The sequence below is a fragment of the Heptranchias perlo genome, chromosome 3 (assembly GCF_035084215.1).
Source record: "Heptranchias perlo isolate sHepPer1 chromosome 3, sHepPer1.hap1, whole genome shotgun sequence".
NCBI lineage: Eukaryota > Metazoa > Chordata > Chondrichthyes > Hexanchiformes > Hexanchidae > Heptranchias > Heptranchias perlo.
The window spans coordinates 93778814-93839761 of NC_090327.1; the positions used below are offsets into that span (position 1 = coordinate 93778814).

General features: G+C 44.9%; 1 protein-coding gene and 1 long non-coding RNA gene across 6 annotated transcripts; both read left to right on the forward strand.

Annotated features, from left to right (window-relative positions):
- The first annotated feature begins 15953 nt into the window (after positions 1 to 15953).
- On the forward strand, positions 15954 to 59421 carry LOC137317492 (proton-coupled zinc antiporter SLC30A8-like). Of its 5 annotated transcripts, none has more exons than XM_067980810.1 (8): positions 15954 to 16352; positions 30422 to 30618; positions 43773 to 43919; positions 44548 to 44701; positions 48175 to 48361; positions 52753 to 52858; positions 55510 to 55644; positions 58273 to 59421. In XM_067980810.1, the coding sequence occupies exons 1-8, from the start codon at positions 16234 to 16236 to the stop codon at positions 58416 to 58418; spliced, it is 1191 nt and encodes a 396-aa protein (XP_067836911.1). In that variant the 5' UTR covers positions 15954 to 16233; the 3' UTR covers positions 58419 to 59421. The 5 variants fall into 5 exon arrangements, with proteins under 5 accessions (XP_067836911.1, XP_067836915.1, XP_067836912.1 ...); XM_067980814.1 differs by having other exon boundaries at positions 15954 to 16171; XM_067980813.1 differs by lacking the exon at positions 15954 to 16352 and adding an exon at positions 16903 to 17074.
- On the forward strand, positions 39864 to 43678 carry LOC137317548 (uncharacterized). The gene is made up of 2 exons (XR_010961715.1): positions 39864 to 42339; positions 43494 to 43678. It is a non-coding gene; the product is annotated as an uncharacterized lncRNA (long non-coding RNA).
- Positions 59422 to 60948: the final 1527 nt, after the last annotated feature.

A 60948-nucleotide genomic window follows, 5' to 3' on the forward strand; every position in this document is an offset into this window, starting at 1 on the left:
GGGGGCGGTGATGAGTGGGATGGGAAGGAGGTTAGTGAGGTTAGCCCTCCCTGGACGCTCTTGGTAAGAAGGTCAGTGATAGAAGATGAGGCAAAAACATCATCAATAAAGAGCATTAAGCAGCGATAAGTTTTAACCGAAAAATCTGTCAGCTTTATTTTCAAAAGGCAGTCTCTGATTAAATATTAAATCATTATCGGTAGGATGTAAGCAAAAGTTTGGAAAATAAAATCAAACTTTGCATACATAAATTTGTTTCAGAAGGTAGGTCCTGATGAGAAAGGCCATTTGCTCATCCCCACTGGCCGTTCTAATTAGATCACTCATTTCAAAAAATATTAATTTGCTCTATTTTGTTTGAACCAATAAAATGGCATCAGACCACAAATGCCAAAAAATAACCGTCAGTTTCTGACAACTACCCCCTCCTACGAGGAGAGCATCATTAAAACAATCAGTTCAATCAAACTGATAGTGCGTGCGTAATTAAAATTTGATTCTGCCTTGGTTATCAATGAAGTCCAGCGGTGCCCACCAGTCAGGAAACGCTTGAAGTGAACTGGTGATCCTACAGCAGGGTCACTTGGGCACGCACAAGTCTTTTGAAAAGAGGCAAGCAGTCAGAAGACCCCCCCCTCGCGCCCTTGCGCATCCTGTGAATGACAACTTTTGCCAGGCACAGGAGTAGACCGACCATGAGCTGCCCCAACTCAAATGCCGCTCCACCCTCCCCGCGCACCTGGTGACCAAGGCCGAGGAGTATGGGGACAAGTGCAGCCCCTTCAGGTGGTGGAACAGGGACTACCATCTCTGGCACTGTGCATGTATGTGGCAGGTCATTTCATGTTCTCTGCAGAATGGGCATGCAGCATGTTGGCAAAGTAGGCCAGGAATTTATTTGATGCCCCTGTGCCATGCATCATTCTCCATCCCAAGTTCCCAGTGGTGCTGGGATGGATTCCCGAATACAGGGTTTTCAACGTGACGTCTGATCACGTGACATCTGCAAATGTTGTTACGTTTACCTCATAAAGGTTGGGTCCCCTGTAGTTGAGTATCTTTGCTCGTGGTTTCATGCCAGCAGCTGTTGTGCGAGAAGCTCCGAGAACCAGGAGGCCATCAGCGAACAATCAAAGTAGGGAAACTGAGAGCGGGGAAGAGGGGTAACTAAAGGTGGGGGAGGGATTCGCACGGGGAAACCAGAGGTGGGAGGAACTATGATTCCACTAGTAACTAATATTAACTCACTGGAATTGCGCTGATAACTATTAGTAATACCGGTAACACTCAAATTCCCCTCATAACGGACAGTAATACACTAACTCACTGATAGTCTATATGTAACTGATAGTAGTAATAGGAACATAGGAACATAAGAACAGAAGTAGGCCATTCAGCCCCTTGAGCCTGTTCCATCATTCAATGAGATCATAGTTGATCTGTATCCTAACTCCATTTACCCGCCTTGGCTCCATATCCCTTAATATCCTTGCCTAGCAAAAATCTATCAATCTGATTTAAAATGATTAATTGAGTTAGTATCTACTACTTTTTGTGGGAGAGAGTTCCACACTTCTACCACCCTTTGTGTGAAGAAGTGTTTCCTAACTTCATTCCTAAATGGCCTGGCTTTGATTTTAAGGTTATGTCCCATTGTCTTAGACTCCTCCACCAGTGGAGAAAGTTTCTCTCTATCTACACTATCAATTTCTTTCAAAACCCAGAAACCTCAATCAAATCACCCCTTAACCTTCTATATTCCAGGGAATACAACCCTAGTTTATGTAATCTCTCCTCATAATCTAACCCTTGGAGCCCTGGTAACATTCTGGTGAATCTGCGCTGCATTCCTTCCAAGGCCAATATATCCTTTTTAAGGTGCGGTGCTCAGAACTGTACACAGTGCTCCAAATATGGTCTAACCAGGGCTTTGTATAGCTGTAGCAAAACTTCCTCCCCTTTTTATTCTAGCCCTCTAGATAAAAAGGCTAATATTCCATTAGCCTTTTTGATTATTTTTTGTACCTGACTACTACATTTTAGAGCTCTGTGTACATGGACCCCTAAATCTCTTTGGACCTCCACTATTTTTAGCTTTTCACCTTTTAAAAAACTCAGATCTATCCTTTTTTGGTCCAAAATGGATGACCTCACACTTACCTGCGTTAAAATCCATCTGCCACTGTTTTGCCCAATCACTTAATCTACCAATGTCTCTTTGTAATTTTATGCTTCCGTCTACAGTACTTACTAAGCCACCAATCTTTGTGTTATCGGCAAACTTGGATATTTGGCTTTCCATTGTGTCATCTAAGTCATTAATAAATATAGTGAATAGCTGAGGCCCCAGCACAAGTCCTTGTGGGACACCACTAGTCACTTCCATCCTATTGGAGTACGTACCCATTATTCCTACTCTCTGTCTTCTACCCCCTAACCAATCTCCTAACCAGGTCAATAATTTGCTTTCAATTCCATGAGCTTTAATTTTAGCTAACAGATTCTTATGTGGAACTTTATCACGTAATAGGTATACCATCCTGATATCCTACCTGTAACTAGTAGTAATCCTATAACTTGCTAATATTCCCGAGCTTCCCCGCCAACTTCCAAATATTTTCAGCATACTAGCTGGTCCTGGCTCTCTGCAGCTGCGGAGGGGAGGTGGGGGGCGGTGGGGGTGATGTCACCAAGCTGAAGGTTTCTCTGCGGCGGCAGCTGGTGATGTCCTGGAACGGGGTGGGGGGGAGCACTGCAGTGGTGGGAAATTTAAAGCGCGAAGATCTCCCAGGCTGCATGCAGCAGTGTCCGGGAGATCCATGCCCCATTCCGGGAGACTCCTCGGCAATCTGGGAGGGTTGGCAACCCTAACAGTCACTTTTGTCAAGATGGCCAGATTTATTCACTTTTGCACAATTGCAGGTGGGTCAGAATTATGTTGCAGAAAGAATGAGAAAGAGTCAAATCCTGATGATGTAGCCTCCACTGTAAAATGATTAGAAGGTGAGAAATCCTGGTCACGTGACTGGATTGAGGATCTTGGATCCTGTTCTGATTTTGAGAATTGTATAAATAGGACCTTCTGAGAAGCTCTAAATGCCACAAGTGAACAGATGGTGGCACCAGAGTGTGGTAGTGGAGGACAGTTGTAGGATCTGATCTTTACAAGCCTGACAAAGGAGTTCTCAACGTGCATTAGAAGATATTGGACCTGCTGCATTCCGTTTCTATCCTGTTCTTCATAGACCAAAATGGTTATGTTAGTTCTCATCTGCACAATTAGCTCTTAGTGCCTGTGAACCCTGCCTTATTAGAAAACCTGGGTGTCAGCCATGAGATTGAATCAGGGTAGAAAACGTATTAAAACTCAAGTCTATATTTAGACCACAGGTTGAAAGGTGTCTTAGAGAAAGATGAGATTGTTCTTGAAGCTTGTAATGAGCTTTGTTCAAACAGTGAATGAGATCAAGGTCACTGGGAAGCCTTCATGTTTTCCATCTCTTCCATGTTCTCATTTGCTCACTTCCTTATTTTTTAATGCACTCTTTATTTCATTAATGCTTCTGTCCATTACTTCATGATCTGCTGGGTCATTCCACCTATTATTCCTCTCTGGATTTGTCCCATGTCTATTATACTTTGTTCCTCTCCCCTTTTTCTGATTGTATTAAATTAATATCTGGTATACATAAATAATAAATAAAAATAAGTAATCGATAAGAAACTAATCCATCAACTAATTAATACTAGACCTCAAGTGATCCTATTAGCTCTAGAGATAAATTACTGCTAACAATAAATCACCGTGGCATCTATGCAAAATTCCTTTGAATACTACATATGAGAATTAAAAAGTGTTAAAATCATAGCAAGCTGTATTATAACATAAAGCATAGACATGAATCTCATCCAAGGATGCTGTTCCACATTATTGACTACCTCCCACCATTTGTGATTCACAAAGGTGGATATTCCCTTTTCAATATCAGCATTATGTTGTTTCATATGCACTCTCAGTCTTTCAATGTTAGGGTTTTTAAACTGCAGAAGCAATCCAAGAAAATGGTTTCCCTTACTACTTCTCAATCTTAAGCTCCAACAGCTCCTGGTAACCCCACATGGCCTCCCCTCCTCTGTGGGATCCTGGTGGGCTTAGCTAAGATCCACACCTGATCTTGTTAGCATCACATACCTATCTCAAGCCATTTGCTCTTCTAGTCTTAAGTTTAATTTGGTTAATATTACACATCATGATACAGACAAAGAAAATATAGAAAACTAGAGTGAAAATAAGCTCCTCTTCCCCAAATAACATATTATCAAGAAATCTTGAACTTAAAAGATCCTCCAGGTCTCCTTTTACCATTATCCATCTTGTAGATAATTCTGACTGAGTATGGTTTCTTCCTAGCCCTAAATTGTCCCAATTATATTGTTAACTCAAAGTAACCCAACCCTTAATTTTGGAATTCCAAGTTCTATGTCCCTCTTTTGTTTAATTTCAAACCCTCTGATAGATACCAGCGTGTTTAACTCTATCTTGATTGTTTTATTAATTACTCAGTTTCTCTATGGAGCATGTGTCAGTGCCCTGATTTTAGAAAAGTTCAAATCAGTAGTGCTATAGTATATGTTATCACTTTCCTGAGCCACATTAACCATTTCATGTACTGGTGTTGTCAACATGACTGAGCATGTCTGAGACCCATTCTTCAGTGCTTCTTCATCATGCATTCCGCATACTAGTTGCCTCACATGCAACATATCACATTTGTGTACACAGCAGTATCCAAGATCATGCCACACATGACATCGGATACAAGCCATTCCTTCGCTTTCAGGTTATCTTATCAAAAGATTAGGGGGTGTCTGGAGGTCTTTGCTTATCTCTCCCTGCATAGTCCCGCTGTCTCAGGTAGTGGCCTGGCTATCAAATGCATTTTTTTCATTGTTCAATATAGGCAAGGACACAACCATCTCCAAGAGAAAGTTATCAATTAACTATCTTAACTACAATTTCCTGATTTTCACGAGATTGTGCATTGACACCAGATTGATATTCTTTGGTGAATTAATCAATGTCCAGGTGATTTATGTTACTCCTGGGTGCACTCACACATCTTTTCACTAACCCCTTCTGTTCGGATTCCTGAAATTCACCCATAATCACCTAGGGTGATGACCTTAGACCCCACTTGCTGATGTAATTTTCTGTTTATAACCTCATATCCTCAGTCACTTCTTCATGTCCAATTTACACATCCCATTATATTACTATTTCATCTGATTCATGAACCCTGGAGGAACCTTACCATCCAATATAACATTGACAGTTTGTTCCAATGTATCAATACATCTTTGTTTATTTTACTTAAACTCTTCTTGGACATTTTTTTCTCAAAATATCCCGCTATATTGTGCCTAAGTCCATTTTATCTTTTCAAGATCATACCAATCCAGAGGGCAGTCCAGTCTGCAAGATAAGGGATGTTAATTACCTTTTTCACAACAGTCTTCCCCTCTCAACACTAGGATTAGGTTCAGACTGGACTGGTATTGTTGGACTGACTTGTCAATGTTAACTTTATTTCCAAAAGCTTTGCACAGCATTGTGCAGGAACTACCTAGACTGGACTCTTTTTTTAAAAATAAAAATTTGATTATTCCCTGTTAAACCCTTCAGGTAAATTTTTACTCTACTCGAGTATTTGAACAGCAACTTATATCAACAAATCTTATGAATTTCAATTTCAGAGACAAATGATGCCCAGGCTTGGTGGTTTTACATTAGAGTCAGGAGTGCTTGCAGTTACCTTTGGAGTAATTCCCATGTTCCCCCTCACCCAAGCACTCTGTCTCTGCTACCCATATCATAACTTGCACCAAGAGACCTCCTCCAACCCTATAACCTTCCCAGATCTCTGTGCTCCTCCAATTCTGGCCTCTTGCGCATCCCCGATGTTCTTCACTCCACCATTGGTGGCCCTAAGCTCTGGAATTCCCTCCCTAATCCTCTCCGCCTCTTTACCTTTCTCTCCTCCTTTAAGTCGCTCCTTAAAACCTACCTCTTTGACCAAACTTTTGGTCACCTGTTCCAATATCTCTTTATGTGGGCTTAGTCAAATTTTGTCTGATAATGCTCCTGTAAAGCACCTTGGGATGTTTTACTATGTTAAAGGCGCTCTATCAATGCAAGTTGTTGTTTTTGTCTCAGAAAGAAAGAAAAGAAAGACTTGCATTTATATAGTGCCTTTCACAACCTCAGGATGTCCCAAAGTGCTTCACAGCCAATGAAGTACTTGTTGAAGTGTAGTCACTGTTGTAATGTAGGAAACGCGGATCCAATTTGCACACAGCAAGGTCCCACAAACAGCAAAGTGATAATGACCAGATAATATGTTTTTAGGCATTGTTTGAGGGATAAATATTGGTCAGGTCACCAGGAGAACTCCACTGCTCTTCTTCGAATAGTGTCTTGGGATCTTTTATGTCCACCTGAGAGGGCAGTTGGGGCCTCAGTTCATCCAAAAGACAATGGCAGCAATCCCTCAGTACTGCACTGAAGTGTCAGCCTAGATTATGTGCTCAAGTCCCTGGAGTAGGACTGAGTCTTTTTGACCCAGAGGTGAGAGTGCTACCCACTGAGCCACGGCTGATACATAGGAGCTGATAAAGAACAATGAATCTGTTAAAACTAGACCTTTGAGAGGTTAAGCTATCCTCCATCTGTCACTATGCTGTGATATTCTTCTGATGTCTGCAGATCTGACTTTAAATTTTTAACACTACTCCTTGCACCAACACCTTTCCAGCAAAGGCTACTCCGTAACTCTGTGGAGTTAGGGATGGGCAATAAATGCAGGCTTTGCCAGCAACGCCCACATCCCATGAACGAATAAAAAAAAAGCTACTTTCGTGTAAAAGAAATACTCTCGATAATCCTGCGTCACCACCATTGACATGATCCCGAAAACCGTGGTCACCTGTTTAAAAAAAAGCAAAGAAAATCCATTGTGGCTCTTCTTGGGGACCCTGAAATAGGTTAATTGAAATATCCACTCGAATAAGTCTTGACACAAAAAAAATTAACTATGTCTGATTGCTTTCATTCAGCAATGCAACTCAGAAATTTTGCCGAATTGAAAAGAAAACAATCAATTTAGATCTCAAATCTCACAGACAAAAAAAGGACATCATCCTGTAACTGGTGTAATTCTCCAAACTCCATTTTACTTTTTTTTTCAAAGTCTTTGTGCATTTAACTAGCCTTTCTTAGATATCAACTGTATTCACGTTCTTCGATACTCAACACAATTCCAATCACATTTATATTCAATTATTCACTACTTATAAAATTAAATTATTGGGCCAGAAATTGCACAGAGCGGCAAGGCAACACTCAAATACAATAGAATCATAGAAATTTACGGCACAGAAAGAGGCCATTCGGCCCACCATGTCTGTGCCATCCGAATGGCTCACCGCAGCTCCTGCGAATTAAATTAACGAAAATACCTACTGTGGGCTCTGTGGCGTCAAATTGTTTGAGTTTGAACTTTACAAAATTGTGCGCTTTCAACCCAGCCTCTGAGCAGCGTGAGTTGATGCACATGGAAAAATCTGTGAGAACAGAAGACACACCCACAAAATCTGTCAGGAAGAGAAGTCATGCCCACAGATTCAGGCTGCATTGCTCAAACAGGCAAACAGACTTCATTCATTGAAAGTTAGTATTCTGGATGTCATTGTAAATAAAAACTTAAATTTTTTTAAATAAACGCCAAAGAAATAATTGAATTGAATTAAAGCAACAGAAGGGAAAAATAATTTTTAAAAATTTTTAATTTTAATTTTTTTTTAATGACCAAAAATTATTAAAACAAGGAGTAATATGAGATTCCACATTTTTAAAATTTAATTTTTAGTTGTTTGGCAGACATTAAGACTAATTGCGCTTTTAAAACTTAGTTTAGACCTGGTATTTTTAAGCGTACCTGTTTGATGGCATAATTAGTTACTTTCCAGCTGGGCAGATGAGCAACTTTGCCATTTTTCAATGATTTCTCTGATTGCAGCGTGAGATGGCCCTTTAATTCGAAGCTGTCAAATTGCCGGCGAACCACTAGGAGTAAGTTCACGATTTCCGTGTTTTAGTACAAACACAGGAATTCCTCCTTCAATTTGCCATTAAAAACGAAGGGCACTGTTGAGCTCCTCCATTATTTCGGGAGCAATTTCTGGCCCATTGATTCCCTGTTATGGGTAATGATTTCATAATTTAATAAATTGATCAGACACTCAATCTGTAGACCCTCACCCCACGCGACAGTGCAAAATAGGTGACAGTGAGTTGGCAGCCCCCCCACACCACTGCAAAAAATCGAGATCTACCCCACGGTCTGTAAACTCGGATTACTTAGCATCAATTACTCTAATTCAGTTCTTACCCAAAAAAATAGGGACTCAATATCTCAAAAGACATAAGAAAGATAGATCAGAGTATTTTTTAAATGTGAGAAGCTAGGACCTGTGGTTGAGCAGAGAGATTTAGGGGTCTGAGTACAGAAATCACTAAAAGCTAGTAGACAGATACAAAAAATAATCTAAAAGGCTAATGGAATGTTGGCCTTTATCTCCAGGGGGTTGGAATACAAAGGGGTGGAAGTTATGTTACATTTATATAAAGCTCTGGTTAGATCCCATTTAGAGTACTTCATTCAGTTCTGGGCACCACACCTCCAGGAAGGATACATTGGCTTTGGAGAGGGTGCATTGCAGATTCACCAGAATGATACCGGGGCTAAAAGAGTTAAATTATGAGGACGGGTTGCATAGACTAGGCTTTTATTCCCTCGAATATAGAAGATTAAGGGGTGATATAATTGAGGTGTTTAAGATCATTAAAAGATTTAATAGGGTCGATAGAGAGAAACTATTTCCTCTGGTGGGGGAGTCCAGAACAAGGGGGCATAACCTTAAAATTAGAGCTAGGCCGCTCAGGGATAAAGTCAGGAAGCACTTCTTCACACAAAGAAATCTGGAACCTCTCCTTCCAAAAGCTGTTGAGGCTAGGTCAAATGAAAATTTCAAAACTGAGTCTGATAGATTTTTGTTAGGTAAGGATATTAAGGGATATGGAACCAAGGCGGATAAATGGAGTTAAGATACAGATCAGCCACGATCTAATTGAATGTCGGAACAGGCTCGAGGGGCTGAATGGCCTATTCCTGTTTCTCTGTTTCTATGTCACTATGTTCCTAAAACAACACATAACATATAAAGTTATAGAACATCACATGCGTACAAATAACCAGTAAATCAAAAGTCCTTGTGTTCTTTCTTCAGCATGCCTCTCCACAACTGTAAAAATACGCAATATAACGGAAGAAAAAGTTAGCTTTTGCAATTAGACAAGGATTGAAATCTGGGAACATTCTTAATGTTAACTAAACCAAGGCTTACACAAAAGGGGTTAACGCTGCACCAGACACAGCCAATGGCACTGAAACCAAACATCGTACAGGCTTTTAAAGAAACAGCACACTAAAATCTTGTAGCCTTTCACATTTTATCCTTTTTCTCTCAAATCAATTTTCAATTTCTGATATTTGCTACTTAACCCCATTCTGTATTGATTCAAAGTCTCAAGTTCACAGTCCATGTCCTCACCCAAGCCCGGTGAGGTGAAGGTCTGGGTAATAGCCTTGAGGACATTTAATTTCTTCCTCTTTGTCCTAATTTTTTTCGTTATTCTTGGATTGTAAACCAGGGGAATTTTTTGTGAATCTTTTACAGCCTCTGTCTGCTGTGAAAGGACTGATATTAACTCTTCATCCTCCTGCACAATTTCTTCGTCCCTTCCAGTTGGCATATGAGAGGGGTATAATGACATAGAGTAGAGGAGGAAAGGGATGCTAGGGATCCAGTCAAGAGTTCCAGCCCTTTTCTCGGTTCACCCTCTTGAAACATTATGGGCTCGATATTAGGAGGGAGGCGGGTTGGCAGCGGGGGGTCGACTGGGCGCGTGGGGAACGCAGCCAGTGAATTCGGGGTGCTCCGCACGCGATCGCAGCCTAATTGAAGCCACTTACCTTGGCTTCCGGGTTTTGCGCTGGAAAGCTGAGCAGCGGGCGGACTGCGCACCCGCAGCATAGGCTGTCAGCTGGAGGAGCCCTATTTAAAGGGGCAGTCCTCCACTGACTGATGCTGCAGAAAGGAGCCAAAATTACAGCATGGAGCAGTCCGGGGGAAGGCTGCTCCCAGGTTTAATGATGCCTCACTCCAGGTCCTACTGGATGGGGTGAGGAGGAGGAGGAGGACAGAGATCTTCTCCCCGGCGGACAGGAGGAAGTGGCCTGCCTCTGCCACCACGAAGGCCTGGCTCGAGGTGGCAGAGGAGGTCACAAGCACCACCAACATATCATGCATCTGCATACAGTGCAGGAGGCGCTTCAATGACCTAAGTAGGTCAGCCGAAGTGAGTACACTTACTCATTCCCCTACACTCCGTCTGCCACATCACCGCCCCCACCCCACATCTCCTACTGCACAGCCAACACTACTCTGTCACATCACTCCTCACACCCACTCAAACCTCATCCTCATCTTACCTGCACTTACTCATCCCACCGCTACCACTCAACCCAATCCTCATACAATCTCATGGCTCCGTCTCATACTCAACCTCTCATGCATCTCTTTCACGGTCAGCCTCACCCAACCTGCCACTACCTGTGCTGCAGCCACAGGGCATGCATCACATATGTGTAGTAGGAAGTGTAAGGCAAACGTGTCGTGAGCATGAAGGGGATGCACAAGGGTGTTTGAGGGTTTGTCATGGTTTTTACTTATATTTGATTTCTGATCAACTCACATTACATATTATATTGTCACCACTACTGCCACGCCTTTGCAAATCTTGTCCAATAATGCCCTTTCCTGAGGATCACAATGAAGACCCACAACTGATGCCACCCATTGTGTCACTGCAGAGTGGGTATAGGTGTATTTGCAGGGCACTTTTGTGCAGACGACTGAGGGACGTCGGCAATGTCCCCGGTGGCACCCTGGAAGGATGCGGAGGAGAAGTTGTTGAGGGCAGTGGTGACTTTGATAGTGACAGGTAAGAAGATGGTGCTCGGGCCAGCCGGGAGCAGCTCGTCATGAAGGAGGCTGCAGATGTCCATGACTACATGTCGAGTGACTCTGAGCCTCCGTGTGCACTGCTGCTCAGAGAGGTGCAGGAAGCTGAGCCTCGGTCTGTGGACCCTGTGGCGAGGGTAGTGCCCTCTGCGACACATCTCTCTCTGCGGTTGCCCTCCCTCCTGCTGTGCAGGTGGATGTGTCACAGCACTGTGTTGTGGAGCTCCATGTGTCAGAGGTGGATGGCGTGGCCGGCGAGGCTGGTGATGCTGTTCGTCCTCCGAGAGGGTCATGACGGCAGCTATGGCGGCCCCCATCCGAAAGATGTATGTTTGAGGGGGTCCGCAAGGTGGGTAAATGGGTCTGCACACCGGGGTTGAGGTTCCAAGTTGGTGAATTTTATTGTTAGGAAGAGGGTGGTGGAGGCCAAACTTTGTCCGAAGTGACAGTGTGGCCTCCTGCAATGAGTGAGGGTCTCCCCCCCACACCTGTCAAATGGACCTTTGTAGCTGCCACAGGCTGATGGCTGCAACACGTCCATTTCAACTGGGAGTGTTTCCCCCAGTAGGGGAAACACACTCAGTTGAGATGAAAATCCCATCCCTCCTAAAATATCCTACAAATCAGGTCTGCTAACGACCTGAACTATGTAATTAATTGCCTTAAGTGGGATCCCGCCTGCAATTAGAGCCGGTGGGAGTCCCGCATGCGGGGGCTGCGCGCGCATCTAAGCGCGTCACTGGGGAACCCGGAAGTGGGCAGGTTGGAGCCGGGCTCCGGAGCCGCCCTGGGAATCCCCGATTTTCGGAGCCCCCCCACCACGAACCCACCGGCTCTGAAGTCCAAAAATCGAGCACTATAACTGCCTCTCTCGCTGCTGGTTTCAACATTCCAACTCCGATTCCTTTAGATCATGTTTACAACTTCCACATTTTTCCTTTTCACTGAACCTGTGACCTTCTTTGTTTGTGTGGCTCAGTTCTGAACTGACCAATGCATTCAACAACCCTTAATGAATGTCAACTGATATAAATTCACTGCCAGAAGCCATTGAACTCATGATCAGAAATAAAACATGACTTCACATTAACAATGTATGGACACACTTTTACAGTGGGTTTCTTATTTTCTGAATGGTCAATGTTAAAAATAATCAACATTTGGAAAATGGCCATCTTGGTTAGACACTGGTGTGCAGTGCAGTTCTGGGGAACTGTTTTACTTCAAGAGTAAGGAATCTTACAACACCAGGTTATAGTCCAACAAATTTATTTTAAAATCACAAGCTTTCGGAGATTATCTCCTTCGTCAGATGAATGAATGAAAAGGTTCTCAAATCGCATATCTTATACGATGTTGGGACAGCATCACACCAATCAAAAGGTGTCGTTGTTATTCAAACAGGCCAGTCACGGAGAACAGCACGTCCCAGTACACTCGATATACGCTGAGAGACTCTGCCGCCGTACCTCTCGCACACTCTGCAACCATCTCATACACCAACTCTACAGCAGACGCCACAACCTCGAAACCAAGATAGAGTCCATACTCTCAACCTGTACTCAGGACACAGCAGACCAGCTACGATATACCGCCAAACAGACGAGGCAACGGAACTACACTGCCTACATGAAAACCAAGAGCAGGAAGCTTGAGAAACTCGGCATCACCACCAGCATCAACCAAGCCTCCCCCGGTACCACGGTTACAACCACAGGGAAGTCTATCATCAATTTGTCCGACCACACCCTTCAACCAGACGAAATCGAGGTTCTCAGCCGAGGGCTCAATTTCTGCCCCACCACCAAAATGGACCGCATCGGTCTCGCGGCGGACACAGAGGAATTCATCAGGAGAATGAGGCTCCGGGAATTTTACCACAAACCCCAAGATTTCAACAGTGAACCCAATGAGACAATCAATGATCCAGAACAGCAGACAGAGGGATCCACGGTACAGCAACCGAAGAGGAAAGAGTCAAACTGGACTCCTCCGGAGGGTCGCTACCCTCAGCTTGACATGTATGCCCAAGCTGTCAGGAAATGCGTCAATGCCAGATTCATCAGGCGCACTCAGAAGACAGTCCAGAATGTCACCCGAGCACAACGCAACGCCATCAACGCTCTCAAGACCAACCGAAACATCGTCATCAAACCAGCGGACAAAGGAGGAGCCATTGTCATACAGAACAGAACGGACTATTGCAAAGAAGCATACCGACAACTGGACAACCAGGAACACTACAGATGGTTACCCGCAGATCCGACCAAAGAACACACCCGCCAGCTCAACAAACTGATCAAGACCTTCGATCCAGACCTTCAAAGCATCCTACGCACTCTCATCCCACGTGGGAGACTTCTACTGCCTCCCAAAGATACACAAAGCCAACACACCCGGACGTCCTATCGTATCAGGCAACGGAACCCTGTGTGAGAACCTCTCTGGATACGTCGAGGGCATCCTGAAACCCATCGTACAGGGAACCCCCAGCTTCTGTCGCGACACTACAGACTTCCTACAAAAACTCAGCACCCACGGACCAGTTGAACCAGGAACACTTCTCACCACGATGGACGTCTCGGCACTATACACCAGTATCCCCCACGATGACGGCATCGCTGCAACAGCCTCAGCACTCAACACCAACAACAGCCAATCTCCAGACGCCATCCTACAACTCATCCGCTTCATCCTGGATCACAATGTCTTCACCTTCAATAACCAGTTCTTTACCCAAACACACGGAACAGCCATGGGGACCAAATTCGCACCCCAATACGCCAACATTTTCATGCACAAGTTCGAGCACGACTTCTTCACTGCACAGGACCTCCAACCAACGCTATACACCAGATACATCGACGACATTTTCTTCCTATGGACCCACGGCGAAGAATCACTGAAGAGACTACACGATAACATCAACAAGTTCCATCCCACCATCAAACTCACCATGGACTACTCCTCAGAATTGGTTTCTTTCTTGGACACACAAATCTCCATCAAAGACGGGCACCTCAGCACCTCACTCTACCGCAAGCCCACGGACAACCTCACGATGCTCCACTTTTCCAGCTTCCACCCCAACCACGTCAAAGAGGCCATCCCCTATGGACAGGCCCTACGAATACACAGGATCTGCTCAGACGAGGAGGAACGCGATGGACACCTACAGACGCTGAAAGACGCCCTCGTAAGAACGGGATATGACGCTCGACTTGTCGATCGACAGTTCCGACGGGCCACAGCGAAGAATCGCATAGACCTCCTCAGAAGACAAACACGGGACGCAACCAACAGAGTACCCTTCGTCGTCCAGTACTTCCCTGGAGCGGAGAAACTACACCATGTTCTCCGCAGCCTTCAACATGTCATCGATGACGACGAACACCTCGCTAAGGCCATCCCCACGCCTCCACTGCTCGCCTTTAAACAGCCACCCAACCTCAAACAGACCATCGTTCGCAGCAAGTTACCCAGTTTTCAGGAGAACAGCGTCCACGACACCACACAACCCTGCCACGGCAACCTCTGCAAGACTTGCCAGATCATCGACACGGATACCACCATCACACCAGAGGACACCACCCACCAGGTACATGGTTCATACTCCTGTGACTCGGCCAACGTTGTTTACCTCATACGTTGCAGGAAAGGATGCCCCGGAGCATGGTACATTGGCGAGACCATGCAGACGCTGCGACAACGGATGAACGGACACCGCGCAACAACCACCAAACAGGAGGGTTCCCTCCCAGTCGGGGAACACTTTAGCAGTCAAGGACATTCAGCCACCGATCTTCGGGTAAGCGTTCTCCAAGGCGGCCTTCGAGACACACGACAACGCAAAATCGTCGAGCAGAAGTTGATAGCCAAGTTCCGCACCCATGAGGACGGCCTCAACCGGGATCTTGGGTTCATGTCACGCTACACGTAACCCCACCAGCAAAAAAGGGGAAAAAATTTATATGTTTTTTAAAATTCTCTCTCTCTCTCTCTGCCATTTTGAGTTTCTTTCTGCCTGCCTGTGTAAAAGACACAATGTATATCGAGTGTACTGGGACGTGCTGTTTGAATAACAACGACACCTTTTGATTGGTGTGATCCTGTCCCAACATCGTATAAGATATGCGATTTGAGAACCTTTTCATTCATTCATCTGACGAAGGAGATAATCTCCGAAAGCTTGTGATTTTAAAATAAATTTGTTGGACTATAACCTGGTGTTGTAAGATTCCTTACATTTGTCCACCCCAGTCCATCACCGGCATCTCCACATCATGGTTACTTCAAGAGGACAAGGTGACGTTTAGCAGGAGTTTAACAGGCCAGCTAATACAAGGTGGTTTTAGGTTTGCAGCCTAACAGGCGTGAAATCAGGAATCTAGGAAAGTCGAGTGCGAATACTTGTAGAAGGGTCAGAGTACGAAGGGAAAGGGCACGATGCAGAAAATAGGGAAATACAAGCCAAAAAGAAAAATAAATCACTCTGGAAGGCAGATACACTGGAAAAGAATTGAAAATCACTAAAGTGGAGTGGAAGATTATGTAAACAAACTGAAGGGAAAAAATTGAATGGAAAATTAAAGTAAGGGAGGAAGCGTTATTGGAAATTTGCAGGGGGACAGGGGGAGGCAGACCCTTCTAGGACATCAATTCTAATCCAAATGTAATTCGATCTTTCTACTTATTATGAAATAGCCTTGAAACATCCCGAAATTGTTTTTTTTTGCACACGCACCGCCAATTTCACCCAAAGCTTTGCATTTCTCCCCCTGACGTTTATTTCAGCACGGCTCAATCTGTCCTCATTTAAACTCGGAGCAAGAAGTCAATTCCATAGGTTCGGCGGAACAGGTCAAACAGACCCATCCTAAAAATAAACTAGATCCTCCAATCAGAAAAGATAAAGGTTGAGCGAAAGAGGGTAGATTATTGCAGAAGGATTCATCTTTTTTTTAAAGTTAACAACAAGAACCAAAGCAAAGTTCATCGGAAAGTTAAAAGTTAAAAGGAGAACTTTCAGGTGAGGACAGTTAGTGTGCGCGGCGAAGGAGTTAGTTCGGATCCAGGACAGGTGTGTTGGAGATGGATCGGATCTCTCAGATAATCCCCAACAGTTCAAAACTTACATTCGTGAATAAGAACACGGAAAAAACTCATTTGGTGCCGGATAAAAGCATTGTATGTTCCTTGACTCCGGAAAGGTAAGATGCACAATTTTAACCGAGTACCATCCTATTGGTGACTCACTCGAGGGACAAGTTTCTGTAGTGAGTGTGAGCGGCTGTTTGTACGGGTGGCTGGATTCGACTGTATTCACCGAGACCTTTCTCTATACACTTCACTTCAAAAGTTAGTCAGTACGAACTGTCACATCTCTGCGGGGGTCTGTCTTGTACTTTAATTGACGTTTTCTTGGCCAGTGCATCAAACAGGCCTCACTGGGAGATATACATCAGCAAATGCTTTTCATTTGACGTTTGATAAAATAAGAGGACAGAGCTAAAAAGTAGACACATCGGTAAGAAAAAGCACAATTAAAACTGACGTTAGTCGTGTGCAGAAAGTTGAACCCTGCAACCCCCGAGCAAGCTAGACGCAATAAGATCCGATATATTAATGAATAACGTTGGGGGAGGAGGGTGTGCAGCGTCTGCAAAAGCTTAAAGGGTCATTCAAATTGGGCTTTCCTCCGAGGGAGAGATTTTGTAGTGAGTGCAGAGCTGACTATGCCCGCCCACCGCACCCAGTGCTAGTTCGTGGTGGGTCCTGGAGTTGGGCTCAGCACGCCACTTGTTTTCAGGACTTGAGGCTAACGCTGCCAGCTTTGCGCCCGAATGCGTTTCTCGTTAACCTAAATGCAGCCCGATGAAGTGACCGAATAAATTGACAATAACAGCAGCCCCGCACACCGGGCAGGATCCAGGTACTGAGCAAGAGGACCACTCGCCCTTCAGTTGGACTGGTGCTGAAACCAAGTCACCAAAGTCTCGGCACAAACCACCCGATTCAAGGGTCTTCTAAAGGCTTGGAGGAATACATACACATGGAAACGAATACATATGGAGGAATACATACACATGGAAACGAATAGATCGTCCCAATTTACTGGTGCCTTTTCAGTCTGATTTATACTGCAGGTAGCTGAAGTGTTGGTTCCAGCCAGACAAGCAATTTCAGGTCCAGTCATAAATGTGTATTCAATTATTTATTCTCTTTGCATCGATTTTTAAATACTGAAATAATTGACCTTTTATGTTTCTTTTTATCCCAGGGATTACAAATAAATGTATTGATTTTACACTATCTTACCGCTGGTGTGAAATTGATGAGATACCCCTGACGTGGTCCACGCCTCATTTTAATATAACTGGAACCTCGACTGTAACTAAACAAAAGCCATTGATTCTCGAGCTTCTCCTCCAACTAACCATTTGAATTAAGAGACACGAACTAGATAGACACCGATAGTAACGTGCAAATACTGAAATATTACCAAGTATTGCAAAAATGTTGTTTCCTACCGTACTTATGTGAAAAGGCAGCGAAGCAGAAAATAGGAGTAAAAAAACATTATTACTTCCTACTTTATTTTGCGCGAGAGAAAATATCATCTGTTCAGTTTGCCCGCGAGACTGAAAGTTTTGCAAACTGTTGTCGATGAATTTAATGAATGAAACCAACACTTAGAAAAGTAACTGAATGTCATGTGGGAAGATTTACTTCGCCAGTTGCAGATAAGTTGAATGAAGGTGACTCTACAGATTTTCTTTTGGTCAGCCGGTGTCTGATGTGATGCAGAAATCCATCATATTTAAGTGTCTCCAAACCAAACTACTGAGAAAACCACTTAAATAAAGTTTCCATTTTTCTGAGGGGCGATGTTGCGTGCCCTCCCTGCTGGGTGCCTCACTTTCCGGGGTACGTATTGGAAAGTTGGGTGCACACTATTCATGATTTTCCAACATTTCTGGTCGGGGGCAACGTGTGCCTGAATTCTGATACGTGCTCCCAGTGGATGAGACTTCCTGCTGGGAGAGTGAACTCATAAAATGACCCCCAGAATGTACACTGTTTCAGCGCAGGGACACATTACTTTATCTAAGCACAAAAAATTTAGGTGCATACTGGCAAGAACTAAAGCCTAGGGACCTCCGGCTTTTTGTAAGCATACTGCTGGAGTTTAACCAGCTAAAGCACAGTTTACCAACGTAGAGCATTGGTAAAATTCCTTGTCCAGCTAGGACTACCCTACCAGTTGGGGCATTGATTTTCAGGATTAATTTGAGCTAGTTGGAAAGAATCCAACCCCCTCTCCCTCCCAGTTACAATTCTACTTTCAAGTTAATCAATGAACCAGGTGGTTGGTAAATCATTGGGCCAGAAATCGCTCGTGAAATAATGGAGGAGCTCAACGGTTTTTAGTGGTGAATTGAAGGAGCAACTTCCTGCATTTGTACGTGCGCAGTAAAACGTGGAAATTGTGAACTTGCTCCTAGTGGTTCTCCAGCGATATGACAGCTTCGAATTAAAGGGCCATCGCACGCTTCAATCAGAGAAATCATTGAAAAAGTGGCAAGTTGCTTATCTGCCCAGCTAGAAACATAGAAATATAGAAAATAGGAGCAGGAGTAGGCCATTCGGCCCTTCGAGCCTGCTCCACCATTCAGTACGATCATGGCTGATCCTCTATCTTAATAGCATATTCCTGCTCTCTCCCCATACCCCTTGATGCCTTTTGTGTCTAGAAATCTATCTAGCTCCTTCTTAAGTATATTCAGTGACTTGGCCTCCACAGCCTTCTGTGGTAGGGAATTCCACAGGTTCACCACCCTGAGTGAAGAAATTTCTCCTCATCTCAGTCCTAAATATCCTATCCCTTGTCCTGAGACTGTGCCCCTTGTTCTGAACCCCCCCCCCACTCAGGGGAAATATCCTCCCTGCATCCAGTCTGTCTAGCCCTGTCAGAATTTTATACGTTACAATGAGATCCCCTCTCATTCTTCTAAACTCGAGTGAATACAGGCCGAGTCGACCCAATCTCTCCTCATACGATAGTCCTGCCATCCCAGGAATCAGTCTGGTGAAACTTTGCTGCACTCCCTCTATGGGAAGTATATCCTTTCTTAGGTAAGGAGACCAAAACTGCACACAATACTCCAGGTGTGGTCTCACCAAGGCCCTGTATAATTGCAGTAAGACATCCTTGCTCCTGTACTCAAATCCTCTTGCAATGAAGGCCAACATACCATTTGCCTTCCTAACTGCTTGCTGCACCTGCAAGTTTGCTTTCAGTGACTGGTGTACAAGGACACCCAGGTCCCTTTGTACATCAACATTTCCCAATCTATCACCATTTAAATAATACACCGCCTTTCTGTTTTTCCTTCCGAAGTGGATAACTTCACATTTTTCCACGTTATACTACATCTGCCATGTATTTGCCCACTCACTCAATTTGTCTAAATCGCCTTGAAGCCTCTTTGGATCCTCCTCACAACTCACAATCCCACCTAGTTTTGTGTCGTCAACAAACTTGGAAATATCACATTTGGTTCCCTCATCCAAATCATTGATATGTATTGTGAATAGCTGGGGCCCAAGCACTGATCCCTGCGGTACCCCACTAGTCACTGCCTGCCACCCGGAAAAAGAACCATTTATTCCTACTCTCTGTTTACTGCCTGTTAACCAATTTTCAATCCATGCCAGTATATTACTGCCAATCCCATGTCCTTTAATTTTGCACACTAACTTCTTATGCAGGACTTTATCAAAGGCCTTCTGAAAATCCAAATAAACTAAATCCACTGGTTCTCCCTTATCTATTCTACCAGTTACATCCTAAAAAACTCCAGTAGGTTTGTCAGCCATGATTTTCCTTTCATAAATCCATATTTACTTTGTCTAATCCCATTGATATTTTCTAAGTGTCCTGTTATCACATACTTTAGAACAGACTCTAGCATTTTCCCTACTACTGATGTTAGGCTAACCGGCTTGTAGTTCCCTGTTTTCTCTCCCTCCTTTTTTAAATAGTGGGGTTACATTATCCACCCTCCAATCTGTAAGAACTGTTCCAGAGTATATAGACTTTTGGAAGATGACAACCAATGCATCTACTATCTCCATGGCTACCTCTTTTAGTACTCTGGGATGCAGATTGTCAGGCCCTGGGAATGTATTGACTTTCAGTCCCATTAATTTCTCCAGCACTTTTTTTTTACTAATACTAATTTCCTTTAATTCCTCCTTCTCACTAGTCCCTTGGTTCCCTAGCATTTCTGGGAAGACAGAACCAAAGTATTTATTTAATTGCTCTGCCATTTCCTTGTTCCCCATCATAAATTCTCCCATTTCTGACGGTAAGGGACCTACATTTGTCTTCACTAATCTTTTTCTTTTTACATACTTGTAGAAGCTTTTACAGTCCGCTTTTATGTTCCTTGCAAGTTTACTCTCATTCTCTATTTTTCCCCTCTTAATCAATCTCTTGGTCCTTTTTTGCTGAATTCTAAACTGCTGCCAATCCTCAGGCTTGTTACTTTTTCTGGCAACTTTATATGACTCCTCTTTGGATCTAATACTATCCTTAATTTCTTTTGCTAGCCATGGTTGAGCAGCTTTTCCTTTTGTGTTTTTGCACCAGAAAGGAATGTATAACTGTTGCAATTCATGCATTCGTTCCTTAAATGTTAACCATTGCCTATCCACCGTCATGCCATTTAATGAAGCTTCCCAATCTATCATAGCCAACTGCCTCTACATACCTTCATAGTTTCCTTTGTTTAGATACAGGACCCTAGTTTCAGATTGGACTACTTCACTTTCCATCTTAATGAAGAATTCTATCATGTTATGGTCACTCTTCCCTAAAGGACCCCGCACAACAAGATTATTAATTAACCCCTTCTCATTGCACAATACCAAATCTAGGGTAGCCTGTTCCCTAGTTGGCTCCTCAATGTACTGGTCTAAAAAACCATCTCGTACACACTCCAGGAATTCATCCTCCACAGTATTATTGCTAATTTGGTTTGGCCAATCTACATGTAGATTAAAGTCACCCATGATTACTGTAGTACCCTTGTTACGTGCATCTCTAATTTCCTGTTTGATCCCATCCCCTACATTACCACTACTGTTTGGACGCCGATAGACAATTCCCACTGGTGTTTTCTGCCCCTTGCTGCTTCTTAACTCCACCCAGACTGATCCTACATCTTGATTTTCTGAGCCAATATCCTTTCTCACTATTGCTCTGATTTCATCCTTTACTAACAATGCCACCCCACCTCCTTTTCGTTTTTGCCTGTCCTTCTTAAATATCGAATACCCTTGGATATTCAGTTCCCAGCCTTGGTCGCCCTGCAGCCATGTCTCTGTAATTGCAATTATATCGTATCCGTTTACATCTATTTGCGTTGTTAATTCGTCTACCTTATTACGAATGCTTCGTGCATTCAGATACATTGCCTTTAGATTTGTCTTTTTAAAATTTTTAGACATCTTAACATTTGTCTTATTACCATTTTTTCTTACCTGGACCCTATTTGTTAGTGCACTCTTTTGTTTGTACACTCTGTCCCTTCCTGACACAATCTGGTTATCCTTACCCCAATCACTTTCCTGCACTGCTTCCTTGTCTTTTCTCTTTCGCATTCTAGATTTCTCTATACCGGGACCCTCCATTCAGGTATGCTTAAAAATACCAGGTCTAAACTAAGTTTTAAAAGTGCGGTTAGTTTTAATGACTGCCAAACAATTAAAAATTAACTTTAAAAAATGCGGAGTCTCATATTGCTCCTTATTTTATTAGTTTTTGGTCATTTAAAAAAAATTAAAATAAATTTTTTTTTTTCACTTTTCCCTTCTGTCTCTTTAATTTAATTCAATTATTTCTTTGGCTTTTTATTAAAAAAAATCAAATTTTTCATTTCCAATGACATCCAGAATACTAACTTTAAATGAATGAAGTCTGCTGGCCTGCTTGAGCAATGCAGCCTGAATCTGTGGGCGCGACTTCTCTTCCTGACAGATTTTGTGGTCTTCTCCTCACAGACGTTTCCAGCCGTGTGGCAACTCGTGCTGCTCAGAGGCTGGGTTGATAGCACACATTTTGTTTAAAGTTCAAATTCAAGCAATTGGACGCCACAGAGCCCGCAGTAAGTATTTTCGTTAATTAAATTCGCAGGAGATGCGGTGAGCGTTGCCTCACCCGGTCTGCGCAATTTCTGGCTCATTAATTATGCTGTAGAGTATTACAGACTTGCAAGGCTCAGGTATTGGATTATGGAGTCAGACATGGATGATTGAATTGGTTCCAAATTTCCATCAGGCAAACTTGGCGAACAGGTCGCACTAGGCCCAAACTGATCCCAAATAAATCTGATTATCTCCAGGTTAGACGCGGCCTAGGGGGGTGGTCGCTCTGGCTGGCTGCCCCCTCCGTGGTTTTGTCCACGCCCGGGTGGCCCTGGAGAAGGAGTATGTGGTGTCTGCTAGTACACTTGAGGCCTTCCGGGACCGGTGGGCACACTGCAGGGATTGGAGTGCTTGGTCGATACTGGAATCAACTGGACCTGTGGATGGCCTCTTTGGCCAGGCCCAGGAGCAGAGCCATTAGGAGGTCCTCTGACTTGCCCACTCTCCTCCGCACCAGATGGCCAAAGATCAGGAGTGTGGGACTGAAGTGCAGACAAAAATTGAGGAGCAGCCTCTTAGGAGAATTGTGTGAGATGTGGGTTTTCCCAGTATCTCCAGTTTCCTGTTTGATTACCTTTTTCCACTTTGAGGTGATTAGAAAAGGGTACAGTCTTTGCCAAAGGGAAAAGTCTTTGCCAAATAGCGTACATCAAAAAAATACTGGTAAGTAAAATTAATTTGATATGTTTCCTTTCATTGGTATGATTTGAGTGTTTATTATTTGTGCCTTTCTAAAAAGGGGGCATTTTTGTTAGATTTCTTTTATTTGGGTTGATCACACTGCGGCAACCCAGTGTCTCCTAATGGTTAATTTAGAAAAAAAACATACAACTCTTCTGGCTCTCTAAAGATAGACTCAACCTACAGCATCAAAGATGTTTCTTGGTCAACGTTATTAATGAATTCTATCCCTCAATAGAGTGTGAATAGCAGCTTCTTGGCTATCTGTTGAGTTGTTTGTTTTGAAGCAATTAACTTATAAATGCTGGCAATGATGTCATTGAGGGAAACTATCTAAACTAAATGGTTGCCATGGAGTTCCGGGTGTCTCCAGACAGCTTGGTATATTTTTTCCTCCAGATATCAAGACAAAATAACACTAAAAAAAAATACAACTACCTGAAGCCAATCTTTATATTAGTCTTTCTAAGCAGCAGCAACAAAAAATAGTAACAGTACAAATAGTACTGCTTGAAGCATAACGGAACTATGCTTCTGTAGCATTATCATAGTAGGCACTGAACCCTGGATGTATGACTGTCTACCCAGTCTCCAAGTAATGTTGTGTAGCAGCTGTTTTCCCAAGCATCAGAGTGCCTTTTCAGTCTGGCAGATGGACCTAGACAGAACAATTTACATAATACCCACCTGGATGTTCTAGACATCCAAGTCCGGTCATGATCCTGTTTAATTCAGGTACGGGGTTTTGTCAAAGAGACATGCATGACATATGGCTAACTCCCTCTCCAGGGTACTGAGTGATAGACTCCAGTCTATACTGACCTTTCTGGAAAATGAATCCCTAGAATAAGAATGACTAACATAGAGACAATGAGGGTGAAATTGAAGTAAATGGAATGGAAAACTGTGCAGCGTTGTATAATGGATGGCCAATCAGCTAACGCCCGTCTTGTGCTCCCACAAAAGTTGAATTTCACCCCCAATAGCAGCTACTAAAGTTCAGCTCAGACAACTTGCACTTTTCGTTGTTGCATGGTGTATCACACAATGGGGGTAATTTAACAAAATCGCACTCCCAGCAAGGAGGCTTGGCCATTGGGAGTGCATTTCAAGAATTCAGGTCGGTGTGCATCCACTATGATTTTCCATCCATTAATTTTGGTGTTTGGAAAATTGTAGGAAGCGCATGTCTGAATTCTGATATTCATTCCTGGCAGAGGAGGCTCTGCCCCTGGAGTGCATTCGTAATATATTACCTAATGTCTCATTAGATTATTGTCCTGGAAATCTACAGAAGAGTCCAACGAAGTGAAACACTGAAAAGAAATAAATCAGTCAGTTTTTTGTTGGAAATTGTAAACTTGCAATTATTAGGGTCTAAAAATAAAGAAATAAACCTAATGTAAGAGATCCTTGGTTCACTGCATTTATGTCAGACTTATGTCTTAAATTAAAATAAGTGACCTCCTTTATCATTTTGCAGTAGAAGATTCTTACTTTCACAATTGAGGTAATTTAGTTTTCATGAACTGCAATCATCAGTCAACAAAAGTAAACAATATTCAATTAAAGTTTTTATTATTGTGCCGAGTAAGTGTGATAATAGGTTTTCTGTGGAACTTTGTGTTAGAATGACAATGATCTTCTTGTTTGAAACCATCAATACAGTCTTTGAAGAATCAAAGTACAACATTGTTGGCTGGGGGGAATCACCCTTCATTAGCATGCATGTTTTAAAGCTTTCGCTTAATCAGGCACAGTTAAGTTTCTGATCTGGTCCCATTTTTATTGGAAGTCCAATGCCGAGCAAATAGGCACCAGCACCAACTACTTAATCCAGGCCCTCGTGTAAGGTGCCATGGCAAAAAAATTAGCCTGCTATGAGGTTAAACATCTCTCTGCAGCACTGCACAATGTGCCAGTGTAGGCCAAAGCCTTCCTTCCCTGCAACTATTTCTCCTTTTTCTACAAATTCACCTCCCAGTTTGGGTCTGGGTATTGTACATAAGCCAAAGGAAGTCCTTTTGTTGCATGCCTAGAAGTGGTGAAGCATGAAGGAGCACTGCTTGGACATATATTTTATACACCACAAGCTTAGGCTGTACTGTAACTTAACTACTAGACCTCTCTTTGCTCCTTCTCAGTGCAATCCCAAAGAACAGGAAAAGTTGGCATCCACCAGAAACTCCAGAAACTGATCAGAATCAACAATTGGGATAGGTGCTCCTTGTATCTCTCAGTCAATAACTCTTGAGATGATCAGAGACACAATTCTGCACTTAGGGACACCCGCCATTGTATTCTACTTGTTAGGCCACTGGTCAAGATGATGAATGGAGTGCACTAAACTACACATGAACCTGCAACGACATAACATCAGTGCAATTATTTGAGAAATGCCTGGACCTGAAACTGTTGCTTATTATGCAATCCAATACATCATTGGTGAAGACATTGAATAGGATGGCTGACAGTAGACAATCTTGCCTCACTGCTATTCCAAGAGAAACAAGGGGAGATTTTCCTCTTTTGCACTTTGGCATTAAACAACTGCCTTGGCAAAACCCATAGAAAAAACTTGGCAGGAAGGATCACATGCCTGTGATAGAACTCATCCCACTCTCTGTCCATTAATTTAAATGGATGGAAATTCGGACAGATTCTGTTATGCGTCAATATTTAATGCCCCAATGCAAAAGAGAACAGTCTATCCCAAAGGTTCAGTGAGTCTCCCATTTACCTCTACACAGATAACAACAACTTGCATTTATATAGCGCCTTTAACATAGTAAAATGTCCCAAGTCGCTTCACATGAGGGTAATCAGACAAGAAATGACACTGAGCCAAAGAAGGAGATATTAGGGCAGGTGACTAAAAGCTTGGTCAGAGAGGCAGGTTTTAAAGAGCATCTTAAAGGAGTGAGAGGTGGAGAGGGTTAGGGTGGGAATTCTAGAGCTTAGGGCCTAGACAGCTGAAGGCACAGCCTCCAATGATGGGGTGAAGGAAGTGGGGGATACACAAGAGGCCTGAGTTGCAGGAACACAGAGTTCTCGGAGGGTTGTAGGGCTGAAGGAGGTTACCGAGATGGGAAGGGGCGAGGCCATGGAGGGATTTGAACACGAAGATGATCATTGCTGGACCAGGAGCCAATGTAGGTCAGCAAGCACAGGGGTGTTGGGTGAATGAGACTCGGTGTGTAAGGATATGGGCAGCAGAGTTTTGGATGAGCTCAAGTTTATGAAGGGTGGCAGATGGGAGACCGGCCAGGAACAGTCGAGACTGGAGGTAACAAAAGAATAGATGAAGCTTTCAGCAGAAGATGGGCTGAGGCAGGGGCCGAGATGGGTGATGTTACGGAGGTGGAAGTAGGCAATCTTTGTGATGGAGAGGTTATGGGGTCAGAAGTTCAATTCAGGGTCAAATAGGACGCCGAGGTTGTGCACAAGGGAATCACTTAGAAGGAGTGATGTTAGATTTCAAACATCTGAAACAAAACACAAACACAAAAGACTACATCATGCCAATGTAAGCTAACAACATCCACATACTACATGATAGAAGAAATAAATGCACAACCTTTGATTGTGCTGAGTAATTAAGGCATTGTAAAGTCAGTGGAAAGTAAAATTAGTTGGGGTGTAAAATGGACAGCCGATCCAATCCTGTCAGTTTCCCGCTAGGGGCTTAGGTTATAATTCCCCCTCTCTCCAATGATTTTTAACAATTTTTTCCAAATTTAACCAGGATATCTGGGGTTTTCCTGATTTTTTTCTTGGTTTTTGACTACAAATAGAACCTGAAAAAACCCAGAGAGTACCTGGATTTTTATATCAGGAACATAAACTGATTTTAATGATGTTTAGACATTTCTCATCAAGCTCTCCTCATTAAAGAGTAGAAATTGTTGTTCGGTACAAACATGCCACTACTTGAGACCGATTTTCAACCCAGCGGGTGTTAACGAAGTGGTGTCAAAATGAGGTCGGTCGATATACCGCCCCATTAATGCTGAACTCCAGCCGCCATTTTTAATCCCTTGGGCGGGCAAAGCGCCCACCTGTTTCAGGCGGTAAGTGCAAATCAGAATTCTATGACATAGTTAGGACCCCGATTATGATTTTCAGAGACACATGGGCACCGTGCATGCTCTGCTCATGTATCCTGGCTTTGAGCAGCCTAACCTGCAGTCCCAAAAAGGCCAAGGACGTCAATTTAAAGGCGGAATTTTAAATGCCCGCTTTCGGCTGAAACCGGGTGGTACATGAGTTACAGTCACTTATTGCTCTTTTTCCACCTTGCAGTTAACAAAGCCAAATGGCGGAGGTGCACACCTAACTCAGGCAGGAGCCAAATTAATTTATACTAATTGGGGTTCTACTACTTAGATTGGACCCTGAAGACCCCTTCCGTGTTCCTGAAACCCTCTCAAACCCCCAATCTCCGCACCATACCCTGCCCCCGCCCCGCGCCACGACAACGTAACTTTGCTGCCATCCAATATTGCTCCAGCCCAAACCCAGCGAGCCACCTCTGGATGTTCGATTGGGACAGCAGCTCGCCAGCTCCATTTAAATAAGGCTCGGCCATAAAAATGAATCGGGCCTCCCACTGTACCTCCCAGATGGTTTACTCTCTTGTTCCACCAGCCGACCACTTGGGAGTTATAATTCCCCCATAGCATTGACCAAGCATTTCGAGGCTTGCTCGAAAATTAAGTCAGGCAGCCAATGGGTGGGCCTTGCTCTTTTTGAAATTTTCCTTTGTCAATGCCCCGTTTTCCAGCATAAATGGGGTGGTAGGCCTATATGAAAATTGGCCCCCGGTGTGATCGTATTACGATGACAGCTGGAAAGTTCTGAACCTTTACAATCTCAGCTGCAGCTGAAGTTGCCATGGTGACGAGTCGGGTTCAGCTCTCGTGAGGATTCTTTCACTCTTCTACAATCTATTTCAAAATCCATTTTGAGCTCAGGCCTCAATTAAATCTCACAGGAGATCTGCACACCCCATAAGGGCATCCTGCTGCAGCTCACCATCTTTGGACTCGTGCATTATCAGACACTGCAAACACTACACCTGCCTGTAAATAGGTCCTGGGAGGGGCACACGAACGTGGAGTGGGATAAGCCCAGGACGGGCAACGACCTGCAATATTTATATGGAGCTAGGAAGAGGACTTCTCCTCCTGGTTCCATAAAAATATAACTGAGAAACCTTTTCGGGCTGTTTTTTGGAGCAGCCTTGAGGATAGGTGACTAAAAGCTTGGTCAGAGAGGCAGGTTTTAAAGAGCGTCTTAAAGGAGTGAGAGGTGGAGAGGTTTAGGGTGGGAATTCTAGAGCTTAAAGCCTAGACAGCTGAAGGCACAGTCTTCAATGGTGGGGTGAAGGAAGTGGGAGATACACAAGAGGCCTGAGTTGCAGGAACACAGAATTCTTGGAGGGTTGTAGGGCTGGAGGAGGTTACCGAGATAGGAAGGGGCGAGGCCATGGAGGGATTTGAACACGAAGATGATCATTGCCAGACCTGGAGCCAATGTAGGTCAGCAAGCACAGGGGTGTTGGGTGAATGAGACTCTGTGTGTAAGGATATGGGCAGCAGAGTTTTGGATGAGCTCAAGTTTATGAAAGGTGGCAGATGGGAGACCGGCCAGGAATAGTCGAGACTGGAGGTAACAAAAGAATAGATGAAGCTTTCAGCAGAAGATGGGTTGAGGCAGGGGCCGAGATGGGTGATGTTACGGAGGTGGAAGTAGGCAATCTTTGTGATGGAGAGGTTATGGGGTCAGAAGTTCAATTCAGGGTCAAATAGGACGCCGAGGTTGTGCACAAGGGAATCACTTAGAAGGAGTGATGTTAGATTTCAAACATCTGAAACAAAACACAAGCACAAAAGACTACATCATGCCAATGTAAGCTAACAACATCCGCATACTATATGATAGAGGAAATAAATGCACAACCTTTGATTGTGCTGAGTAATCAAGGCATTTTAAAGTCAGTGGAAAGTAAAATTAGTTGGGGTGTAAAATGGCCGACCGATCCAATCCTGTCAGTTTCCTGGACCAGTGGGTGGGGCGTGAGATGCATGCTGTAAGTTGCATGCCCCGCCCATTGGCCCCTGCGTGGAGCAGCCAATCCAGCCCGCTTCAAAGTGACCACCGCAGGCCATTCCAAAAGACCGGCCCTGGAGTTATTTTAATTTTATTTTTGTGAGGCTAGGAGGAGCAGGAGTGTTCCTACAGGCCACACAAAATACTCGGGCCTGCTGTCGGTCCATCCCATCGCCCCTCCCCCTCTGATGACACCCCCTTCAAACGCCCTGCCCCACCAATCGCCCCTCCCTTCCAAGCCCCTACTCCCTCCAATTGCCCCCTCCCCTCCGAACACCCCACCCCTCTGATCGCCCCACCCCCTCCGATCGCCCCTCCCCCTCTGATGACACCCCCTTCGAACGCCCTCCCCCTCTGATCGCCTCTCCCCTCCAAGCCCCTACTCCCTCCAATAGCCCCCACTCCTCCGAACACCCCACCATTCTGATCGCCCCACCCCATCCGATCGCCCCTCCCCCTCCACTTGCCCCTCCACCTCCTGCGATCGCACGCCCCCTCCATTGCTCCTCCTCCTCCGTTCGCCCCTCCCCTCCAATTGCCCTTCCCCTTCCGATTGCCTGTCCCCCTCCAATGGCCCCCCTCCAATTGTCCCTCACCCTCCACTTGCCCCTCCCCCTCCGATCACCCCTTCGATCACCCCTCCCCGCCAATGGCCCCTCCCCCTCCACTTGCCCCTCCCCCTCCCATTGCCCCTCCCTCCATTTGCCCTTCTCCCTCGATCACCCCTCCCCCTCCGATTGCCCCTGCCTTCCTATTGCGCCCCCTCCAATCTCCCCTCCCCTCAATTGTTTCTCCCACTCTGTTCGCCCCTCCCCTCCAATGGCCCCTCCCCCTCTGATTGCCCCTCCCCCTCCAATGGCCCCTCCCCTCCGATTGTCCCTCCCCCCATTCACCCCTCCCCCTCCGATCGCCGATCTCTCCCCCCACCCCTCCCCAGGATCGGACACTTGGCCGGTTTCATCCCCTCCCACCGGCGAGGTGCCTCCGAGCGCGAATTTGGCCCCTGTAGCTGGCCGGCTGCGTCGCTAATGAGGCGCGAGCACCAGGCGGGCGGGTTCGGGCCTGGCGCTGGTGCGAGCGGGCGGCCGGCGCGATCCTAACCCCTGCTGCCCGCCCGCCCGATCAGCACAGCAGCTGAAACCGGCGGTAGCAGCGCCAGCGAGTACCTGAGGTTCGTCTCTCAGCAGTGTGGCGACCCTCAGAGCTCGAGTGTTAGTAATAAACTGACAGATGTCCGCCCTGACCTAATTCACTGTCAATCTGTGCCCTTCTACAGCTCATCCTTTCAACAGACAAATCTGGAAGTGGAGATGAACCTCCCCCTTGAGACTGTCAGCGAAACCAGCGGGGTTTTCCATTGCCACTACAATAAAAAGGCTCATGAACAGAAGCGCATAGAGCAACACCAAGCTAAGAGGAGACTTTGGATAGCTTCGGTCATCTGTGTAATATTTATGATCGGAGAGCTGATTGGTGAGTACATGGGGCATTTAGTAACCCTGGGATGAATAATGGGGCAGTAATGAGAAATTCGAAAAAGGGGGCGCGAAGTCGGCCATGTGGCCGCTCTGCTCCGCCCGCCCACTCGTGACGACACGAGGTCAGAATCAAATTTCGGTTCGGTCCTCCGCCATGCTGCTCCGCATGCGATCGCAGCCTAATTGAAGGTACTTACGTGTGCTTCCGGGTTTCCCGTTCCAGACCTGCGCAGCGGGCGCACTGCACACCCACATCAGGGACGACCCGCTGCAGCTCGCCGGTTCCGGACAGCGCAAAATTGAACGGTCCAGAGGCTGACCTGGCCAGCGGGTAGGTAGGTAGGTAGGTTGAGGGGCGACGGGGTTACCAATCACCTAGGAGAGGGGGGAGCCCAGAGTGGCAGCGGCCGACATTATTCTTGTCAAGCCACAAAAGCACTCCTGGCCACACAAAGTTAATTTTTTACTTAACTTTTTGGGGCCTTTTCTTCTCCGCCAGGTATAACTATGCGGAACATACACAGTGCCTGCTCCCCCATCTGTATCTGAATTTTTGTAACCAGCATAGGACTCCTATTTGCATACTTAAAGAGCCTTATGCCTGTTTCAGGCAGACAGGCTGTTCTTCCATTTAGAGGCATGCCTGAATATCACATTAGGTGGGTTTGGTCGTCAAAGGAGCAACCAATTTGTTCCCCCCCCACCCCCGATCTTCAAGTGCAGTCTGTTTTTCAGGTACCAAACAAACGGCCATGAGTTGCATTTATTCCCCAGTGAAGGATAACTGAATAATGTATGTACAAATTTACCATTGGGGGACCTATGCCACGATGTTTCCATGTGCTGTTCGTGGTGTAATAAGTCAATATATGTTCCTGTAGAAGGGCACAGATTGATAGTGAATTGGGTCAGAGTGGACGTCTGTCAGTTTATTTCGAACACTTGAGCTGAAATCAAAATTGTATATATTAACCTTAAAATTCTCTATTTTTCAACTAATTTATCATGGTTGGAAAAATTGTTTTGTGTAGAACATAAGAACATAAAGGGCCCGATATTAAGAGGGAGGCAGGTTGGCAGCGGGGGGGTCGACTGGGCACGTGGTTAACGCGCCCAGTGAAATCGGGATGCTCCGCATGCGATCGCAGCCTAAGTGAAGGTACTTACGCGTGCTTCCGGGTTTCCCGTTCCAGACTTGTGCAGCGGGGGCACTGCGCACCCGCATCACAGGCTGTCAGCAGGAGGAGCCCTATTTAAAGGGGCAGTCCTCCAATGCTCCTCCTGCAGCAAAGAACCATTTTGGGAGCATGGAGCAGGCCAGAGGCAAGGCTGCTCCAAGGTTCTCTGACTCCTCACTCCAGGTGCTGCTCGATGGGGTGAGGAGTAGGAGGGAAAATTTTTTTCCATCTGATGGGAGGAGGTTGCCTCCCTCTGCCACCATGTGCGACCGCAGTGACTGCGGAGGTCGATTCCTCAGAGGACCTGCTGGCCTCTGAGGGTGCATCGTCACATCTGAGCCAGCCATCCACCAGCGCAGATACACACACCTCGGTGGGTCCCCGTCCACAGTTAGTTGGAGTTGCACATGGTGAGTCACCACGCACATGTGAGCACGAGCAGACCCTGGTGGCAGGGAAAACCGTGGAGAGTCCGCGTCGGTGGGAGCACTCTTCTCCAGGCTCTGCTCAGCTGGACACAGATGCTGAACCCTGGGGGCCAGCCATGAAAAGGAGAGTCATCGAGGGCCAGCAGCACATTGCCGAGGTACTGGAACAGGTGCCACGAGCAATCTCCACAATCGCGCAGAGGATAGAGGAGTCCAACTCCTGCAGGAGTAGAATGATGGCACAGGTACAGGAGGGTACCTCCGAGATACTGTCACAGGGACGTGAAGGCATCTCTGAGATAGTGTCGCAGGTAGGTGCGGGAATGTCTGCGATGGAGGAAAGGCTAGACTCCCTCGAGCTTCAAGCACGGCTCAACAACGAGTCCATTCAGGCCCTGACAATGGCCATTCGGATTCAGGGTGAGCAACATTCTGCCGCCTTAAACAGGCTGACAGATACATTACAACTGGCCTTCCAAGGCTTTACACAAATCCTACAAACTGTCGTCCAGCAGGGTGGAAGGAGTGATGCGGGCCTGGGCCAGGAGAGAGATGATAGTGAATGGGGACATGGAAGTGGGGATGCTACTCAAAGCGCTTCCACATCTCACCCATTGCCCCCCTCTCAACCAGTACCCGCAATGCTGCCTCCTCTCCAGGTGGCCCAGTTTGCCCCTGCACAGGTGCAGGTGGAGCAGTCTTTGGAGGGGCCCTCACGGGCACCGAAACCCAGAGGGCGTCCGCGCAAAGCATCTCATCGGTCAGGGCATGGACAAGAGCAATCTGCCACTACTTCTGCTGAAGCCACAGAGGTAACACCACGTAAGGGTTCCCGTAAACGTAAGGCTAAGGTTTTGTGAGCACAAAGGGGATGCACAATGGTGTATGACAGAATGTCATGTTTTTGATTTACTTTTGTTTGTTTTACAAAGCACATTAAAATTTGTTATCACCACTACTGACACATCTTTGCAAATCTTGTCTGGTTTGTGCAATAATTCCCTTTCCTGAGGATCACCATGAAGACCCACACCTGATGCCACCCGTTGTGTCACTGCAGAGTGGTGTAGGTGTATTTGCAGGGATCTTTTGTGCAGACGACTGAGAGTCGCCGGCGATGTCCCCGGTGGCACCCTGGAAGGATCTGGAGGAGAAGTTGTTGAGGGCAGTGGTGACTTTGATAGTGACAGGTAAGAAGATGGTGCTCGGGCTAACCGGGAGCAGCTCGGCATCAAGGAGGCTGCAGATGTCCATGGCTACATGTTGAGTGACTCTGAGCCTCCGTGTGCACTGCTCCTCAGAGAGGTCCAGGAAACTGAGCCTCGGTCTGTAGACCCTGTGGCGAGGGTAGTGCCCTCTGCAACGCATCTCTCTCTGCGGTTGCCCTCCCTCCTGCAGTGCAGGTGGATGTGTCACAGCACTGTGTTTTGGAGCTCCACGTGTCAGAGGTGGATGGCGTGGCCGGCGAGGCTGGTGATGCTGTTCGTCCTCCGAGAGGGTCATGACTGCAGCTACGGCGCCCCCCATCCGGAAGATGTACGTTTGAGGGGGTCCGCAAGGTGGGTAAATGTGTCTGGACACCGGGGTAAGTGTGCAAGTTGGTGAATTTTATTGTTAGGAAGAGGGTGGTGGAGGCCAAACTTTGTCCAAAGTGACAGAGTGGCCTCCTGTAATGAGTGAGGGTCTCCCCCCACCTGTCAAATGGACCTTTGCAGCTGCCACAGGCTGGTGGCTGCAACACGTCCATTTCAACTGGGAGTGTTTCCCCCTGAAAATCCCACCCCTCCTAAAATATCCTCCCAATCAGGTCTGCAAACGAACTGAACTATCAAAATAATTGCCTTAAGTGGGATCCCACCAGCTTTAATTGCCGGTGGGAGTCTCGCATGCGGGGGCTGCGTGCGCATCTAAGCGCGTCATTGGGGAACCCGGAAGTGGGCGGGTTGGAGCTGGGCTCCAGACCCGCCCCGGGAATCCCAAATTTTCGGATCCCCCCCCGCCACAAACGCACCTGCTTGGCCATCCTAAAATCAATCCCAAAAAGTCAGGGATGAGACAAAGCTATTCAGCCCATCAAAACTCACCCCTCCACAACATTAACTCTCCACTGAGGCATTTAATTGTCTATTATATATTAAATCTGGAATGTACAGTACATGAGCGCCACACTTTAGGAAGGATATGAAGGCCTTAGAGAGGGTGCAGAAAAGATTTACTAGAATGGTTCCTGGGATGAGGGACTTCAGTTTCGTGGATACAATGGAGAAGCTGGCGATGTTCTCCTTAGAGCAGAGAAGATTGAGAGAAGATTTGATAGATGTGTTCAAAAGCATGAGGGGTCTAGACAGAGCAGATAGAGAGAAACTGTTCCTAATGGCGGAAGGGTCAAGAACCAGAGCACGCAGATTTAAGGTGATTGGCAAAAGAACCAAAAGCGACATGAGGAAAATTTTTTTTTTACACGGTGAGTAGTTATGATCTTGAATGATCTGCCTGAAAGGTGGTGGAGGCAGATTCAATCATGGCTTTCAAAAGGGAATTGGATAAGTATTTGAGGGGAAAAAATTTGCAGGGCTACAGGGAAAGGGCGGGGAGTGGAACTCGATGGATTGCTCTTGCAGGGAGCCAGCATGGGCTCGATGTGCCGAATGGCCTCCTTCTGTGCTGTAATCATTCTGTGATTCTATGTTTCATCAAAAACCTTCATGTGAGGCCTGCTTCTATTGGAACCCATTATAGTACCTGTAGTAAAAACACAGCAAATGCTGGAAACATCCAATACATCAGGCCGCATCTGTGGAGAGAGAATTAACGGCCTCGATATTAACCCCCCACAAAGGGCAGGAGAGGATCGGGGGAGGGGGGGGGGGGATTAAAAATTTAAAATCGGGGAACGTGTCCCCAACCCACACATATGCGCCTGCTGCCATCTTAATGGCAGCGGGTTGCATGGCGTGCGTGTGATGGGACACATCATTATCATATTTAAATCAAGTTCCCACAGTGCAGTTGGGAGCCTGATTTAAATTTAACAGCTGACAGCTGGGTTTCCCAGGGCTCGAGAAACCCGGCAGCGAAATGGAGGCGAGAACTGCCGGCTCCAGCAGGTTACTATTTTTCAGAGCACTTCTTGTGGGCCAGGAGGAGCAGGAGTGCAGCCTCCCTTCTGCCCTCCCCAACGGTCCCCGGCTGTGGCCTCCTGCCACTGGTTTTCCCGTCCGGCAACTGGCCAGACTTTTAATCTGGCTGGCTGCCAGTGGGAACCGGAAGAAGAAAATGTTAATGAGGTCCTGCCGTTAATATCAGCAGGACCTCCATGTCCCCGGACTTTCAGTGTTTTAGACGCGCTACCGTGCTTCCCCACATCCTCACCACTTACCCGTAGATATCAGGGCCAACATTTCAGATCAATGACCTTTCATCAGAATTGTTGTACCTGTAATAAATGTTACGCTGGTAGGTGTGCTGTAATAAGAGTTTTCAATGTTAAGGGTGTCACACCTTGCCTGTCACAGATTCTCCCAGCCTGGTATCGCACACAGTGGCGGTAATTTTGATTTTGTACAATAGTGTAAAACGGGTGATAGCGAATCGGCAGCCTGTTTTCCCTCTCTCCCGATTTTTATTTCCATTGAAGTCGACATCTCCCCACTTCCTTCTCTGTCTCTAGCTACCTAGAATATATAGTTAATTTTTATTTTTTAATATTATATAGCTGTAGGCTGGTCTGCTCCCTCTCCCCATTGCCTCTCCACCTCTGTTTATTAAATTGTTTATTTTTAAAACTGTAATTTTTCAGCCCTTGAGTATCTATCCACTCCGTGCCCGCAGCCACCATTGGCCACGGTTTTGCATTGCTCTGGAAATGTTTTAATATAATACTGCTTCATTAATTAAAAATTGAAAATGCTTTATACATCTTTGCTAGTAGCAACTCCGAGCCAACTTGTCCTACTGTGCTGGCTGATCCGCATTGAGTCATGCTGGCCCCAGGCCCATGCCTGCCACTTTGTGCTTGATCTTCGTGTCCCTTTGTGCTTCCCCCATCCCAGCACTATGGTACCTCCATCTCAACCCCCACCCGATGTCTCCTGCTGTGTGGTATGGCCAATATCTCACACCCGCTTCCCCCTCCCCCCACTCCGCCAGCTCCAGTCTGTTTTTAAAAATTGTTGCCACCGGCTCCTGGAGGCTGATAACTGGCACCGACCCCACCCCCGCCCCCCATCCCACTTAACCTCGACCCAAAGTGGGTCTTCTCCCACCGACATGTGCTGGCTGTGCCTGTCATAGCCGCAGCCTGATACATTTTTCATTCATTTCAATCATGTCTGCTTTATATCACTAAGCTACTGTGCAATCCACTGAGCTAACTGGTCATTAATTCCATAAGCATTAATCTTCCTCATAAGCTTCACATGTGGAACCTTATTGAATATCTTCTGAAAATCCAAGAGGACTTTCCTTGCCAACTTAGTTATTTGCTCAAAGAATTCCAGTAAATTTGTGATGCTAATGACCTGTTTCTTAAAGGCTGCAAGTTGTCAGCATGGTGTATTGGGGGTACCAAGGCCCCAAATTTCCACAGGCCTTTGGAAGGCCCAGGAATGAGGCCTAGCCAGGTTCCGGCCTTCTCCACCAGTTTCCGCGGTGCCTTGTTTGGGGCAGAGCCTCCAGTAAAAGGAGGTCTACCAGCCACGGCAGGAGCGCAAGTGGGGCCCACCTGGGATTCCAGGCGTGGGTCGTGATCTGGTCCCCCATAGAAAGTTGCCTGACCGGTGGTCCCCTTATAAAGCATTTTAGGGATCGCGGCCCAAGCTTCGCCCCTTACAGGGCAGGCATCAGCCAAATGAATTTAATGGGAGAAACTCTCCCAGATGCTGAACAGTCCAGCAGGGGCAGTAGCGGAGGTTCCCAGCAGGTTGATCAAAGCACTTATGCCGGGATCAAAGGCCAATGGACATTCGGCCCCCAGCTGTTTAAAGGATGATTCACTCATCTTGGGACACATTCGAGGCTACGCTATGGCCAGTTTCATTTTAAACAACACTGTATTTAATGTTTTTAAAAAAAACCACCTGGCTTATCTGGATGGTAGCCTTCAACCAAACTTAGTGTGAGAATTTTACCAGATTTAGCTGGAACAATAATTTAACAGTTTACCTATTGTTACCTCTGAAGTTTAGTAATAAGGAATCATTAATATAAATTTCAACACTTAACGTATATACTCCTAAGGGAGTGGGGTTAAAAATCAATGGGCCACAATCCTAGCAGTTATTCCCACTTGCCTGTGCGGCCCTGTGCTGACCCTGTCAGAGTTAGCAGGGCCATTGGGAGGGTATAGGTGCATCTCATGCACACGCCTTCCCCATGTTGCCAGAAACTCCAGTGCCTGCCAGCTATCTGGGCATTGCCTATGCTTCTCCACACCCCGAGACCCCATTTACTGCCCCCTCCAGTGTATGGAGGATACTAAAAGTTTTGGGGAAACAAACTGCCCAATTTTCAGAGGCCCAGGTCACTTTCCTGATCTGGATTGCCCACAGTGGAGCCGATTGCTCCATTCTGGAGGTACCAGCCTCCAGTCCTACGCCGAGTCCTATGTGGGCTAGAGAAGTGCTAATACCCAATGTAAGGAATCTTTGCCCCATGCCATTGGGTAGAGGCTCCACCCATTACAACGCTAACATGGGAAATCCCAAATGGGAGCAGGACTCGGCATATTCAGGCTCTGGCTGTTTTCCAAGCCATTCTGCCGGACTCCTGCAAGAGTTATAGCTGGAGTCCAGTGCAATGGTCAAGGAAATTCAGCCCCACTATGAAATAATCTAACAGTGTAAGGTTTTTATAGAATCATAGAATGCTGACAGCACAGAAGGAGGCTATTCGGCCCACCGAGCCCGTGCCGGCTCTTTGTAAGAGCAATCCAGTTAGTCCCATTCCCCCGCTCTTTCCCCGTAGCCCTGCAAATTTTTTCCCTTCAAGTATTTATCCAATTCCTTTTTGAAAGCCACAACTGAATGTCCTTTCAGGCAGCGCATTCCAGATCATAACTACTCGCTGTGTAATAAAGATTTTCCTCATGTCGCCTTTGGTTCTTTTGCCAATCACCTTAAATCTGTGTCCTCTGGTTCTCGACCCTTCCGCTAATGGGAACAGTTTCTCTTTATTTACTTTATCTAAACCCTTCATGATTTTGAACATTTCTATCAAATCTCCTCTCAACCTTCTCTGCTCTAAGGAGAACAAACCCAGTTTCACCAGTCTATCCATGTAACTGAAGTCCCTCATCCCCGGAATCATTCTAGTAAATCTTTTCTGCACCCTCTCTAAGGCCTTCACATCCTTCCTAAAGTGCGGTGCCAAGAATTGGTCACAATACTCCAGTTGTTATATTTCTATAATGTTACATTTAAACTAATTCCAGATTATTTGTTCTGGAAAATCCGTGGGGACACAGAACTCCGCCATTGACCATGCTGAAGTTTACAGGGTCGGGGGAGAGGGGCCTGCAGGAGCGGGCCTTCATCAGTACGTGTGTGCTTCTATGACGCCTCCTCCCCACCTTGCTGAAGACCCCAGCAATGTACGGGTATGGGTAGCATAGTGGTTATGTTACTGGACTAGTAATCCAGAGGCCTAGACCAATAATCTGGTGTTATGAGTTTAAATCCTACCATGGCAGCTGGGGAATTTAAATTTAATTAATTAAAATCTGGAATTAAAATACGAGTATCAGTAATGGTGGTCCATGAAACTACTGGATTGTTGTAAAAACCCATCTGATTCACCAAATGACTTTCAGGGAAGGAAACCTGCTGCCCTTACCTGGTCTGGCCTATATGTGACTCCAGACCCACAGCAATGCAGTTGATTCTTAATTGCCCTCTGAAATGGCCTAGCAAGCCACTCAGTTGTAAAATTTTGCTTCAAAAAAGTCATAATAAGAATAAAACCGGACGGACCACTAGGCACCGGACACGACAACGGCTCCTCACTAACATCTGGGGACTTGTGCAAAATTGGGAGAGCTGTCCCACAGACTAGTGAAGCAACAGCCTGACATAGCCATACTCACAGAATCATACCTTTCAGCCAACGTCCCAGACTCTTCCATCACCATCCCTGGGTATGTCCTGTCCCACCGGCAGGACAAATCAACCAGAGGTGGCTGTACAGTGATATACAGTCAGGAGGGAGTGGCCCTGGGAGTCCTCAACATTGACGCTGGACCCCATGAAATCTCATGGCATCAGGTCAAACATGGGCAAGGAAACCTCCTGCTGATTACCACCTACCGCCCTCCCTCAGCTGATGAATCAGTCCTCCTCCATGTTGAACACCACTTGGAGGAAGCACTGAGGGTAGCAAGGGCGCAAAATGTACTCTGGGAGGGGGACTTCAATGTCCGTCACCAAGAATGATGTGGAGATGCCGGTGATGGACTGGGGTGTACAAATGTAAGGAATCTTACAACACCAGGTTATAGTCCAACAGTTTTATTTGAAAATCACAAGCTTTCGGAGGCTTTCTCCTTCGTCAGGTGTGAGAAAGCCTCTGAAAGCTTGTGATTTTCAAATAAAACTGTTGGACTAGAACCTGGTGTTGTAAGATTCCTTACATTCATCACCAAGAGTGGCTCGGTAGCACCACGTCTGGCCGAATCCTGAAGGACATAGCTGCCAGACTGGGCCTGCGGCAGGTGGTGAGCGAACCAACACAAGGGTAAAACTTACTTGACCTCGTCCTCACCAATCTACCTGTCGCAAATGCATCTGTCCATGACAGTATTGGTAGGAGTGACCACCGCACAGTCCTCGTGGAGACGAAGTCCTATCTTCGCAGTGAGGATACCATCCAACGTGTTGTGTGGCACTATCACTGTGCTAAATGGGATAGATTCAGAACAGATCTAGCAGCTCAAAACTGGGCATCCATGAGGTGCTGTGGGCCATCAGCAGCAGCAGAATTGTATTCCAGCACAATCTGTAACCTCATGGCCCAGCATATTCCTAACTCTACCATTACCAGACAAGCCAGGGGATCAACCCTGGTTCAATGAGGAGTGTAGAAGAGCATGCCAGGAGCATCACCAGGCGTACCTAAAAAGGAGGTGCCAACCTGCTGAAGCTACAACTCAGGACTACATGCATGCTAAGCAGCGGAAGCAACATGCTATAGACAGAGCTAAGCGATACCACAACCAACGGATCAGATCAAAGCTCTGCAGTCCTACCACATCCAGTCGTGAATGGTGGTGGACAATTAAATAACTAACGGGAGGAGGAGGCTCTGTAAACATCCCCATCCTCAATGATGGCGGAGTCCAGCACGTGAGTGCAAAAGACAAGGCTGAAGCGTTTGCAACCATCTTCAGCCAGAAGTGCCGAGTGGATGATCCATCTTGGCCTCCTCCCGATATCCCCACCATCACAGAAGCCAGTCTTCAGCCAATTCGATTCACTCCATGTGATATCAAGAAACGGCTGAGTGCACTGGATACAGCAAAGGCTATGGGCCCTGACAACATCCCGGCTGTATTGCTGAAGACTTGTGCTCCAGAACTAGCCGCGCCTCTAGCCAAGCTGTTCCAGTACAGCTACAACACTGACATCTAGCCGACAATATGGAAAATTGCCCAGGTATGTCCTGTCCACAAAAAGCAGGACAAATCCAATCCGGCCAATTACCGCCCCATCAGTCTACTCTCAATCATCAGCAAAGTGATGGAAGGTGTCGTTGACAGTGCTAACAAGCGGCACTTACTCACCAATAACCTGCTCACGGATGCTCAGTTTGGGTTCCGCCAGGACCACTCAACCTCATTACAGCCTTGGTCCAAACATGGACAAAAGAGCTGAGTTCCAGAGATGAGGTACCTTCCATGGAATCCCACACTCACCTGACGAAGGAGAAAGCCTCCGAAAGCTTGTGATTTTCAAATAAAACTGTTGGACTATAACATGGTGTTGTAAGATTCCTTACATTTGTCCACCCCAGTCCAGCACCGGCATCTCCACATCATGGCTACGTTGATTTTAGAAGCACTACAGTTAGTCTCAATGGCCCAGAAATTCTGCAGGGACTCTACCACTCTCCCTCCATAACCTAGGTAAGGTAGAAAAGTGCTACCACAATCTACACCATTGTATTCCAGCAAAAGTCAGCACCTCTAGTCTGAAGGGATAAAACCAGGCCAAAAAATCTTTAAACATTGAATAGTGCTGACATAGTTAGGAGAGAATGATTTGGAGGAGTTACTCAATCCAGCAGTGTGAGAGAACAGAATTAGCATACGTACATCTGAAACTGAAGCACTGTGGATCAATAATGATAACTATTGGTCATAATTCAGCTCTCTCACATTGTCACAATCAGCACATCCTTCAAGTCAGGATTTCCCCAAATAATATCAGAACTATACTGTTTAAATAATAATAGTAAAAGTAAACAAAGATAGATCGAAAAATCAAGCAGCAGGGAAGGTTACCACTGTGTAGTATGCATAGCAAAATCGTAAATACGTTATAAAGAATGCATTTATGATTTTGCTACATACAGCACACAGGGGAAATCTTCCCCAAAGAGTTCAAAATAGTCATAAATACCAAAACTGTAAGACTGTACTCCTGGCACAGAATTCCATTTGGCAGTAACGCCGTATATTGGAACATTAACTTCCGTGCCTGATTCTCCAATATGTGCTCCTACCAAGTAAGACTCTGCGTTGGAAGTAGAGTCTTCCAATTTTGCGGCTATAATCCTTATGATAGTTTCATTTTTATAAGTGCTTTGAGGGTGAGATTCAATCTTTGATAAATCATTTTGAACCAGTACAATCAGTCACATCTTTTGAAGCAGACGCAGAACTGTTGATTTTATAGGTTGTAATCTGCTCAAGTATATTTTACAATAAGTATATATTTACTAATTTAATTGTTACTTGATTGAACAGCTTCAGGCAATGTTAGTTTGTTAGAGGAAAGAAAATAATGTTAGCAATATACAGAAAGGACCCGCCTCACCTCATCCAAATACAGTTGCTCATAAAGCTTTGGTGAGACAATCAAAACCCACTGGATATTGATTCAGAGAGCAAATACAGCGGTACATAAGAACATAAGAACATAAGAAATTGGAGCAGGAGTAGGCCAATCGGCCCCTCGAGCCTGCTCCGCCATTCAATAAGATCATGGCTGATCTGATCCCAACCACAAATCTAAAGAACACAAGAAGTCGGAGCAGGACCCGGCCACATAGCCCCTGGGCCCTCTCCGCCACCCACAGGGCATTGACCGATCCGAACTCAGCTTCATGTCCAATTTCCTGCCCGCTCCCCATAACCCCTAATTCCCTTTACTTCTAGGAAACTGTCTAAATCTGTTTTAAATTTATCTAATGATGTAGCTTCCACAGCTTCCTGGGGCAGCAAATTCCACAGACCTACCACCCTCTGAGTGAAGAAGTTTCTCCTCATCTCAGTTTTGAAAGAGCAGCCCCTTATTCTAAGATTATGCCCCCTAGTTCTAGTTTCACCCATCTTTGGGAACATCCTTACTGCATCCACCCGATCAAGCCCCTTCACAATCTTATATGTTTCAATAAGATCGCCTCTCATTCTTCTGAACTCCAATGAGTAGAGTCCCAATCTACTCAACCTCTCCTCATATGTCCGCCCCCTCATCCCCGGGATTAACCGAGTGAACCTTCTTTGTACTGCCTCGAGAGCAAGTATGTCTTTTCTTAAGTATGGAGACCAAAACTGTATGCAGTATTCCAGGTGCGGTCTCACCAATACCTTATATAACTGCAGCAATACCTCCTTGTTTTTATATTCTATCCCCCTAGCAATAAAAGCCAACATTCCGTTGGCTTTCTTGATCACCTGCTGCACCTGCATACCAACTTTTTGATTTTCTTGCACTAGGACCCCCAGATCCCTTTGTACTGCAGTACTTTCCAGTCTCTCGCCATTAAGAAAATAACTTGCTCTCTGATTTTTCCTGCCAAAGTGCATAACCTCACATTTTCCAATATTATATTGCATCTGCCAAATCTCCGCCCACTCACCCAGCCTGTCTATATCCCCTTGCAGGTTTTTTATGTCCTCCTCACTCTCTACTTTCCCTCCCATCTTTGTATCATCTGCAAATTTTGATATGTTGCACTCGGCCCCCTCCTCCAAATCGTTAATATAGATTGTAAAGAGTTGGGGACCCAGCACCGACCCCTGTGGAACACCACTGGTTACTGGTTGCCAGGTACATGTTAATACTAATAACTCCCAGAATCATACGCAAGTCAAGTCATATTATAAGGATCACTAACAGTCACACTGTACCATGTACAGTGCACCTTCTCTATATTGTATACTATGAATACAATAATGTAATGTATGACAATGTATAAGCAAAGAACAATTGCAATAAAAAATTAATTGAATTAAGTTGAGTAATTACGAGATTGTGATGATCTTTACTAGGCCCATATAGAATCATTCCATTGTTTGGCATGCCTTACCTTTCTATTCTTTCTCTCAGGTGGCTATCTGGCAGGGAGCTTGGCTGTTATGACCGATGCAGCACATCTTCTGGCAGATGTCACAGGTTTTCTGATTAGCTTGTGCTCATTATGGTTATCTTCAAGACCAGCCACAAAAATATTAAATTTTGGATGGTACAGAGCAGGTAGGAGTTTCAGAAAAAGATTTGAAGTTTTCTGATAACTTAAACGGAAGCATTAGGAATACTGAAAAAAGCATATAACAATAGCTTACCTGAAATCTACCAAGGGTAAACTAAAAGTTCAGCGATGTTTTGGCTTGGGGCATTCTGTGTCCTAAAAATCCTGTGTGAAAAGTTGGTTCAAATGGCCTCCATCTGTGCTGTGAAACTCTATGGGGGTAACTTTAAACTTAGCCGGGATGTAAAATAGGCGGTATCGGATCAATCGCCTGTTATACACCCTGTCTGATTTACTTTTACTTCATGAAATAAGATGATTTCTGTGCGTCCAGTACTATACAAATGACTGTATTGCTGATCTCCTGACCATTGACTTTTGTTTGTCATGAGATGTGAGGATCTGCAGTTAGTCAATTTTCATTCTTCAATTTTTAGTTATTCCTTCCCTCTTTTAGGTCTTGTGCTGTTCATCTTTTACTGATTGAGAGGACAGTGCAGATGGACTCCTCTTTCCCTGTGAGCAAGCACTTTGACTCTGCTTGCTACCTAATAAATTAATTTTCTGTTGTTTATATATTAAGGAGCCTCACTAATTCCTAAATAAATTCTTGTCCTATTTTATTTTTACCAGAAATTCTTGGTGCACTCTTTTCAGTGATCACAATTTGGCTCGTAACAGGAGTGCTGGTCTACCTAGCCTGTGAAAGGTTCATCCATGCTGATTATGAAATTGACGGAATGGTCATGCTTATAACATCTTCCTGTGGAGTAGTAGCAAATGTAATGTAAGTTAATTTTCTATAACTCTTTTGACATACCCCATATATATATATATATATATCACCTTTTTTTAATAAAACAGTCTTTACATTCATTTTTATTTTTTAAAAAAAGTTATCATTTTACCTTTCCTTTCCCCCTGCCCCCACCATGAGTCTGTGAATAAATGCACTTCTTGAGTGACACTGAACCACACTGATCAGAAGCTCCAAAGTTCTATCCATGGCTTGTACTGTGGCAGCCAATCTCAATCAAGGCAGCAGTGGGGACAACACAGTTAGCTTCAGTGTCCTTGAACTAGAAAGGAGAACATTAGCTACAGTTCCTGCTCTTGATCTCGGTTCAGTGACCCCTGCTGGAAAATGTGCGAATGTGTGAATTATTTCTTTATTCACTATTTGTAGCGACATCATAAATGTGTTTGAGAAGATTTCCTCTGTTCAGAATTTCTAGTGAAATGTAAACATATTTACAATGTCAAATAGTCACCAGAGGAATAAAAACAGAACATGCTGGAAATACTCAGTAAGTCAAGCAGCATCTGAGAAAGAAACAGAGTTAACGTTTCAGGTCGAAGACCGTTCGTTAGTTCTGACGAAGACAGTTCCTCACACCAAGCATGCTTTAGTTATAACCTGTGTATAAGCAACACGCTGGAAGATGCTCTTTACCTAAATAAGAAATGGTCGCCTTCAAATTACAGTAAGGGATAAATTCCTTTCGGCTATTTTAGAGAAAGTTTTAATCCATTTCTTTTAAACTGATTAATGCCTCTGCTAAAATAGCGGAGAGAAGAAATTTAAATGAACATAGAATCATGTTAAACATGTTAAGCATTTGTACTTATTATCTGACAATGTAATTTCAAGGATGCTGTTTTTAAATGATTTGAGTTTTAGGACTTTATAGAATCATGCAGCACAGAAGGAGGCCATTCGGCCCATCGTGCCTGTGCTGGCTCTTTGAAAGAGCTATCCAATTAGTCGCACATCCCTGCTCTTTCCCCATAGCCTTGCAAATGTTTCATTTTCAAGTATTTATCCAATTCCCTTTTGAAAATTACTCTTGAATCTGCTTCCACCACCCGTTCAGTCAGTGCATTCCAGATCATAACAACTTGCCGTGAAAAAAACATTCTCCTAATCTCCCCACTGGTTCTTTTGCCAATTAACTTAAATCTGTGTCATCTGGTTATCGACCCTCCTGCCAGTGGAAACAGTTTCACCTTATTTACTGTATCAAAACTCTTCATAATTTTGAACACCTCTATTAAATCTCCCATTAACATTCTCTGCACTAAGGAGAACAATCCCAGCATCAGTAGTCAATCCTAGCAACTGAAGCCCCTCATCCCTGGTACCATTCTAGTAAATCTCCTCTGCCCTCTCCAAGGCCATGACATCCTTCCTGAAGAGTTATGCCCAGAATTGAATACAATATTCCAGCTGAGGCCTAACCAGTGGTTTATAAAGGTTTAGCATAACTTCCTTGCTTTTGTACTTTAGTCCGCTGTTTATACAGCCATGGATCCTGTATGCTTTTTTAATAGCCTTATCAACTTGCCCTACCACTGTCAAACATTTGTGTACGCAAACCCACAGGTCTCTCTGTTCTTGCACCCCCTTTAAAATTGTACCATTTAGTTTATATTGCCTCTCCTCATTTTTCCTTTCAAAATGCATCACTTCACACTTCTCTGCATTAAATTTCATTTGCCATGTGTCTGCCCTTTTCACCAGTCTGTTTTATATCCTCCTGAAGTCTACTACTATCCTCCTCACTGTTTACTACATTTCCAAATTTTGTATCATCTGCAAACTTTGAAATTATGCCTCCTATACCCAAGTCCAGGTCATTAATATATATCAAAAAGTGCTGTGGCCCTAATACCGACCCCTGGGGGACACCACTTTATACTTCCCTCCGTTCTGAAAAACAATCGTTCACCATCACTCTCTGCCTTCTCTCCCTTAGTCAAATTTGTATCCACGCTGCCACTGGCCCTTTAATTCCATGGGCTTCAATTTTGCTAACAAGCCTATTATGTGGTACTTTGTCAAACGCCTTTTGAAAGTCCATATACACATCAGCTGCATTACCTTCATCAACCCTCTCCGTTATTTCATCGAAGAACTCAATTAAGTTTCTCAGACACGATTTTCCTTTAACAAATCTGTGTTGGCTGTCATCTAATAACCCCTATTCTTCCAAGTGACAATTAATTTTGTCCCGGATTATTGTCTCCAGAAGTTTCTCCACCACCGACGTTAGGCTGATTGGCCTATAGTTACCGGATTTATCCCTCTTCCCTTTTTTGAACAGGGGCGTAACATTTGCAATCCTCCAGTCCTCCGGCACCACTCCTATATCCAAGGAGGATTGAAAGATTGTGGCCAGAGCCACCGCTATTTCCACCCTTACTTCCCTCAGCAACCTAGGATGCATCCCATCAGGACCGGGTGACTTTTCTACTTTGAGCGCTGCCAACCTTTTAAGTACCTCCTCTTTATTTTTATCCTATCCAATGTCTCTATCCCCTCTTCCTTTACTGTGCCATTGGCAGCATCCTCTTTTGTGAAGACAAATGCAAATACTCATTTAGTACCTCAGCCATGCCCTCTACCTCCACAAGAAAATTTCCTTTTTTGTTCCATAATTAGCCCCACTCTTCCTTTGACTATCCCTTTACTCTTTATATGTTTATAAAAGACTTTAGTGTTTCCTTTTATGTTACCCGCTAATCTTTTCTCATACACTCTCTTTGCCCCTCTTATTTCCTTTTTCAGTTCTCCTCTGCATTTTCTATATTCTGCTTGATTCTCTACTGTATTATAAACCTGACATCTACAGTAATTTTGTAGCACAATCAGAAAGCAAAACGCTAATATTCTTGTTTACTTCTAAATGTACGCAACTATAATATATCATTCTCATTCTAGTTTTACATTCACCATTATGATTCTGCCAAATATATGTACTTTAATAAAACATATACATTAAAAATAAAGAACTTGCATTTATACAGCATCTTTCACAACCTCAAGATGTTCCAAAGCCAATGAAGTACTTCTGAAGTATAGTCACCATTATAATGTAGGAAATTTGCACACAAACAGCAATGAGTCTCGAGTGGGCCACAGCTTGAACTCACAACCTTCTAATTCAGAAGCAAGAGTGCTACCACTGAGCCAAGGCTAACACCTTTGTTAGAAACATGTTTGAAAACCCTGGAAAATCCCAATTAAGGAGAGAATAAAATATTTTAGCTCTTAATGTAAAAGAAAAAAGAAAATGATTTTTAATCAAAAATCTGTGTGGAAGCAGAAGCTTGACCATTTACTACAATTCCTATGATGAGACAGAAATGCAAACTCAAATCATAATATTCAATGTATATAAATATCCCACTTAATATCTATTCGTTACAGTTTCCTATTGAAACCTAAAAGCAGAACTCATCTAATGTTATCTTTTCCAGCATGGGATTGGCACTTCATCAGGGTGGTCATGGTCACAGCCACAGTGCAACTTACATCGAACATTCAGCGGAATTTGTCCACAGTCATCAGCCAAATGCCAGCATTCGAGCAGCTTTCATCCATGTTGTGGGAGATTTTTTACAAAGCCTTAGTGTGCTAATCAGTGCCCTTATAATTTTCTTCAAGGTCAGTTATCATTTTATAATTTGCTGATAGTTCTGGGTCAACAAAACGTTTTGAGTTCCACTTCATTTTTCTATTTCACTATACCAAGTAGATTGTCAAACCATGCATGCCGCCCTAGTACACCTTGACTGAGGCTGCATGCTAAACTCTCATATAACAGCTCTTTCCAAGCTACACATTCACATTCATACTGGAGGAGGGCACACTTTATTTCTATCACTTCAAACTGGAACTGTTGTTGTATGACTATTTGAAAAGGTGAGTTCACAAAGCAATTTTACAACACAACCTATCAACCAAATCCATTTTCATTGACTCACACACAAGCTCCATAGAGAGGACACTTGATTGTCGTTCTGTGCACTTTTTTAATTCCCAGCATCCCAACACTACCTCTCTTGTTGCTGGAAAAGATGATATATAACAGAAGGCAGCAGACCCAGAAAGGAGAGGGCATCCTAATTTTAGATTCAGCTCTCAATTTGAATAAGCCAGGATGTTACCATGTCAACTTCATGGAGCCTGAGAACATAGAGGGAATAGGCCAGGATGAAGCTGGAAGTCTCTTAAAGCTCAGTGCTAACATCATGCTTTTCTTGAATTCTTCCTCTACTCACTCACTCAATAACTCACTCACTCACTGACTTACTCGCTTACATATACATTGCAGCAAAGCACCATGACTCACAACTGAGCAGATGTTTCTCATCCACCATTCTAACATACATTCCCATACAGTTTTTATAGGCATTCCCAGAGAGCAAGGCACAGGTCCCAGTGGCACCCAGCACTTTGTGTCATTCACTCCACCCATAGCAAGCACCAGTTTAGGTACTTCCAACCAAAGAATTTGGATAGTCAGTTGGAGGTAGGTGATGCATGGAGCACGTGAGCAGAAGCAGATAGTCGGAGGCCACATGGCCGTGACCTACAAGGCTACGGACCAAGTTCTGGAAAGTGGGATTAGGCTGGGTAGCTCATTATCGGCCGGCGCGGACACAATGGGCTGAATGGCCTCCTTCTGTGCCGTAAATTTTCTATGATTCTACGACCAGCTCACCTTTTTCATCAGCTGCAAAGCCCTGGGATCCGGACCTCATGGTGTCTACATTTAAAAGAATGATGCTATGTGAGTTCTAGTTATTGCAGCAGTTACCTAGCATCCTGCAAGATCTGTTGGTGACTAGGCAGGGGGTCCTATTATCCACATCTGTACAGTTGTGAACGACTGTTTAACAGAACTACAGCTCACCATGAAGCACGTACAACTCCAGGGTTATCTGCACTAGATCCCCTAGTAGCAAGAGAACCTCAAACTAGTTAACAGGTCAAAAAAATTTTCTCACATTGTAACAGATATGTGGAACAGCAAAAACAATTAATGCCATGTGATAATTCTTTCAAAACATTCTCGGTAAATTATCTGGTTAGGAAATTTGTCATGATACATACAGATTAAGTTGATCAAATGTACCATGGAGCATGGCAGTTTCTGTGACTCTGGGATCATGGAAGTATCATCTATAGAAAGCAATTGTCTTTCATTGATATACATGCCAAATGTATGTTAAAAATCTCAACAATAATTTCATTCCTCAGTTCCAGTTCTGTGCAATATTCAAACAGTGTACTATAGGGATAATTTTGTGAATATCTGCCAATGTTGGTTGCTCACAATTTTCTGATATACACTGGCAGGCAAGGTTCCCCACCACCAGCATGTATTCAGAAAATCACCCTCTATAATCCTGTGTGCCTGTCTGAGTTCCTGGTAGGTTAATGATTGCTGGTCGCTATCTGTGTGAACTCTCTAATGGTCTAATGGATATGTGTCTGTCCAAACTCCCTGACGAACCAGCGTCTCCAAATTCCCTGGTAATGCTTTCCCCGTTAGTGTAGGGAAGCTCTGCCTTGCTTATCTATTCTATGTGTACAGACTTAGGCTTGGATAATCTCAAATTTTGTTTGGGAGACAATGGAGACAAACCATGTATTAAATGCAGTCTGTTGAAGCCTCCTTTATAGGAAGCTAATAACCATGTAGTCATTAGTAATGAGGTGATCCAGCACCCAGCACATTGTGCCATGGTGGTACAAAGTATATTCATGCTTCTGCTTTTTTACCAGGCAGGTTTGCAATCTCAGCCATGCAGTTGGAGAGAGATTGTAAATATTGATGAGCACTTCTCCACAAGAAAGCTAGAGGAAAAAAAACACACTCTGGGCCCTTGAGCACCTTATTGAGCAACACTGGCAGAGGTCTTAACTCGGGTGCATGGGTCGTGGAGACCTTCGGGTCGATTTTAGCACCCGCAATCAGGTGCGTTCCTGGCGGGGGGGGGGCTCTGAAAATCGGGGATTCCCGGGGCGGGGCGGGAGCCCGGCTCCAACCCGCCCACTTCCGGGTTTCCCACAGACGCGCTGACATGCGCGCGCAGCCCCCACATGTGGGACTCCTGCTGGCAATTAAAGCTGGCGGGGTGCCACTTAAGCTATTTATTTAGGTATTTCAGGTCATTTACAGACCTGATTAAGGAGATATTTCAGGAGGGTTGGGATTTTACAAATAACTGGGACTGTTTCCCGTACTGGGGGAAACACTCCCAGTTCAAATGGACGTGTTGCAGCCACCAGCCTGTGGCAGCTGCAAAGGTCCATTTGACAGGTCGGGGGGGGGAGACCCTCACTCATTGCAGGAGGCCGCTCTGTCACTTTGGACAAAGTTTGGCCTGCACCATCCTCCTCCTAACAATCAAATTCACCAACTTGCACACTTACCCCGGGGTCCAGAGACATGTATCTACCTTGCGGACCCCCTCAGATGTACATCTTCCGGATGGGGGCCGCCGTAGCTGCAGTCATGACCTCCTCGGAGGGCGAACAGCATCACCAGCCTCACCAGCCTCACCATCCACCTCTGACACATGGAGCTCCACAACACAGTGCTGTGACACATCCACCTGCACAGCAGGTGGGAGGGCAACCGCAGAGAGAGATGCGTCGCAGAGGGCACTACCCTCACCACAGGGTCCACAGACCGAGGCTCAGCTTCCTGGACCTCACTGAGCAGCAATGCACACGGAGGCTCAGAGTCACTCGACATGTAGTCGTGGACATCTGCAGCCTCCTTCATGCCGAGCTGCTCCCAGCTGGCCCGAGCACCATCTTCTTACCTGTCGCTGTCAAAGTCACTACTGCCCTCAACAACTTCTCCTCGTCCTTCCAGGGTGCCACCGAGGACATCGCCGACATCTCTCAGTCGTCTACACAGAAGAGCCCTGCAAATACACCTACACCCGTTCTGCAGTGACACAATGGGTGGCATCAGTTGTGGGTCTTCATTGTGATCCTCAGGAAAGGGCATTATTGCACAAACCAGACAAGATTCGCAAAGACGTGACAGTAGTGGTGCCAATATAATATGTAATGTGAGTTGCTCAGAAATTAAATATAAGGAAAAACCATGGCAAACCCTCAAGCACCCTTGTGCATCCCCTTCATGCTCACGACACGTTTGCCTTACGCTGCCTACTGCACAGATGTGATGCATGCCCTGTGGCTGCAGCACAGGCAGTGGCAGGTTGAGTGAGGCTGACCGTGAAAGAGATGCATGAGAGGGTGAGTATGAGATAGAGCCATGAGACTGTATGAGGATTGGGTTGAGTGGTAGTGGCGGGATGAGTACTGGCGAGGTGAGTAAGTGCAAGTAAGATGAGGATGAGGTTTGAGTGGGTGTGAGGGGTGATGTGACAGAGTAGTGTTGGCAGTGCAGAAGGAGATGTGGGGTGGGGTGGTGATGTGGCAGACAGAGTGTAGGGGAATGAATAAGTGTACTCACTTTGGCTGATCTACTTAGGTCATTGCAGCGCCTCCTGCACTGTATGCAGGTGGGCGATATGTTGGTGGTGCAGGTGACCTCCTCTGCCACCTCGAGCCAGGCCCGCCGGGGGGAAGATCTCTGTCCTCCCCCTCCTCCTCACCCCATCCAATGATACCTGGAGTGAGGCATCATTAAACCTGGGAGCAGCCTTTCCCCTGGGCTGCTCCATGCAGCATCAGTCAGTGGAGGACTGCCCCTTTAAATAGAGCTCCTCGAGCTGACAGACCTTACTGCGCATGCGCAGTCCACCCGACGTGCAGCTCAGCAGCGGGGAACCCGGAAGACCAGGTAAGTGGATCCAATCAGCCTGCGATTGCGCGCGGGGCAGACTGATTTCACCGGGCGCGTGCGCCCCACCGCCGTGAACCCGCTGCCCTGGTAATATCGGGCCCCTTAAGAGGGAAAGAAAATACAATGCGCAATATTTAAAATGGAGTAAGCAGTGACTAATGATATGCTTCACGGAGACATCTGATAAACGTTTTGAACTGGTACTAATATTCTCTTCCAGCCTGAACACAAAGTAGCTGATCCTATCTGCACATTTATTTTCTCCGTGTTTGTGTTGGGAACAACTATCACTGTTCTGCGAGATATTTTGTTGGTGCTGATGGAAGGTAATTCTTATCTCTACTATTCTCATTTTAGTTCTAGTGACATTTTAGTTCTAGTGACATGAGAACAGGTTCAGATCAGAGACAGTTTGAGATGTTGTCAAGTTTGCAACTATTGGCTTCATGATGCCCTCATAGCACCTTTCATAAGGAGTAAGAAGGCAATTATTTTTACACAGAGAAAAAAGTAGACTTGTAATTTTAACCCCCAAGAACAGGTGGGTTGGAGTTGGGTGGGAGTTGAAAATAGTTGTTTCTTGAGTTGCAACCGCAACCCAGCTCCACATCTGGGTTTAAAGTGGGCACGTAAAAGCACAAGCTCCCCACTGGGAATGCAAAGTCAGAAAATTTTGCGGCCACGACCCAAAAAACAACTATTTTTATTTCCACCCGGCCTCAACCCACCCATTCTGGGAGGTTAAAATTCCCCCCCACGTGGAGTAAATACCAGAGGAGGTCATTCAAACAAATAATATAAATAGGCTCAAAAGGCAAGTCGATGTGTATCTGGAGAGAGAAGCAATTAGAGAACGTGGCACATAGATCAACAGGTGAGATCAATCAAATGGCACTAACCATTTGAGCCTAATGGTCTTTTCCTGTTTCTAATTTGTGCTTCATGTGTTTATGCTTTACAAACAGTTGGAACCTTTTTCATATTAGAAGGATGGGGGTAACTTTGAACTTCAGCGTGGGCAAAAAACTGATGATATCAGATCGGACGCCCGTTACACACCCTGCCTGGTCTTCCTTTTCATTAACTTCAATTGGGCGGGTTGTATAACAGGCAGTCGATCCTTTACTGACAATGGGTGGGGTTTATAACAGGCAGTCGATCCTTTACTGACAAAGGGTGGGGTTTATAACAGGCAGTCGATCCTTTACTGACAAAGGGTGGGGTTTATAACAGGCAGTCGATCCTTTACTGACAAAGGGTGGGTTTTATAACAGGCAGTCGATCCTTTACTGACAAAGGGTGGGGTTTATAACAGGCAGTCGATCCTTTACTGACAAAGGGTGGGGTTTATAACAGGCAGTCGATCCTTTACTGACAAAGGGTGGGGTTTATAACAGGCAGTCGATCCTTTACTGACAAAGGGTGGGGTTTATAACAGGCAGTCGATCCTTTACTGACAAAGGGTGGGGTTTATAACAGGCAGTCGATCCTTTACTGACAAAGGGTGGGGTTTATAACAGGCAGTCGATCCTTTACTGACAAAGGGTGGGGTTTATAACAGGCAGCCGATCCTTTATTGAGAATGGGTGGGGTGTATAATAGGTCGCCAATCAGAAAGCAGAGAGTAGTGCTGAACATTTGTTTTTAAGACTGGAGGGAAGTGTACAGTGATGTTCCCCAGCGTTAATATATATTAATGACCTGGACTTGGGTATACAGGGTATAATTTCAAAGTTTGTAGATGACACGAAACTTGGGAATGTAGTAAACAATGCGGAGGATAGTAACAGACTTCAGGAGGACATTAACAGACTGGTGAAATGGGCAGACACATGGCAGGTGAAATTTAATGCAGAGAAGTGTGAAGTGATACATTTTGGTAGAAAGAATGAGGAGAGGCAAAATAAACTAAATGGTACAATTTTAAAGGCGGTACAGGAACAGAGAGACCTGGGGGTGTATGTACACAAATCTTTGAAGGTGGCAGGACAAGTTAAGAAGGCTGTTAAAAAGCATATGGGATCCTGGACTTTATTAATAGAGGCATAGAGTACAAAAGCAAGGAAGTTATGCTAAACCTTTATAAAACACTGGTTTGGCCCCAGCTGGATTATTGTGTCCAATTCTAGGCACCACACTTTAGGAAGGATGTCAAGGCCTTACAGAGGGTGCAGAAGAGATTTACTAGAATGGTACCAGGAATGCGGGACTTTAGTTACGTGAAAAGACGAGAGAATCTGGGGTTGTTCTCCTTAGAGCAAAGTAGATTAAGGGGAGATTTAATAGAGGTGTTCAAAATCATGAAGGGTTTTGTTAGAGTAAATAAGGAGAAACTGTTTCCAGTGGCAGAAGGGTCGGTAACCAGAGGACACAGATTTAAGATAATTGGCAAAAGAACCAGAGGCAAGATGAGGAAACATTTTTTTATGCAGAGAGTTGTTATGATCTAGAATGCACTGCCTGAAAGGGTGGTGAAAGAAAATTCAATAATAACTTTCAAAAGGGAAGTAGATAAATACTTGAAGAAGAAAAATTTGCAGGGTTATGGGGAAAGAGCAGGACAATGGGACTAATTGGATAGATCTTTCAAAGAGTCAGCACAGGCACGGTGGGCCAAATGGCCTCCTTCTGTGGTGTATCATTCTATGATTCTATTATTGCTTTTAAAATTTCAGTATTTTTTCTCATAATCAAAATCATACACTCCAAACCATCTGAAGCTATGTGAACAAGTCAAAGAACATGATAATAGCATCAAGAGGTAAATAGCTGTGAGGGTATGCAAGGTGTTAAGCATTTTTGTTGTCTGGGGCAGTTGGATGCTTCACCTCTTACAAAACCCCACAAAAATGCCTGGAAAATATATCTATATGTTTGGGAAAATATATAATGGAAAATATATGATCAATATATGAACTTTAAAGAATAGTGTTTTATTTCATTTTATTTATCTCGGAAATCTTCTGTGCTTATCAAGGTGCACCAGTTGGACTGAATTACAATGCTGTGAAGGAAAAGATTCTGGCTGTTAATGGAGTGAAAACAATGCACAGCCTTCATCTCTGGGCTCTTACCACGAACCAGGTTATTCTTTCAGCTCATGTTGCCATAGGTCAGTAAAGAAACATCTTAAATGTAATTTCTTGGCTTCATTCAGTCAGTAGTACTTTCTCTCCATTAGTTATACCCGCTTTCTTGCATACAAGTTAGTAGTAAATATGGGCTCTGAATTGCCTCAATGTAAGTTATGGTGTTTTTGCCCCACAAAGTTACACCATTCATCAACATAGGGAGTTACACATAAGTTTCCTGGGGTAAGTTAGTTGAGATATTTTTGCTGCAGCTCTGATGTAACCTGAATGTAGAAACTGTGTAAGTTGCTGACACGCCCCTCCCCCACTCACCTCCCCCAGGAAACTTTCGTTGTAAAAGGGTGCAATTCTTTAAAGGCACTCTACAGATGCCCGGCAGCAGCTCCATACTGTCCAACAGCAAGGTAAGCAGCCGACAAGTTGTTTCAATGGCAATTTCCAGCAAATCACTTGATGTCGTCTCTCACCCACAGCATCAGTCCAAATTGGCACCATCATGCCCACTTTGTTTTCAGCTGTGACCACTGGGTATCATGTCAGCACAGCAGGCAAAAGAAACACAACCCACTTCTCTGATGAAGACCTCCAAGCCCTCTTCCAAGGAGTTCAAGACAGGGCCTCACACTCATGGCTTTTCCTTTTATCAAGCCTGTAGGGAGCTGGCACTGACTCCCAACTCTCTCAAACCCAGGACTGATAACAGTGCAGAAAAAAAGAGAAAACACTTTTTGAGGGCGAGCAAGGGTAACATGTCATCACTTTCTCCTTTTCCTCCCTGCCCATCCTGATCACCGCTGCACACTTCACCCTCTCAAAGCAATACTCACACTACTAACCCTTCACACTGCACTCTGGGTAAAGGCACCGATTACTCTCCTAACTCTCGGCAGCACTCTCGCCTCTGAGTCAGAAGGTTGTGGGTTCAAGTCCCTTCAGAGACTGGAGTACATAATCCAGGCTGACACTCCGAGTGCAGTACTGAGGGAGTGCTGCACCGTTGGAGGTGCTGTCTTTCGAATGAGATGTTTAACCAAGGCCCCGTAAAAGATCCCATGGCACAATTTCAAAGAGCAGGGGCGTTCTCCCCAGTGTCCTGGCCAATATTTATCCCTTAACCAACATCACTAAAAACAGATTATCTGGTTATTCTCACATTATTGTTTGTGGGAGCTTGCTGTGCGCAAATTGGCGCCCGCGTTTCCTACATTACAACAGTGACTACACTTCAAAAAGTACTTCATTGGCTGTAAAGCACTTTGAGATGTCCTGAGATTGCGAAAGGCGCTATATAAAGGCAAGTCTTTCTTTCTAACAAACACCAAATACCTTGAGTAACACACTTTCCTCCACTTTAACATCCTCACACCCACATTTCTCCTCTCCCATCATAATTGCCACATGTCATAACTGACAGCTTTATCCTCACACACACAACCTTCCAATCCCTCAGCTTGCAATAAAACAATGTTTGCCTTGAGATACACTGGGCACTTATCCTATGATTTCTTATTTATGAATATTACAGTAAATCAGGAAATAGACTATTCAGTAGATTCAGACTTCTCCATATAGGTGAGGATTCCTGGCAAGGTCCTGCTGGACCAAAGAGATCTGTTTTGGTGTCATCTGGTAGGATGCGTTGAAGAAGGGAAGGCTTAGGTGCTGCCAAAGCAGTCAATCAGTTGATGAAGACGTCCTGCAGAACCAGCCCTCTGATGCCCCTACACCGGTGAGTGAGGTCACCCCCTGCTTTGCATCACAGACAAGATGGATGTCCTGGGAAAGGAACCCTTTCCTATTCACATACGTCAATAGCTTCTTGGTTGGCGCCTTCAATGCCATGTGCGTGCTGTTGTGGTAGCCTGAACCCCGGGAAATCCAGTTATCCTGTAGAAGTCCCTGGCTCTGTGCCTCTGCTGCCTGGGGATAATGCCGATGTGGCTGAATTCAACTGCTCTATGAAAGAGGGCATCTGTCACCTGCATGATCCAGAGCCATGAAAGTTGAAGGATGTTGCCACTTTAATTGCCACAGACAAGGCAGTTGTGGCAGTGGAGCAAGTCTACAAATCTTCATGATGAAGTTGGCAGAGATGCCCAGTGACATTCTCGGAGAGGCATGGCTGTTGGATGCACAGCTCCTCGGACAACCGGTGCAGCCTATTCGCACGTTGGGGAGGGTGGTACCTGGTGGGCTGCTGTTCTCAGCCATGCTGCCTGATTCTCTTGGCCTCTCTACTAGTGCCCTCCCTTCTGCTCTCCCTTACTCCTACGTCTCATTTCCTAATCCCGTTTTGCCTAAGTAAGTCCTGAATCTTCACTTTGGTCCAAGTATCTTGGACTTTCTTCTTTCCACTCTGCATGTGACTCTGGGTCTCCTCAGAGCTCCTGGTCTTCCTTAGTGCCTTATGCATAAGAATCACATGTACAGCTTACACAATATTTTTTGTCCTAAATAATATATGAAATAAGTCTGAAATTCACAGAGAATTATTGGAAATGGAATATTGGAGCTCTCAATTCATAAAAAGTACAATCAAGCCACTGTGCTGCATCCTGTTTATTCTTTCAGCCAGCATGCAGTGAACCATATATTTGCATATGTTTAATCACCTGCGTAAAAACAATTGCTTTTCCTGTTGTTCACAGGTGACACAGTGGATCCTCAACAAGCGCTCAAGGAAATTACAGAAATGATTTTTGACACCTTTTGTGTTCACTCTATCACAATTCAACTGGAAGAGCATTCGGATCAAGAACCAGAGTGCGTGTTTTGCCAGGACCCCAAAGATTAAGGCTGCATTAAGAGACAGTACCCTTTTTTGTTAGCCTGCACTATATTTGGCAAAACCAGTAAAGCCAGATATATTGGCCTCTACTGCATCCATTGTCATTTTACAAACCTCAGCAAAATCCAAGAAAATGTATGGGATGATCATCTATCTATATAATTAAAAGTCTTGCAAATAATGTGTTGCACATTAAATCTGCCTGTTTGCAGAAAAATCAAGTGTCATGGTTTTCCATAAGCCACTTATGTGTACCGATTTGCTGAAATTTGTACCAGCAAAGATGCCACACAAACCATCAAAAAAGCAACCACTTGAAAAAGCTGCAATTTCAACCAATCACATCACTGTATGTTTATGTTTTCAAAGTGCTTCCTGCTGCATTTTTATTTCTGACCCAGCAAACATATAAAAATGAATTAATTTCTTCTTAATCATTGATCCTGAAATTCTATGGGGCTTCCATGGTCACCAGTGGTAACTTCAGTAGGAGATCGACGGAGACTTCAAAGAAACAGCATAAATGGCCATTTTCAGCCAGAGTTACAGTGGGTGACCCCACGGAGTTTGCAGCCCATTAAACAAATAATTCCTGGTTTGGTTTTCACATTCCTACACCACAGTTTATTTCCAGAGGCGTACTTATGTCTTGAGGGCTGAGGAATCACTTTTTCTCTTTGTCTGCAGCTTTGCTACTTCACCTGTGCTGTGGTACCCATTTCTCTGTCTTAAAGTTAGGTCCAATCAAACCCTCTAGCTTCATTCACCATGCAGGTGCAATCTTTTACGGTGCTTTCTATTTTTCTCACATCTCTGATTTTTTGATCTGTTTGTGTTATTTCATAAAAATTATTAATGTTTATCATACCTTTTTATCTTCCCTGTGTGAAATTCAGCCCAATCTTCACCACCTTCTATGCACATGCACTCCTCTTTTTAAATCGTTCACCTGACGAAGGAGGAAGCCTCCGAAAGCTTGTGAATTTAAAATAAAATTGCTGGACTATAACTTGGTGTTGTAAAATTGTTTACAATTAAAAAAAAACTGCCAACGACTGATGAGAGAGACTGAGAAAGAGACACACAAACAGTAAGAGATAATGACCCTGAAAATCTGCACCTTTCTCAGCGGATTCAAGACAGGCAGGGATGGGTTTTGGAGTAGGATCATATTCCAGCAGGTCCCAGCCAGAGTATGCCAGAGTATCTGCCAGATGTAGGGGCATGTAGCTGAAGTGCCCATCCTTTAGTTGCCAGGAGCATGTAAACGAGCATTTAATGAAGAAATGACGGGCCCTGTCAGATTTCCTGTCATTCCCGCCACAAATACACCTAATGCATTGAATGCCTGCATAAAACAGGCATTCCTTTGACAGGTCCAGCTGATCCAAAGGAGAGTAAGGAACAGCATTCACTAGATAATTATGTACGAAGAAGGCTATTCAGCCCATCTTGATTCAGAGAGATACTAACATCCCCCCCCACCCCCCACCTCAAATTGTTTCTTAAATGGTCCCAGTGTTCTTGCTGCCACTACTCTAGAAGTTTATTCCTCACTATGTGAAGAAGAATTTCCTGCTATCAGTTCAAACATGACCTTTTGCTATTTTGAAACAGTGGCAGTTTTTTTTAAAAAGAACATGAGTTCACATGCACGGAAGGTGGTGAAGATTAGGCTAAATTTGACTTGGAAAGTTAAAAAGATGTGATAAATATTTACTGTTCTACTCCCACAATTTAATTTAATGCAATATTCTGAGTGAATTTTTTTGATACCCTTAACAATTAACAGCCATAATAATAAGGTTACTCATTTGTAATATCCAAAAAAGTATGGATGTCATCACATTATTTTAAACTGAAAATACAACTAATAATCCCACAATACTTTGTAATAAAAATGCAATTTCAGTTATCCAATCATCATAAATCAGTGGCTCTGAGAATATATACGTTAGATGGCATAAAACACCGTATCCTGACTCATTGTGAGCAATGCAACAGCAGGTTGCTAGAAAAATGAAAATCCAAAGTGCAGTTGACACAATGGGGTCGAAATTCTGTGCCCATTCTGGTGTACTCCCACTGATGTCACAAAGTTCACAGGGTCAGGGAGAGGTCTCATGATTTGCACGGTTTCAGGGTACATCTGGGGCACCACCCCCCAACCAAAAGGCTGGAAAGTACAGCCGGGGCAGCTGAAAGATGTTTTGGGAGGTGAGGGAGGATTTAACCCTGCTTCCTGGCAGGTCATTCTTCAGCCAATGTAGCTGCATTCATCAGGCATAGGCCAAGGTCACATTGTGTTCCTTCGAAGGCCAAGGTCACAGGATCTCCCCCCGTAGGGACTCGCTGCCCTGGCCCTGCCTCAACTCATGATGATTACTTTGTTTGGGGTGGATGGAGGCTCTGCCCCAACAAAGCTATCCAAAAAATGGAAAGCAAGGCTGGGACCTGGTGTATCTGGGCCCTGGCCAAGTTTCCAAAAGTTACAGTGGGAGTACACCAGAGTGGGCACAGAATTTCGACCCCATTG

Excerpts from the sequence above, each read along its gene's own strand:
- LOC137317492 (XM_067980810.1), top strand. The coding sequence starts at position 16,234 with ATGGATCGGATCTCTCAGATAATCCCCAACAGTTCAAAACTTACATTC. Across the intron at positions 16,353-30,421 it reads TGTTCCTTGACTCCGGAAAG|CTCATCCTTTCAACAGACAA; the intron begins GTAAGATGCACA and ends GCCCTTCTACAG. Across the intron at positions 48,362-52,752 it reads CCCTTATAATTTTCTTCAAG|CCTGAACACAAAGTAGCTGA; the intron begins GTCAGTTATCAT and ends ATTCTCTTCCAG.